Source organism: Acomys russatus, chromosome X (genome assembly GCF_903995435.1).
Source record: "Acomys russatus chromosome X, mAcoRus1.1, whole genome shotgun sequence".
Classification (NCBI taxonomy): Eukaryota; Metazoa; Chordata; class Mammalia; order Rodentia; family Muridae; genus Acomys; species Acomys russatus.
In genome coordinates, this window is record NC_067169.1 from 108257853 (window position 1) to 108329941 (window position 72089).

At 42.4% G+C, this 72089-nt stretch overlaps 2 protein-coding genes across 4 annotated transcripts; one reads left to right on the top strand and one right to left on the bottom strand.

Moving 5' to 3' along the window:
• The first annotated feature begins 9681 nt into the window (after positions 1 to 9681).
• On the top strand, positions 9682 to 23637 carry Fhl1 (four and a half LIM domains 1). Of its 3 annotated transcripts, XM_051142238.1 has the most exons (7): positions 9682 to 9892; positions 18237 to 18418; positions 19405 to 19579; positions 20141 to 20310; positions 20744 to 20930; positions 21542 to 21741; positions 22166 to 23637. In XM_051142238.1, exons 1-7 carry the CDS (start codon positions 9871 to 9873, stop codon positions 22247 to 22249), a joined length of 1020 nt encoding a protein of 339 aa, XP_050998195.1. In that variant the 5' UTR covers positions 9682 to 9870; the 3' UTR covers positions 22250 to 23637. The 3 variants fall into 3 exon arrangements, with proteins under 3 accessions (XP_050998195.1, XP_050998197.1, XP_050998196.1); XM_051142239.1 differs by lacking the exon at positions 21542 to 21741 and having other exon boundaries at positions 9711 to 9892; XM_051142240.1 differs by lacking the exons at positions 20744 to 20930; positions 21542 to 21741 and having other exon boundaries at positions 9684 to 9892.
• Positions 23638 to 29550: 5913 nt separating this feature from the next.
• On the bottom strand, positions 29551 to 50875 carry Map7d3 (MAP7 domain containing 3). The gene is given in 15 exon segments (XM_051141914.1): positions 29551 to 29959; positions 31647 to 31836; positions 32358 to 32475; positions 34700 to 34807; positions 35551 to 35695; positions 36152 to 36278; positions 37570 to 37735; positions 37983 to 38114; positions 38691 to 39343; positions 42393 to 42475; positions 42833 to 42945; positions 44363 to 44526; positions 45520 to 45597; positions 45687 to 45779; positions 50632 to 50875. Coding segments are annotated over 15 exon segments (2823 nt in total).
• Between the last annotated feature and the right edge of the window lie 21214 nt (positions 50876 to 72089).

The window sequence follows — 72089 nt, forward strand, 5'->3', positions numbered from 1 at the left end:
TTTCTAGAATGCTGTCAACCTATATGAACCCCTCGTTGGTAGAAGTATAGGTAAAATAAAGAAGGCATCATTACTGAGACAGGGTTGAGACATTATGACTATGGGCCTTCCCTAAGCGCTGCCATCAGAGGGGTGATGGGAGTTTGCAGAGGGCTCCAGGGAAGACATGTAAGCAGTCTGCCCTCTCTTCCAAGCTGATCCCACAGCTCTCCCCTCTATCCCCTTTCCTTGTCTTATTACTTCCCAGGGGTTGGACACTGTTCCTGTACCTTTCTTTGTGTTCTCTTGGGGTGAGCTGAGTCATAGGGTTTAAGGAAAGGAGGGGATTAGCTTTAGGAGGCTTGGGTGATCTCTGTAGACCTGACAATATAGCTTTTCTTTCTATAGTCACCTTCTTTCTTGGCTCATTGTGGCTTGCTGTCTGGAGAGGGCCAGTTGCTAGCATTATATGTATCCTTTCCATAGGTTGGTTAGAAAACTTCTCTCCTCATCTTTTAACCCAGAATCCATTTCAGCACAGAGATGTGGGATGACTTAAGTGTGTATATTTGATCATGTGTAGAATAAACTGCATATTTCTAACACTTGAGACCTTAGGCCTTGCCGTACTTGTCCAAGTGGTGATCCAACACAGGCAACTTGATTTCCCCTGAGCTGCTGAGCCTGTACTATACATGTCTCAATTAAGTAGGTCTTTCACATCCATGTCCCTGGCAGTCATTGAAAGTAGGCTTACAGAATACAATTGTAGTTTGCATCCTGGAGCTGGTTCCTAGATAGGAGTAGTCTGTTTTGTTGGTGGTTGTAAGAGAGTAACTTAAGTTCTGAAATGTGTGTGAAGCAAAGTTAGCCTGCCTTATTCATCCATACTCAGAAGTCGTGTAGAAAAATCTGTTAACTCTAATCAGGAAAGGCCTCCCATCCACTTTGTTCATTGGCTTCCTTCTTTGTAGAAAGGATATAGGCAAGACCCTTGCCTCTAGACTAGGCAGGTACCCTCAATCTACCTGGCCATTCCCTTGAGAATCCAAAGAGCTTTGTTGTCATCTGATCTCTCTCATTTGTTCAGAAACCATTCTTCCTCAGGTATGGGTGTGCAGCCGTATCCTCTGGGTTTTTCTGGTGCCAGCCTCCATTCCTCTGATCCTGAGGATGGAACTTTGCTCCAAGTTCTCTAGTTATTCTCAGGCCCATGATCTTTAAAACTGGGCTCTTAGCCAAGATCCTGATCTCTTATCTCCTTTCTACCTTCTGTGAACTGATCAACTTAAGAAATTCTATTTGCAAGAAGCTTCTGTTTGGGACAACTACATTTTTTTTTTGCAGTGTTGTTAAATAAATAATACATAGTGGTTGCTGTGTGTCAATCACTGTCCTGTATTACAAATATGCTTTAATTTTTGTAAAAATGATACCACATAGGTCCTATTATTATTTACATTTTACAGATTAGCAAGTTGAATTACAGAGAAGTGAGAAATTTTTTTTCTTATGTCCTATAAAGTGATAAAGGTAGAATTTTTATCTAGACATTGTGGCTCCAAAGCCCATTCCATAGCCACTACACTATGCTCACCTGAGCTTTATAAAATATATGTATCCACATTAAATTGGGAGAAAAATAACAATTATATATATTTAAGATGATGGCGATGTTGGGTGCTGGAGATATGGCTAAGTGATTAAGTGCACTGTGTGCTCTTCCGGAGGTCCTGAGTTCAATTCCCAATAACCACATGGTGGCTCACAACCATCTATAATGTGGTCTGATGCCCTCTTCTGGCCTGCAGCTATAGAGCACTTGTATAAATGAAATAAAAATAAAACTTAAAAAAAAAAAAAAAAGATGACGTTAATCATTGAACCATTCCCATGTAAAAATAAGGCTTGTAAATAAAATTAAAAAAAATAAGCCTTGTATTTCTTTTATGGAGGGATTCAAAATATGTTCAATTCACACCACTGTTTGAAAGTTTATGAATGTAGTAGAACAATTGCTATTAATTACTCTTTGTCTTTTCATACCTCAGGTCATCTGGCTTTATGTGCAGAAGGTACATACTTCAAAAATGTGTTCCTTTCCATTGTTAACACGCTTGAAAATAAATATGGAGTAGGACTGGAGAGGTGACTCGTGAGTTTAGAGCACTTGCTGCTTTGGCAGAAGACCCGGCTATCAGTCCTAGCACCTACATGTAGTTCTCAGCTCTCTGGAACTCTGGTTCTAGGGGGTTCTCACGCCCTGTTCTGACCTTCACAGGTAGCAGGGATGGAGGGAAAACATGTCTGCACATAAAATAAATTTTTAGAAAGCAAGATGGGCCGAAATGAAGGTGAATGTGACAGTCTTTGCAGGTATATGTCCTTTCCTAGCTTCTGCTACAATAGACCTAGATAGAGCCCCTTTTTGGGGTATGATAATGGACTGTACCCAGGGCCTTGTGCTCTACCATTGAGTCTTATCCCCAGACCTACTGCCATCCTTTCTGTGAGGCCTGTTTGCTTGCGTTCTCATCCTTCTCTTCAGTGTACTTTCTGACTGGCACAGAGGACATACTGCTTGATTCTGAGAGATTTGGAACTTCTCACTCTTGTTCTTAAGTATCAGCTGTTCCTGTTCCTTCCCTTCAACCTGGTCTTTCTGTCTTGCAGCTCAGTGTCAACCACCACTTTGAAGTTAGCCAGAGTTTATGGCCTTGTTGATGAGACTCTTGTTGTTCTATGAGAGAACCACTGGGTTGCATTCCCAGCTAACATAATGTCCTCAGTCTCAGGGTTAGTGACCCAAATTAGTCTCTGCTGATAACTATGAAAAATAAGGGGCCACAATCATGATTTGCTCTAGACCTCATTCCCAGGTTTTGTGCTACAATGAGTAAAGGCCCCTTGCTGGAATCAGCTTGATTTTCGGTGAGGAACAGTGTTTTGAGTTAGAAATTATTTTCAACATGACCATGAAACACTCTATACAAATGAAAACACCCCCAGACTTGGCTCATGATGTATTCTGGTCCCTCCAGATTCTCTGTTCTCATCATCTATAGACCGCCTGTCAGGGGAGACAAGCTACCCATTGGGGCTGTAATTTGTTGGTAGACCACACACCAAGATCACTAGGTCAGTTTTCACAAAATAATGCCTGCCATGGCACAGCAGACTAGATCTTTCCACAGAAAGTTATTTTTGTTTGCCCTCAATATGAGTCACTGTGTGGTGCCACTCTCTTGGATGTGCCTGTAAGTGCTCTAGGGTGGAGTCTGGCTTGAGACACTTGTGGGACAAACAAAGACAGATGGAAGCCAAGTGAGCTTTAGGTCTCGGATTTTTCAGTTTGCCACAAACCCATATTGCCTCCACTATCAAGATAGTTAATTAAGTCACCTAACAAAATAGGGGCTTCCTGAGGGACATCCAGGTCACTTCTTGGTCTCTCTCTTCCTGCCATCCTCATAGTCTGCCACATTATCAGATTTCCATTTGCACAAACTCCACTTAACCACTCATAAGTTTTTTTGAACTGCAACATTCAGCTCAAGAGCTATGGTCGGTTTACAGTCTGAAAAGAGAAATGCATACGATTGTAAAATATTCACCATAGTCCTTTGGTAGCTCATATGTCACTAGTCTGAATATTCCACACCAGGAAGGAGGGCTTGTGAAGAGCTATGGGCTCTTTCTAATCAAGGCCATCAATCATAGTTGTCAGCACTAAGGACAAAGATATGAGGGGTAGGGTTGTAATAGCTCAATGACAGAGTGCTTTCCCAGGATGTTTAAGGCCTTGGATTCCAGCCCCACTACCAAAGAAAGAATAAAGGCCTGGGTACTTTATTTGGCATGTTCTTCTTCCCTTTTAGGATATTAAATCATCTGGGTAAATGATAGAATAGGGCTTAGCCCTCTAACATCTCTCCGAGGCTTGAAAGGCCTGTAACAGGTGGGCCTGGTCAATGCCAGGACTTGTGATGATTGAAAGAGTGTTTTGAATCATGGCACATGGCAACATGGAAATAAAACAGATATATCACAAGTGGGTGGTAGAAATAGACTAGGAGAGAATTTTAACACCTAAAATATGACAAAGATTTATCCCTACCAGTAGCATCTCAGATGCATAAGACATTTATTTTCCCTTGATCTGAGAGTCTATACTCATGTTTTCTTCTAAAATTCTTATTTGCTTGTTCCAATTTTCTCTTTATTTCTCTTCTAAGTGCCACCTCTGTTTTTTGCTTGTTTTAAAGTCTAAGATCATCATCATAAAGCCATACTTTGGTAACCATATGTTCAATGTTATCTTAATCATCAAAGTCTCGGGAAAGATATAGGATATGGTTGTGATAGTTTTTGTATCTTGGTTAGAGTCTTTAAAAACATCAGAGACTACAGACTTTAAGGACAAGAGACTTTAAAATTATTACGAATCATGGAATGACATTTGCAAATATCAAAGGACAGAGACCATGGCATATGCTTCCATTTGTAGTCCCTGAGTGAGTATTATAAAGAAAGCCTAGGTAATTGGTGAATTGCAAAGTAAATGATCTTCAATAGCCTTACTTTGAATCTTCAAGTTGCTTTGTTATTTATAGTCTTCTTTTTGTGTATCTTATGTAATTTGTCATGGGTCCTCCCCTTTCCGTAGCTACTCTTGTCTTTTCTCTGAGACTCAGAGACCTTGTGGGCAAGCAGAGTTCTGGGCTTTCACTTGACTCTTGTGTAATAGAGTGGCACTTGTGTAGTCCCAGAGTGTTCCTTCATTTTGCTCTCACGGGTATGCTGGGAATTGTGATATTTAAGAAGTGTCATTGCAAAATTGGACATGTCAGTTGGCAAAGGGGCTCTTCCAACCTTAAAGATTGCCAGGAACCCGAGATGGCTAAAGCTGCTCTGGACTTATTTCTGGCAAGAGTACACAGGGCAAAAAAATACTCTGGACAGTTCAACATTGAATCACATCATATCATAGTACATGATGAGATGCTTTAATCTTGTGTTTAGACTCACTCAGGAGAAATGGTGGTGAAGGGACTTCTAGCCTGACAAATTTATACTGAAAGAAACTGTATATTAATTTATTAGTAGTAGGTAAGAAACCACCAAGACTTCATTCCAGGTTGTAATCAGACTCTTGCTTTTGGCCATGACTAGTGGCATTTAATTGATGGAATAAGTTTTCCATAATTTGGAAAATATCTTGAGTAAAAGGAAAATAGAGTAAGACAGAAGGCTGACCACAAGACATACTTTGAAGGAGGAGGAGCTCTTGAGATATATGTGGGCCAAGTGGGTCACTGAATTTGCTGTTTGACTCTTAGGTTTCATCTATTTGAAGTCAGAGGTGGAGTCTAGGATTATATTGCACATGAGAATTCTCACAAATTGGATCCCATTATGATCTTCCATTCAGTCTTTCTTGACTTGAAAAGCTGTTGACATCTCAGAAGAACGTCACCGTAAAGGGCTAGATGAGGTGCCACTCTTTTCCATATTTTCCTGCATACTCAGAATCTCAACTTCAGATAGCTTGTTGGCTGTATCCCCTACTTTGCAACTAGTAACCTCCTCTTTCCTATCCTATAATAACCCTTCTACCTAGTCTGTGCCCATTGCCAGCACCTCCTATTCATTTAGTCCTGCTATATATATATATATATATATATCATCTGGTCAAAGCAGTACCCTTCAAGGGCGCTTCCATGCCTTTAGCTCTTCCTCTGATACCTACCTTTATCACTGCCTGTAGCACTCTTCGCACCAATTAGAGAAAAAGCTTTGTGTGCTCTGCCTTTCCTGCCTCTAGCTTTGGTTGCATTGCTTGCTTATCACTATACTCTTAACAGCTTTCTCTCAACCAGATGTCATCCTGCTTCTTGAGCAGGCTTCATATTCTTGAATGTCCTTTCCCCATTCACTGCCCAGTACAGTCTTAACTATTCAGGAATAAGTCATGGCATAGATTTCCTGGTCCCTATCGTGACATAATTTCTGTCAGTGATAGTGCTAACATTGTGTATCTTTCCTGCAATACCATACATGGAAACAGTGCATATTTATCCAGATAACATTTCACAGTACTTTATTTTTCCTGTCTAACAAATCACTTTGGAATGTATATTATAGAACATCTGTCCAACAAGTGTTTGTCGTAGAAGAGAAATGAATGGATGGGGTAGCATAATCATGGATAGAACCCAGCATTCATGGATTATTGGAAGACAAGGATGAGGTTAAACTCTGAAGTAAATGGTCTTGAGAGGATCACATGTTAGAAGGAACTGAAGGGATTTGATGCCTAGCACTCAATAAAAAGTCATCCTGATCTGGCTAGCATGGGATAAGGTGCCAAAGAGAATTGCTCACTAACTGCCAGCCAGCTTCTTCCAACAGTGTAAACAGTACAGCCTTGTAAACAGCACAATGATTATTGAAGAGATTGTTAAATATCATACTGTTAATGTATAACAAAATTGGCTCAAATACCAACAAAGTCAATAACTGTTTGGGTATCTGCTAAGTAGCCATCAAAGTGTCTGAACAACTGACCCAAGATAGGGCAATTCATTAACTGTTCTTAGTGAAAAATTGGTTTTTCTCATGGAAAGGGACCTTTAAATTTTTTTTTTCATTTTATTTATCTTATATACTCACTTTTAATTGGCTCTGTGAGGATTTCATACAATATATCTTGTTCATATTCACCTCCCTCTCTGAACACCTCCTAGATTCAAACCCCTCCACCCTGTGTTGTTTGTTTTTTTAACCTATCAACTATAGTTTGTGCTGCTCACATACTCTTGGATATGTTGTGGCCTTTCCCTGAAGCATGGCCAATTCCAGGGGCCACAGCCTTAAGGAAAAATAATTCATCATCTCCGAGCAACTATCAGTTACCAGTAACTATTCAATTAGTGGTTGGATTTGGTACCCACCCTTCCCCCTCTATGCTGGGATTTTTGTCTGGCTAGAGCCTGTGAAGGTTTTGTGCATACTGTCTTGACTGCTGTGAATTCATGTGTGCAAATACCGTACCATACCTGGAAAGCATTATCTCCTTGTGGTCATTTATGGCCCCTAGCTCTATGAACCTTGGGAAAGGAGATGTTGCATTTAGGGCTGAACATCCTTCAGTATCAGTCTCCGTACTTTGACCAGTTGCAGGGTTTCTATGTTAATCATCATCTACTGCAACAGCAACAACAACAACAACAACAACGATATGCCCGTGAAGCTTGAGAGCTGTACTACCTCATGGATATAATGATAATTCATTGGAGGTCAGTTTAATACTATGCCAGTGTAGGAGAGTGATAGTAGTATGTTTTCTCCTGTGGCCCAACAACTGTCTAGTTACAAGTTCTTAACTCCAATAATGGTACCAGATGTAAGTTTCATCTTGTGAAGTCGGACTTCAGTATAATCATAAATCATGGTTAGTCCTGTAACAATCATGCCACTGTTGCCCCAGTGGTCTCGTCTTATCAGGCCAGTTGTTACTGTAGCTTGCAGGGTTCATAGCTTGGTAAGATGATAATTATTTTTCTCCTGGCAGTGTGCATAGTACCTTCCAGCACAGTGAAAGCTAACAAGTAGGGATGAAGCTTCCAGGCAAGTGCTATCTTGATTTCCCAGTGTTCTAAGAGTCAAGTGTATGGTATCTTCTGTAAGAGGGTCTTAACTATCAAGTCAAGGAAGGTACCCAAGAATATCAGCAACAAGTAGTCCATAATGCTTTTAGTTTGGTGAAAGGTCTAATTTTGTGAGAGTTAACATTAACTTTGGGGGCCAGTGTCCAAGCAGAGAGTAGTCATGCCTAATAAAGTCTCTTAGGAGAGTTGAGGAACATGGTTGGTGTATGTTGCAAGTGGAATAAATATAGTAGTAGGCTGAACACCCGGATCACACTGGCTCGTCATCACTGACTAACTAGTGATAACAAAGTCACTCTCTTATCTTTATATATTATCTTATATTTGAGACAAAATAGACCCAAGTGTATTTGCCAACTTCATGAAGCCATATGACCATAATCTCTATTTGCTTTTCAAAACGAACCAACACCTAAATGAACTGCCATAGTTGCTATAAAATCTACATCCCCAGTGTCAAACTTGAAACTAGAAATGATGTCCTATAAGACAGCATTAGGTACATGAAGCGTATTCTTCACAGCACTGCTAAGAAGGGCATTAAAATAACACACTGACCCTACTGATGATTTTGCCTCACGAAAATCTAAAGTTTAAGATAAATAAAGTAAAACCATTTCCCTAGGTGAACAGTGTATGTTGATTTTAGGGGTGTGGTATTGTTGAACTAGTCGGTAATGATTTAATCATCACGAACAGGGAAATGTCTAGGAAGGTGTGGAAGAGAGCACATGCCATGCCCCTTATTTTTCTAGGCTTTTTCTTTTTAACTAAGTAGCCTGAATTTTATTCTTATGCCATTTCCAGATAACCAAGAGTGAGCAGAAATTTCAGCTATCTTTTTGAGTAACTTTTCCTTGAAAGCTCAAAGGCTAAAAGTAGTGGGAAACTAACTCCTATACCCATCTATCCATATCGCATTGGCTACTCTATGCTACAGGAACAGCCTGAATAATGGTTGTTAAGTACCTAGCCCAGGGAATTGGAGTTTATAACCAATCCCACTTTTTAGGTCCTAGATGGGACTCTGTTTTAGCTTGTCTTGATATATTCCTCAATCACATAGCTTATGAGTACTTCCTGGGGAGTTGGGTTGTATTCTAGATGAGGCAACCAACACAGAGCAGACGGAAGAATGAAAAAAACAAACAAGCCAACAGACAGACAGAGAAGTCACTTTGCTGTCTTCTCTTAGAAGGTCTTTAGAACTGAAGGAACATCGTATTGGGAAGAGGGTGGGAGCACTATGGGCTCTTGAAGTGGCTTTTGAGTGAAGACTTGAGGTGGTGGGAGGAACATCTGGGAGAGACTTTGTCCTGAGAGGGGACAGAGGACAGCAAGGAAGCCAGTGAGGTGGGAGCCAAGGCAAAGGAAAGGTCCTAGGACACAGTCTTGAGTCTTTTCTTAGAACCTGTTCACAATCACCAGTGTGCAGCCAATGGTGGCCCATGGAGCTACTATAACATATGATGCTTGCTGTCTGTTTTTATTTATTTTTTTAATCATTGTCCTTGGCACAAAAAAAATGTAAGACAGACTAGCTCTACTGTAGATGTAGCAGGTGTGTGCATGTGTGGGACCTATACCATTCTGTTCTATCTGAGCCTGGTGTTAGGGTGCCTAGAATCACTCCCTGTTTAGTGATCTGCTGTTTGCTGGTACATAGTCAAGAAGACATTAAATATCTATAATGCTCTTAAGCTCTCTCATTGTAGTGTCTAACTTCTTTTAATTACACTGGTAGCAAAAGTCCATCTCCTATAGTTATTTTCATCATTAGCAGGACAAAAATGCATTATTTATAGGACCAGAGGCAAGCTCTTGTGGCAAATAAAGTGAATTAATAAGGTTGGCTCAGCATTTAGCTATGTCAGAGCCGAGTCCAAATTTTATTCCGGTACTGTGATGGTGATGACTTTCTATGTGGCCTTTCTGGCTCTGAAGCTAATTTGGAGGCTGAGTAGCCCCGCAGGTATTTATATGTAGCGCTTGGTATTTTTACTGGGTCCTATTCTTCTCCCTTGGATCACCTAAAATGGTTAAGAATTTTCTAGTGGGATTAAGGTTGTGATCTCAGGGGAGGGGTGGGACATCTGCTCTTGGTTATTTTTGTGTGAGCTGCTTCCCCTTAAATGTATGTTCACAAATGAGCCACAGCGTTATCATCTGGGGTTGAGAGAAGACGGGTGTTGGTACTGCTCCTGAACTTGGCCTCTGAGCCATGGCTTCTCAAAGGCACTCAGGTAAAAACTCGCTGTTCTTTCTCTTATCTCAAAGGCAATTGTTTCAGGCCAATGAATCTGTCATTTTTCTGAAAGATAAATTGGATTGAATGACTTTAGTGCTGTGTAAATGGTAAGTAAATCCTAGCTGGTGTCTGTTTTGTTCTTGTGCTATTTTAAAGATGAAAGTGTTCTTCCTTAAGTAAGCTTAGATGCTTGATTGATTGATTTTTATTTTACATTTCAGGATGTCTTGTAAAACTAAAAGACGATGTGAGAGAAGAAGGTTGATGATTGTTGTTGTTTTGTCGGGGATCGTTAGGAATCTTAGGTCATTCCTGAGGCTGCTTTGCATCTCTAGGGTGCTTGAAATCTAACTTGAGCTCTCTAGGGAAAGGTAAATTGAATGTGGAGAGGGAGAGGATTATTTATAACTCAAAGTATTCACAAAGAACTTAACACATCTTTCCTTTAACTGAACAGTATTCTTAATTTTTCTAAAGAAACAGTTATAGGTCTCTTTGTTATGGGAAATACAGTCTTTGTTATTCTTAGCTGAAAAAGTTTCCTAACCCCTAGATATTTAAGACCATGAGTGAGAGTTTTCTACATGTTTTATAGCCCAGCATTAGGGATTGTTTTGGCCCTAAACAAGATGGCTGTGAACTAGGGGCTGGACGATGGAAGCCCAGCACTGTGAATTTAGCCTGCTTTCTGGGTCACTCCCTAAAGCCAAGGCTGGAGCTGATGCTCTGCTGCCCTCTGCCCAAGTAACAGCTCCTTTTCTTGGAGCCCATGAAGATAGTTGGGCAGAAACCACACGCTTGGCCCTAGTTCCCAACTTTCAGGTTAAGGAACAAAGTTACTACTGATGGTAGTCTTTTTATTTTATTTTATTTTTTATTTTTGCAAGTTTTAGTTTTGAAAGTTGGGATTGCCTGTTGATATTTTGACAATGGGATTAGTTTTTGAAGAGATCCCTTTTTCAATCATTTTAAGCACATAGGGTACAGTGGTATTCCTCACATTAATTAATTAGCATTAATTAACGGTCTAATTAACGTGCAGTTTCTGAGTGTTCAAAAGCTGTTTTATTTTTCTGTAACCCTCAGAGACTGTTTTACAAACATGGTAGCACATGGCTGAGTTGGTGATTATCTGCCCTCAGTCAGCTGGACCAGTTTTCCTATGGACATCGACTGTGCAGCAACTGGTAGATTTATTTACTAATTAAGATTCAAAAGCAATTGGCTTAATAGATGGTATTTATGGCATACCTAAAAATATTGCCTGTGAGGCAATATACTGTCAGGTGATAACGCTAATAAATAAAAACTAAATAACAGTACCTAAATTGTTAGAGCAGTTGTTTGCACTTGTTACATGATTTCTCAAATCAAGAAATAGCAGTTTTCATCATGTTAAGTTCAGTTACATAGAAGCAGAGACTAACTAGTTCCATGGAGGAGAGAGGAAAATCAGGGTTGCTCTGAAACAGGTTCAGTGGAGCAATGCAAAGCCTAAGGCCTTTGGATTTAGATACACGTTTAGTGGCTGTACACACACTCAGGGCATTTTAAGGGGGACGTTTTAAGGACAAACGTGTATACTTTCAGCATTGAACATTTTTGTCTGAAAAAAAAATCCGTTCAATTCCTTTTACTCTGGCTTTTTAAGTCAAGGCCCAGAATGAGGGTGGAGATAGAATCAAGATTATTTTTCATATCCTAAAGTTACTAGTTCTGTTCACCAGCCAACTACCCAGTACTTCTCAAACGCCTGTCAACTCCCCCCCCCCCCCCCCCGAGACTGGGTTTCTCTGTGCCACTCTGGTTATCCTGGACTCACTTTGTAACCCAGGCCAGCCTCAAACTCAGAGAGCCACCTGTCTCTACCTCCTGAGTGCTGAGATTAAAGGCGTACACCAGCACCACCACCACTCAGCCTTTTTTTTTTTTTCCTTTTTAAGTGCCAGAAATGGAAATTGAGAGCTGGGGGAAGAAGAGAGGAATGGAAGGGAACTGCCTTCTTACAGTCACTGACAGACAGTGGTAGTTGGTCACAACTTTGTCTGATGGGGGACTAGAAGCAGATATGATTTTGTTTACCAATCGTGCATCCAGCCCTTCCTACAGCAGACATGAACGAAGAAAACGGTGCTATCTGTACATCAGTGACCCAACAGAGCTTTTAACATTTTTAATCAGATATGGCATTCTAGAGAAGTTGCTAGAAATGTTAAATCATCATGTTCAAGTGCTATTTTAAGCAAATAATAATAATAACACTTGCTGAATTTTTTACGATACTTGATGAGAGACTGTTTTTCAGCTATGACTCATAAGCACCATCTCCTTGAGGCTATTCAGCTCTTTATCCCCGTGTCTGATGACACCTCCAGGTGTGTGCCAGGCTGTCTATCACACAAGGGTCCTATTCATCAGCTGAGGCTTCCTTCCATTTGTTGAATGTTCTCAGGAATGCAAATATGTCCTTTTCTCTGGATGGCAATACTTATTGCTATGGCACTGATGTGCTGTGCCGAGCAGTGCACAGACGAGAAAAGAGCTGGGTGTTGTTTTCCATCTGGGTGGTGTTCAGTGTTTGCTGTTAGAGCAACGAGGCAAAGCACACAGAGAAGACAAACTAGATAGAGCACCTGCTTTCTCATGAAATGTTCATTTGAACCACTTGGTTTGGGGGACAAATGCATATTAGCATGAAAGACATTAGAAAAATACATAAAATCATAAGCAAGACTTTGTGGAATACAAATCTTGTCTAATAGGTGTGTGTGCTAAGAAAAAGTGTTACAATGGAGTTCTCTGCTTTAATGAACTAATAGTAGTTTCTGCTTCTAAGTGTTTCTAAGTGTTAGTTGGATGTGTGTATGATTAAATGTAAAGCTAGGTCAGTCTTCTTTTGTATGTGTACACATCTGTGTGAGGGTGCCTAGTTGTATATGTGTGTGTGTGTGTGTGTGTGTGTGTGTGTGTGTGTACACGCATGTGCTTGTGTAGGCCAGTGGTCAGTGTTGGGTGTTTTCAGTTACCCTTCATCTTATTTTTGGAGACAGAGTCTCTCAGTGAACATGGAGCTGACCAATTCAGTTAGCCTGGCTGGTAAGTACAAGCTGCAGGGCTTGTCCCCTCACTGCTTCCGGAGGCACACAGCAGTGCCCTCTGGCCTTATTATGTGGGTGCTGGGGAGCCAAAGTTAGGTCCTCATCCTCACACAAACCTTTTTCTCATAGACCATCCCATAGCCTCTTAATTTCTTTGGTTGAGATATGGAGGATTTTGTAGGCACTGCTCAGTAAGTGGATTATAAATCAAGTTTTTTTGAAAGAGGAAGCTTGCTTATTGAATGAAGAATGATGCATATTTTGAAAAAGGCATAGAAAGTCGTATCTCCACCTTCAACTAGCTAGGTAATGTTTGATCACCTAGCCATAGTTTTAACTGCCCAGAATTGCTTTCCTTAAACACATTTATACCAAAGATAGCTTAGAAAAATCAGATGACAATTCACATGAGTGAAAGGTATGTATAATTTAGATTTGGAGACCTCAGGATAATGGGAGGTGAACTTTATAAGCGGGACATAGTATTTTGCATTGTAGTAGGTTCCTTTATCCATAAAAGTAGAAGAGAATTTGGGTCATGAAAGACAAAAAAAAATTCTTCCAGTAGGAAAATCAATATTGCCTAGAAACAGAGGCTCAGATCATTGGCTAGAATCCATACTGAGTGCATGTCCACACAGTTTTAGAAGGTTAACTGCACAAATCTTTCTCCATCTGTCTGCCAGCAGGGCACACTGAGTGATTTCTATATATAAAGTTTAGGACTAGGTTCCGGGCTTCTATTATACTGGCAGAATTGTCTGCGACAGAAATCTCCCTACCATGTACAAATGAAGGCTGCTCTGAGATTAAAATTCATCAGAGAAAACACCCTAGGACACAGTGTCCTCCTTCACAAGGAAGCAATAAAGGAAGCAGCATTGTAATTATGTGTAGCAAAATTTTCATTTAATAATGGCTGACCTTTCCAAGTTAAAAGTACCTTAGGTCAAGGCAAATGTGTCTGGAAGTTTGTAGGGTGTAAAAGGTTGAACATTTCATGTTCTTAAAAGTTGCATAAGAGGATACATTTATTTCTTCAGAGATAAATGTTGAAAAGTATGAGATTCAGCAAGAGTAGAGAGAGCTGTACTAAGGGAGTTCATTTTTCGTTCTCATCTGGTGATTTCTAATGAAGGCAAAGAGGGGAAACTGCAAGCCTTTCCTTCCCCACAAATTTTGAAGTGTGGCTCCACCTTCCTTGGTACTCACTTAGGACATTTATTCTCCTTTAGGAACATTTGTACCAGCATTGCCATGTGTTGAATGGGTCCTTTGCATCATTAAATCCTGTGAATGTTTTAGTCTTGAACATATTACCTGTATTTTATGTGAAGTTTTGGTGCAGAGACTGTTTCACCGGGAAGAATATATTACTCTAGCTTTATAGTAAAGAATATGTTGTAAGGGTTTGAGATAGTATTGTACCAAATAATCGTACAATTAGATAGATGAGACATTGGATAATTCAGGTTGCCCAAAGTTTCACTTAGACTTTTTGAAAAATAAATTAAAGTTAATGAATTTGACGTTACTAACATACTTTAAATATCTCCAACTTGTTTGCATTACGTGATAAAGCCAACATCTTTAGATGTCTATTTTATCTTGATTAATAGGTGTTTCCATACGTAGAAATGACATAAGCCAATTGTTAAAAATCCGTCCTAAAATAGGCCCTTTGAAATCTGTTTTATCTAACTGCATTCAGAATCTAGGCTTAAGTATACTAAAGTGGGGAATCTGAGGTGACACTGATTTCTCTTGCTTTTAAAATATGAATAAGATAGCTGGGTAGGATGATGGTGGCAGCATACTCCTTTAATCCCAGCACCCTAGAGGCAGAGGCAGGTGGATTTTTGTGAGTTCAAGGGTATCCTGATCTACAAAATGGGTTCCAGTACACCCTAAGCTGTTAAAACAAACAACCAACCAAACCAAACCAACAACAAAAGCAAAAAGATGTACTGCCAAAAGCTAAAACTTAAAAGCACTGAGACCTGAGGGCTTTCTTACTGATATTGTTATCGTGGAGTTGGCTAGTTTATGGTGTGCTTTAGGACCCTGTCATTTAAAGGAATGATATGGAAGTGTGTGTTTTCATTGATGGGCATTTTCAATACACGGTACAGGCATCCTACGATAGCTATAAATGTAGCCCAACACATTTGTAGATCACAGCATCATGTCAAAGTGTCAAAAGTTTGGGGCCTCGCTCCTGGGATTGTCTGAAAATACGTGCATTTAAAGTAAAGAAGGCTTGGCAGGTATCTCTTTGTTACTCTGAACCATAGTGTAGCGATCTTTCTCTTGAAAACCTGCTCATGCCTGTAAAATCCCAACATTTAGGAGGTCAAAGTAGGAAATACACTGCAAATTCAGGGCCATCCTGGGCTACAGAGTTAGACATTGTCTCAAAGAAAAGTCAAAACAAAACCCCTAGATATCTATAAAAGAAATTTGCTGTGTTTTCCAGCATGTTTTCCTTTTGTGTGATGCTAGCACCTATATTTTAACCATAAATTTATGACTCAGCAATACCAAAAGGTGGAAATCAGTACAGTTCTTGAATAAAGAACTATTTAGAATACATTACTGCTTTTCTAGACATCAAGAAAGTGAGAGTAAACAAGAACTAGACAGCTCCATAAGGGAGCTGATTGCTTTTCCAGTATGGCCCGATGATAAGCACTGAAGGGCTAAGTCCACCACCATTACACTGATCTCTACACACTATGTGGCCTTGCCATGGCACCGAGGAGCCACTGACATTTTGAGTTCCTTGTGTTTCCTTTCATTTTATTTAGTTTGTGGTTCAAAGGGTTGAAGGATTAAAATCAGGGACTCAACGTGTGTTAGACATAGCTCCTCCTCCTAAGCTGTACCCTCAGACTTTTCAAAAAGTTATGAGGTGGCAGTTGTATTAAGCTGCATGGGCTAGCTTTGAACTCCCTTTGTAGGGCAGACAGGCTTTGAACCTGGGATCCTTCTGTATCAGTCATCAGTCTCTTGTGGAGCAGGGGTTATGGGTACCACCAGGCTACCCTGGCATCTACCTTTACTAAAGAATCAGTTGGTTTCTCAAATCAGATCTTAGCAAGAAAGCACATCTTTGTCGATATATGCAACCAACTGTTGCACAATTTCCACATGGCAGAAGAAAAATGAGAGAGACCAGCCAGAACGAACGGAAAGGGATTTTCCAACGGCTGTCCTGGCCGCAGGTACTGGTGCCTGTAGGCTACAGGAAGCTGAACAGATGCCTCATAGTAAGTGGATAACTTGAGGAGACAGGCCCGGCTTCCTTGTGTGGAAGCACTCTGTATCTATTCTGTGGACACAAGAGAATGTCGCTAGGGTTCTTCAAGAAAAGCACGAGCAAGAACTGTTCTTTCATCTTCCCTATTGACTTGACAGTGACACATCTTTGCCAAGCAACTGTCTGCACAAAAGTGTCTCTCATTTGCTTCCTATGTCCGTTCTCTGAGCGCGGGGCTCGGGTGGTGGAAGAGAAAGGCAGTAGGCATTGTGTGTGTTCCGTGGCCTGCTTTCCCTTGTTGAGTGACTGGTATAAGAGTCTGATAGGGGTCTGAGTAAGCATTCACCAGCCTCAGCCCAAGCAGCCAAAGCGTGTGTTCCCAGACAAAGGGTGTGGTTTCCTTAGCTCACTCTCTGCTATTTGGTTGCCTATGGTAACAGAATCCAAACAAGTTGGACATGTGGTTGCATTAAAAAAAAAAAAAAAAAAAAAACTCAGGAATGGAACCCCAAGCAGGAGTTTGGGGCTGTTCAGTTGGTGGAGGAGCTGTGGTGAGTAGCAGGCAACTGCTCGTTTCTTTTCCCCATTCTTTCTCTAAATTCCAGGCAGGGCGAATACTTTGAGTTAAAATAGTTCCAGTTCTCATGTGTCTAACACAAATTAACTAATTGCTGTCTATTTACTTATGTAAATTCCCTTTTTTTTTTTTAGTGGGGATAGAAAATTCGCATATGCATAAAGAAGTTGGGAGCTAATAAAAAAAACCCTTCCTGGTGGCAGGATTCCTTTGAAAAATGACTTGGCAAAGGGACTACAAAAGACCTGAGTCCAGCCCTGCAGTTTTGTAGGCTTGCTGTTTATGGTTACCTAGGGCTGCTGCTGGGGTGTGGATGAGTGAAGCGAGGTGGTCATATGAAGGGAATGGAGAGAGGAGGTTCTTGGAATGATGTTTAACCTTTGCAAAATCAGTTTTCCAGATTATATTTGAAACTTTGGCTGTTTAGAACAGCAAATATGCTAAAAGGTAATACTTCTGTGGATAGGCCAGTTCTCACTGGCTTGACCTGAGAGACTTGATTTTGATGTATCACAAAAGTGCACCTCACTCTGACAAATAATTGCAGACCGTGCCCACGCCAGGTGAGAATGCCTGTTGCCCAGGGCTCTGCCATCAGGAAAGTATCTGGGACAAAAGTCTTTGGGATCGCTTCAAGGAGTGAAACTGCTTCTACCTGCTTTCAAGTCCGCTTAAACATTTGGAACAAGTTCATGAGGGCTGTGGGTGTGCCTGTGGGTAATGACTTGGCTGTTAAATTTTGGTTCTGATTAATGGAACTGTATAGACAGGAGGGAAGTGAGACCACTAGGAAATATTCTCACGACCCTAAAAGGGGACAATAGGAGGTAAGAGTTGTCAGACAGGCTCCTGCTTTGTTGTGTACCTGGCAGCCATGGGATCAGGACTCCTGGCCTCGGCTGTACCTCACTCTTTCGAACTGTCTGAGCTGGCTGGGAGGGTAGCACATGGACCCGCGCTATAATGCACATGGTACTCCTGCCTTGCCCAATAGTCTTCCTTCTTTTCCTGCCCCACCTCACCTTTCCATTCCCCTTTCCATTCCTGGTCGCTATTCAACGATGGAAGAATCTCCCAGAATCTCCCTGTGTGGTGACCTTAGCCAGTATAAGCTCTGGCCCACTTGTCCTCCTTAGTGTCCTGTGAGTCAGCACAGTGATTTTTCTGACATGTCCTCAGGGAGTTACTGGCCCTTGACATGTGACACTTGGAGTTCAAATCCAGAGGCATTTTCTTCCTGGGAGCCATAGTGAAGTATCAGTTGCTGTGAGCCTTGGTAACAAGCCAGGCTTCAATGGACTCAGAGGCTTTCCTAGCTACATGGCAGCAGTGCACAGGGCCTTCTGCAGCAGAGCAGGCTTGTGTTTCCCCTTTGCTCACTTGTTCTGCTTGCCTGCCCCTACAGGTCCCTCCAGCTATAAGGTGGGCACCATGTCTGAGAAGTTCGACTGTCACTACTGCAGGGACCCCCTGCAGGGCAAGAAGTATGTGCAGAAGGATGGCCACCACTGCTGCCTGAAGTGCTTTGACAAGTTCTGCGCCAACACCTGCGTGGACTGCCGCAAGCCCATAAGTGCTGATGCCAAGGTACCTGTTGTCCCTGACGGGGGAAACAGGGCAGGCTGGCCTTCAGGTGTTTTTCCTGCAGCCTTGCCAGCAACACTGCCACATTGAATTCTCACCACAGCAGCCTTAAATGGTTGAGGCAGACTCTCTGCTCCCCATGGTGCTTTTGATGGCCCTAGCTAAAACAAAGCAAAATAAAACAAAACGAAACTAATTAATATGGGCCTTGGACTAGATGGCCCACCCAGGCCCTTGCCAGCTCTTTCATAGTGCAGGCTGGGAAGCTTTTTATCTGCGATGCCGAGCAACGAAAGTGTTTGATTTTATACTTCCACATATTTAATGGAGGCTCTTGATAACGATACCCAAGTCTAAGCACAAAAGTCATTTACATTTCATATAGCCTCTGTGTACATAGCCTGAAGGTGATTTTATACCGTGTTCCGATTTTTAAATTAACTATCATTATATCCTTTTCCTCTTTCCCTTTCCTCCCTCCAACCTCTTCTGGACATCTACCAGCTCCCACACGCTTTCTCTCAAACTCATGGCCTCTGGCCTCCTTTTCTTTGACTGTGGTTACATTTTTAAAATACTTGTCTGTGGAATGGCATCTGTCTGCTGTAGCTGAATGGACTGGAAGGGGCTTGTTTTCCCCCAGGGACACAGAATAAACTGCATGTTGTGCTTTGACACTGTCACTGTGACCTGGCACATGACACCAGATGTGTACCTTTCTCCTTGTGAGATCTGTTAGCCCTCAAAAAGCTTAAGCTTTTTGGAGCATTTGGATTTCAGATTGGTGCTGAGGGCCCTCCCACCTCTACCCTTATGTGCCTGGGGACTGTGAGGCCTTCCTCTTCACCGCAGTTTTCTTCCTACAAGCACTCACCACAGGGCAGCCCCACTGGCATCTGAGTGAGTAGTTAGCTGGCCCTGATGGTAAGGCTAATGCCACCGCCCCCAGTGCCCCTCACAGTGGCCACCCTGCTCTGCTTGATGTCCAGGAGGTGCACTATAAGAATCGCTACTGGCATGACAACTGCTTCCGTTGTGCCAAGTGCCTTCACCCCTTGGCCAGCGAGACCTTTGTGTCCAAGGATGGCAAGATCCTGTGCAACAAGTGTGCCACTCGGGAAGACTCCCCCAGGTGCAAAGGGTGCTTCAAGTCCATTGTGGCAGGTACTGGCCCCCTCCCACCCTGAGGGCAGACATGATGTGTGCTTGCTTGTCATGGTGGGGCTAACGTTGCTGTGAGCTTCTTTGAGATTTTTGCATATATATGTACACATATACATACACGGATATATGCGTACATATATATGCTCGCACACACGCACACACTCGGAGACCAAAGAACACTGGAGAGGACAGTCTGTGGCAAGAGAATGAAGTGAAAAGTATGTAGCGTTTTCTCCTTTGGGTGTAGTAAGTGATCCATGCATGCTTCTTCCTTAGGCATTTTTGGGTTAGGCAGCCCCCTAGTGAAACTCTAAGGCATTGCAATGGTGGAGGTGGGAGGTGGGGTTCAGGTACCTCATCCTAAATAGTGCTGCCAGGAGTCCCCACCTGTTACAGACCCCTGGGTTGGCATGACTGCAGTTAGCACACGGATAGGCTGAGGGAGGCCACTGACTGCAGGGCCTGCATCCCCTCACCTCTGGGGGCGGGGCTGGGATGCTGAGTGGATGCAGCCCCCTGCAGAGCCTGTCAGTGGGGCTATCCTATTGCTTCCTCCTGCAGGAGACCAGAATGTGGAGTACAAGGGCACCGTCTGGCATAAAGACTGCTTCACCTGCAGCAACTGCAAGCAAGTCATTGGGACCGGAAGCTTCTTCCCTAAAGGGGAGGACTTCTACTGCGTCACTTGCCATGAGACCAAGTTTGCCAAGCATTGCGTGAAATGCAACAAGGTATGTTGTGGTAGTTGTGCATCGAGCGTTAGCTCCCTGGCATTTGATAGCTTTCAGAGCACTTGCACAGACACACACACACACCCCATCTCATTCCATCCTCACGATAGCCCTGTGACGTCGGAATTATTGTGCCCATTTTACAGACGAGGAGCCTGGGGTTAGAAAGCAGCACCACAGCTGATTCTCTGGTTGTGCCCTTCTATTCTGAGCCTAGCAGCCCTGGCTCTGGAGGCCTGCCTCCTCTACTTCATTGTCTTTCAAAGAGGCTTGCCCTCTCTAGGCCTTGGTGTCTTCATCTGTAAACTGGGGACAATAATAGCACCTGCCTCCCATGGCTGTATGGTGATGAAATGAGGTGCTGTACAGCAAAGCACCCAGCACAGTGCCTGGTTGTTGAATCTGAATCCCGGTGCTACACTCCTTGGTCTAGGCCATCACATCTGGAGGAATCACTTACCAGGATCAGCCCTGGCATGCCGAGTGCTTTGTGTGTGTTACCTGCTCTAAGAAGCTGGCTGGGCAGCGTTTCACCGCTGTGGAGGACCAGTATTACTGCGTGGATTGCTACAAGAACTTTGTGGCCAAGAAGTGTGCTGGATGCAAGAACCCCATCACTGGTAGGCTAAAGAGTCCTTGCTAAGTCTGCCAGGCCAGGTTTTGCGCATGATAACCATCTCATTTTCCTGCCGTCGGTTTCATCCACGAAAGGCCCCTAGACAATGCCCTTCTGCCCCTACCATTATGGCCCCAAAGGCCCCCCTCCCAAATAGTTTGGATTGCTTCCAAACCAAGTTAGCCCTTGCAATGCAGAACACTTCCTGATTACTGTTGACAACTAACCATGCCAGGAATTCACAAGCCTGAGAGCAAGACACTGTACAGGGGTGAAATGGGAGGTGGGGGTAGGGTCAAGGGGAGACGGGTGGCAGGGGCTATTGGCGGGGAAGGGGGAGGGGATAAAAGGAGGGCTGGGGAGGGCTAGGAGGGCTACATAGCTATAACCTGGCTTTACACCACCCCATAGTGGAAGGCTAGTGCAGAGAAGCCTGCTTGCAGGGTCATTTTTGTTTATTTTGAATTTTTTTGTGATCAGAAGCAAAGCTAATCACTTCATTCCTCATCTTGCGGCCGCGATCCACGTGCCCCAGCCCTTTCCCTTGCCTCCAATTTTCCCATCTCCCCGGGGAGCCTTGAAATGTACATTTGAGAAGACTTTTGCCATCCTCAGGGAAAAGGACTGTGTCAAGAGTGAGCCACCCAGTCTCTAAAGCTAGGAAGCCCCCAGTGTGCCACGGGAAACGCTTGCCTCTCACCCTGTTTCCCAGCGCCAACCTCCGGGGCAGGCATCCGGGTGGAGAGAGGACTTGTCCCTCGTGGGTGGTGGTTCTTTATAGAAAAAATCGAAGCTTAGCAGCTCCTCAAGGCCCGGTAAGTGCACACCCCACAAACAGCCCAAGTTTGCCTCCTGGTGGCCACTTTGATGCCATGGCCCTGACTTAAAAAGACACTGGTTATGCTGGGAGGTCGGTGCGCGTCACAGAGCAATAGTGGTGGTGGCATGGGAACAGGGGTTCTATAAATCAGGGAAGCCATTGGCTGAGCTCTGGCATCTTTTCAGGTCCTTGACAGCCATAGAAGGGTTGCGGCGGCGCGGGGGACAGTGGCGTCGCGGGGGACAATGCGCGGTGGGAGACAGTGCGCGGTCGAGTAGAGGGGAGCGGAGAGCCAGGCAGACACTGACTGTGTGCCTGTCGGCTCTATGAACGGGCAAGTTGTCATTTTATCTCTGACTCCTGGAGTCCTCATCTGTCTTCGTTCAGCTGTCTCTCTGTTTTCTTGTGTTTTCCCACAGGGTTTGGTAAAGGCTCCAGTGTGGTGGCCTATGAAGGACAATCCTGGCACGACTACTGCTTCCACTGCAAAAAATGCTCCGTGAATCTGGCCAACAAGCGCTTTGTGTTTCACAATGAGCAGGTGTATTGCCCTGACTGTGCCAAAAAGCTGTAACTTGACAGGGGCTCCTGTCCTGTAAAATGGTATTTGAACCATGCTTTGTGTCCTTTGCTCACTCCTTCTGCACCATCCATAGGAGAAGAATGAGCCTCCACCTCTTTAAAGTTGCTCTTTTCTGTCTTTTCTCCCATTTTACAGTATTAATCAACCAAGGGCACACAGTGATCATATTAGGATTTAGCAAAGAGCAACCTTGCAGCAAAAATAATTTCTCTCTTGCTGCAATGGAAAAACAAAAATTTAGATTGACTCTTCTGCATGTTCCTCATAGAGCAGAAAAGTGCTAACCATGCAGCCATCTCATGATGGAAGGCCATAAGGCTCCTCCCACTGAGATGCCTTCCAGGGGCTCAGCTGGGAGCCACTGTGCAGTCACGTGACTGCTGTGCCAGAGTTGCAGCGGCTGCTCCAACTCACTGCTCACCTTCTTCTGTGGGCGGTCCAAGAACTTGCCAGAATGCATGGTTTAACTTCCTTATCAAAAACTCTGACCTTCCTTCTGTTCTTTTGTGCTTTTCACATGACTAACACAAATTTCCAGCGAATTAACATTTTGAACTTAGCTGTAATTCTTAACTGACTTTTCCCCCATACTAACATTTGACTCCCCCACGTGGCGAGTTCTCTGAGCGTTCCTACTTTAAAGCATGGAACACACAGGTGATTTGGAAAGTCTAAGCAGAGCTGAGAAAACGAGCCTGTTTCAGAACATCGTCACAGTGACTACTTCTGGAAACTTAACAAAACTAACCTTCCTGTCCTTTTAATTTTTTAAAAAAATTTGTCTTGTTTTAATGAATAGTGAAATAGTTTATGGGTTTGGAAACTTGCATGACAATATTGGAGCCTCCTCAGACGTTCCTGCAGTTTTGAGATTCACCATGTAGAAGTGACACAAACTCTAGAGGGGCAGCTGAGCAGGCAACAGGGCTGTCATCAACAAGAAAGACATTGTAAAACCGTGACAAGTTGAAGTCTTTGTAACGTAGCTGTTGTCTGCTCCTTGTCTGTGTTCAAGAAGACCTTTCTTGTGATTCTTAGAACTTTCCCTCCAGAGCTTAGCTGGATCGCGGGGGCCACTGGGGTGGTCCTCACCCTTCACAGGCCGAGACTGGCTTTCCACCTCCTGCTTCTGTGTACTCTCCATTATGATAGTACATATGTAACGAGACAGTATCCGAGCAAACATGTAATGAAAGTCCATATTCAGATATTACTGTAGCTGCCGACACCTCATCTCCACATTTGTCATTAGCTATCTCCATCTAAAGCCCCAGTGTACCTTATAAAAATAAAGCAGCATAGAAAGAATGTGTCTCCTGTCTTTTTTTTTTTTTTTTTTCTTCCTGTCTGAGACAGGGTCTCTCTGCCTTAGTCTTGGCTGTCCTGGACCAGGCTGGCTTTGTAGACCAGGGTGGCCTCGAACTCACAGAGATCCGCCTGGCTCTGCCTCCTGAGTGCTGAGATTAAAGGCGTGCGCCACCTCACCTGGCAGTCTCCTGTCTTCTTACTCTGCCTAAATGAAGCACGAAAATGTAATATGCTACTACTCCAGAAACTCTGGGAGACCTTGCTCCTGACATCTAGGATATACTCAGCTCAGTGCAGTACACCCGCCTGTGGCACCAGTCTCGTCCATTTTCAAAACAGAACAGCCTCAAAGCATTTCCTGCATTTCCACAGCCCACAGAAGGCAAGAACTGATGACTCTTGTGTGGGCAGAATAGCAAGGCAGGAAGGGAGTCCCAGATGAGGCTGCTGCTTGAGAAGGAACCGTGCTGCTTCCTTCCTCCATCCCTGTGCTGCTCTATCTTCACCACCTGCCCTCCCCACCACGACCTTACTTGTGCTTGAAGCCCAAGCAGGGAAGAGCAGACGGAGAGGCTTCCTTGGCGTCTGCCTCCTTGGCCTCTGCCTCCCTGGCCTCTGCCTCCCTCTCCTCTGCCTCCTTGGCCTCTGCCTCCCTGGCCTCTGCCTCCTTGGCCTCTGCCTCCCTCGCCTCTGCCTCCCTGGCCTCTGCCTCCCTGGCCTCTGCCTCCCTCTCCTCTGCCTCCTTGGCCTCTGCCTCCCTGGCCTCTGCCTCCTTGGCCTCTGCTTCCCTCGCCTCTGCCTCCCTGGCCTCTGCCTCCCTGGCCTCTGCCTCCCTGGCATCCTGTGCCATGTGTACTTGAGCCCCTGAAGCTCAGATTTTTAACCATCCACCCTGCCCCTGCCCCTGCCCTTGCCCCATGTCTTATTTCAAGAGGGCGATGGCAGTGCGTGCCTGCTAGACTCGCTTCCTGTGTCCAGGCCTTCTTCCCTTAAGAGGCTTCAAAGGCCTGGAGGGCACTTTGAGAAGCTACCTTTTCAGCTGAAGGTGGATTGGAGGGGTGGCAAAGTGTTAGGCTTTCACGAGCCCCACCCTGGCAAAGTCAACTAAGAATGTCCTTTGGATGTTAGCATTGTGTGAAATTCTGGAGTCAGAGTGCTCCCTCTTCCGCTGAAGCATTTGCCATCTTGGGGTGGGTCGGGTGGGGTTGAGACTTGTCAATCCACCTCAAGCCTTTTTTTCTGTTGTGCTACAACTTGAACCCAGGACTCTTACGACTGTTCAGACTGTGGACCATCCCCTCTGGGTGTGGCTCTTTTTAGAGAGATTACCTGTGAAAACACCTTTAAACTAATGAAGAGAGCCTCTGTCAGTTTCTGAGGCCCTGCCTCTGTCCCATGCCACCACCTTCCACCTCTGCAGGCTCTGTTTTCAGCCTTGCTGTTGCACCCAGCACTCCTCCCCTTCCTACCCCACCCACCCACATGAGTTACATGGTCTCCTGTCAGTGACCACTCTTTTCTCAGTCCCCTCCCAACTTTGCTTCCCTTGAATCTGCACTGAACTGTGCTTCTATCACTTCAGCCATTCTTATTTTTTTTAATTGGTTGATTGAGTGTATATGAGTGCTTTGTTTGCATGTACACCTGCAGGCCAGAAGAGGGCACCAGATCTCATTACAGATGGTTGTGAGCCACCATGTGGTTGCTGGGAATTGGACTCAGGGCCTCTGGAAGAGCAGACAGTGCTCTTAACCATCCCTCTAGCCGTCAGACATTCTTATATAGCCTCGGCTCTGTTTCCACAGCACTTGATCTGAAAACCTTACCTGGTGTCCTAAGTTGTGCTAAAGAAAAAGCCACACTGCCTAAAATCCCCAGAACCGCTTTTACCATTGATCCACAGTCTGTAACAAGTCATGCCCCCCCCCCCCCGCCTTCCTTTCCTTACCCAAGAAATGGGCCCACCAGGCATCTGCCTCTGCAGTGGCTTGCCCTTAAATGTGATCATCAGAAGCAAATAGGTCCTCACAACAAATGCTGGGCCCATTTTTCAGATGGGAAAAACACAAGTTCGGAGAGATTGTCTGAAGTCAGACATAGGAGAGAGGTCATCCAGGCATATTATTAGTATGTCAGTTATGACACTACACTGTCACAGAAACGGACATAGCAATAAGGAAAGCTACCACTGCTTTAGAAGACACCTGCTTATTGCATGACAGGGCTTGGGAGAAATGGGGTTATATATCTAGTTACTACACTGAGCAGAGAAGCGTTGTCAGGACCAGAGCCTAGTAACTTCAGCTAACGGGGTAATGACCGAAGCCAAGTTGCCTGGGTTCAAATCCTGGGCAAGTGACAACACGCTTGTTTCTTCATTATTAAAATGAGAGAATGGTTTGCTTCAAAGCTGCATATGACACAATCCCAGGAGAGCTTAGTGGGGTGACTGGTAGCAAGGAAATAGACAATCAATAGCAAGGCTTCTCTCCTCAGCACCAGGAAGAACTGTTTTGGTGGTGTCCACTAACTCTACAAGCCACATTACCGCTCAGGAACTAGGAGGAGGGTTGATCCAAGTCACACAGACTTGGATTTGGACACTAGAGCAACTACTTTCTAGATGGGTGACTGAAGTATCAGTGTCTACACATTACCATGTCCTTTTATGTAGAAATACCACCTCCCCCCCCCACACTTCCCAGACCTGCTCAAGGCCTGCCAGTGCTGCCTCCCCTCAGAACCTGGCCCTCTGTATGGATACCAACCATGTATCAATGGGTCGCACTGCAGCTGCGGAAGTTGGGAGGAAAGGAGTGGCTAGGGCCTATGTGGAAACAGGAATGCTGGGAAGGGAGACTTGGGAGGTGGGGAGGACACTGAAAGTGACACAGAGCACTGACTTGATACCGGCAACTGTTATGTCTTGACAACCTGGCTCTGGCCACAGAGTAAGTGACATTTAGGAATCGTGTACTCACAGACTGAAGATGACCATGGGTTGGAGTAATGGCCCCTTCACCTGATTGATAAGAGGGCCCAGAGGGGAGGAATGTGTAGTCACACATGGCAAGCTGACAACCTCTTCAGCTGGGTTTCAGTCTTTGGGGCCCTGCGCAACATTTTTTCCAGTACCAATGAAGTACTTTTGGGGGGTACTGGGCCCTAAGACTACTAAAGGCATCATTCTATACGACAGAGGCATGGTAAGTATGTTGCACTGGAGAATCTGTGTCCCTGAGGGGACAAGACAATAAAAGGAAGGGCAGTGTTAAGAGGCTAACACATGAAGATGGTCTTAGGAACGCTATCACTTGGAGCTGTAAACAGAACACAGTAGTTTTAATAGATGGGTTGCAAGGACTTGGTACCAACAGAAATGTATGTCTAGATTATGCTGATTGAAATATACATAATAAATGCTAGCGTTTTGGTGAGAGAGCTCACGTGGGTAAAGGCATTTGCCATCAAGCCTGAGTTCGATCCCCAGACATGGTAGAATTCGCTCTTGCAGGTTGTCCTCTAGCCTACCTCCACATGTGTGCTACGAGACACCTGGCCCCAATCACACAAAATAAATGTAAAAAAAAAAAAAAAAGCTCTATTCTAGAGCCTTTGTTATTTATTTATTTATTTATAAGGCCACAGCCTTATAAGGCCAGTGAAATGCTTCACTGGGTAAAACATGTGCCATGCAAACCTGATAGTGTGATCCTTGGAACCCATGTATAGGTGGAAGGAGAGAACCGACTCCCAAAAGTCTCTGACCTCCACATACATCCTGTGCCATGCATGTTCCCACACTCACATTAATGATGACAATGGAAACCTGAAATTACACAAACATCTCAGGACATAAGTAGTCACAGTAATGCCATGAAGAAATGTGTGTGCAAGAGCATAAAATGGCCTCAGCATACGTTTTCCTGTTCCAAACCTGGAACTTCGCATAATCACCATCTAGATGAATAGAGAAAGAAGCTCTGATTGTTTATTGGACTTGCCAGTGGCATACGTTCATGCCTTGCTTGGACCTTGCTATCAGCTTTATGCCACCACCAGTGCATTTTTATTATTACATATTATTACATATATTTCACATGACATAGTCTCAAGTGTTTCAGCACACGACATTTGTGTAGAAAACTATCAGAAGCTTGCCTTTTAGGATGACTGCCGTTTGTTGTCTACATGTAAGAACCAGTATCTGAAAATATATTTTACACCTGATGCATCCTTTCCTAGTACATAACAAAAGTAGCAAAGGCCCAAGAATCAGAAAGTGAGAAAGTGTAATTCTCTCCTTTTGCAAATCCAAGATAGGGACAAGGCCAAGGGAACATGGGCCTGCTTTAAACTGTTTGCAATTCAGCGCCTCGGTTTCATTGGTGTTAGCACAAGCAATGTGTGTTCTAGTCTTATGGAATCACATCACCTATGTGTGTACATACATGTATGAACACATCTGTGTGCCCTGGCACTGGAATTGAAGGATAGCGCTGCTCTCTTCTTCACTGGTCGCAAGTGCATAGAAAAAGGCAAGCATATTTTGGTTATATGTCCTAAGCCTGAGTATATACTGAAGGACAGGCCTGGGGATCAAGGCAGAAAAAGCTGTAAGTACACAACATTTAAAGGAATTAGTCGTACTCCACGAGACAACAGCCAAGTAGTACATTGTGTACGCAAAAGAATGATGCGCGTTTTGTGTTTAAGGCCCACTATGTACTTCAAGACAAAGCACCAATGAAAGCATGAATGACATTGATGGTTCCAAGTTTATAGTTTCTGATTCTGATCATTAGAAGATATCAGCACTGGACAGGGGTGAGAGCTGAATTTGAAAATGTTCATATGTATAGGCAGTACTGTGCCATTATGCAACCTGTGGTGTATATTAGGGAATATTTGGCACAACTCTTATGGGCATTTGGAATTCCTCACACAATCTATTATGTTCTCTACAAGATCAAATTGTGTTTTGAGTTGTAGTATCACAATTAAATACAATAAACTATTTCAGGGTTTCAGTAGATCCTGGAATAGAGACACTCTTTGAGGAATCCCTTCAAACAACACAAACATGGATAGAAAACGTAAGAAACAAACAATAGAGATTTTTTTTTGAAAAGGAAAACAGAAACCATTTTAATTAAAACTTTCACTAGAGAACAAGATGATAATAGCATTTTCTCAAGTAGTGTCAAGGTTGACTGTTGACTAAGGTTTTTTGTTTTCCTTTTTTTTTTGAGGGGGGATGGGTGGTGTTTGCCAGTTTTGTGATGCAAGAGATTCTTTTTGAGTCTTGGCCTTAGGAGTTTTAATACAGAGTGGAAGATGAGCAATATCCCAGGCTCCATGGGATTTACATATCTAACCAGGGAGGAAAAAAAAAAAAAAAGAAGAAGAAGGTTAGAATCAGTGTTTATGGTGTCACAGTACCTCAGCCCCGGCCTACCTTTGGGGTGACTACTGGACCAAGCACTCTGAATATTCTGACACCCTGATGTCTTTTCTAAATGTTCCCCTTATCAATGCCCAAGGAGCCCATACTGCTTTTGACAAGGAGAGCTGTTCATGTGTGTGTGTGTGTCTGTGTCTATGTGTGTGTGATGCATGTGTGTATATATATATGTGTGTGTGATGCATATATATGTGTGTGTGTGTGTGTGTGTGTGTGTGTGTGTGTGTGTGTGTGCACTATATCCCCTGAATGTGGAGGCCAGAGTTAGATATCCAGTGTTGTCTTCTATTTGGCTCTCTGCCCTCTACTGTACTTGTCTGGCAGCCAAAGGAGCAGGGGCCCAAAGAAAGCCAGATTTTGAAATGTTTTATATGTGGCAAGAGATTTGAGGCATGCAAATTATCATAAAGTTACATATTCTTTCAAATCTAACTTAATGGAAAATTCTTCTAGATCATTCCTCCAGACTCACCGCTATCTTCCTCCTCGCTTCTGAATGGCATCCTGGAACAGCCGGAGGCCAAGGGATTCTCAAGTGTCTGTGTTCTTCCAGCTGTAAGTAGGTGTGACAAAGCCTTTGTTAAAGGGGCAGAAACCAACTTGCCTCTTTTCTTATCATCCAAAGGTGCCTGAGGACCTTGGTAGGGTATCATAGATTCCTTTGAATCTTGTTTGTCAACATCCAGAGTGGTCTTTATGACAGATGATTCAGTAGTTGTGTGACTAAGGTCTATAATTTTGTCACAAATCCATTTCTGATTGGTGGTGATACTCTGAGTAGATCGAAGGGTGGTGCTTGCTTCTTTTGTCTTTCGCCATTTTATTGGGTGGGCAGTAGGTGTTTTTTTAGTAGGCATCCTGGAATGAAAGATTGTAGTTAGACTCCTAATTATTCCAAAACTGGGAAAGGAGCTTTCTCATTTAACTTCTGAGAAGTGCCTTGGGAATAATAAATCAACTTTCCACATACTAGAATGAGAAGGTTAGAAGGGACCTTGTAGATCACAGAACACACTGGCATTCAAATAGTATCCTAGAAAGCCCAGGGCACAAGGGCAGCTGAGCGTGTGTGCGTGTGTGTATGTGTGTGTGTGTGTGTGTGTGTGTGTGTGTGTGTGTTTGTGCGCGTGCGGGCACGCACGCACGTACAGGGAGATCCTTGATGTCCTGCTCAATCACTCTCTGCCTTATTCCTTTCAAACAAGCTTTCTCTCTAGACCTGGAACTGACCTGGCAGCTTGACAGCCTTACAGATCCTCCTGTCTCTATTCCTCCAATCCCAACACTGGGGCTACAGGTGGACATCCGGCCACACCTGGCCTTTTGTGTGGATGTTGGGATTTGAACTCAGGTCCTCATGCTTGCACAAGTGCTTTTACCCACTGAACCAAGGACACAGATTGTAAAGAGCAAGTAGAGAATTGGTACAAGAATTGAATCTGGGTACCTCCTTTTAACTATTACCAGAACCTAGCCTCTTAGCAGACATGTACTCTAGTAGGCCTCAGAGCTAATTTTTCAGGGTATCACCTGGGCAGCGTTCATTTTCAACAAACAATTCCCATTCTCCCAACTTAACCTCTGAGTCTGTTGGCCACATGTGAAAGAAGCATATGACTATCAATCTCCGCGTGGCAGTGAAAATGAAGACAGGTCATGTCTGGTTTACACACTTCATAGATGAACCCACATTTATCGTGCAAACACAAGCAATTTGGTGTCAGATTGCTCTGGATTTGAGTTTGACAAATAAAGCCTAAAGCCTCTGTGTACCTCAGTTTATTTGTCTTTTTGTTTGTTTGTTTTGTTTTTTAAATTAATTTATTCTTATTACATCTCAATGGTATCCCATCCCTTGTATCCTCCCATTCCTCCCTCCCTCCCATTTTCCCCTTACTCCCCTCCCCTATAACTGTGACTGAGGGGGACTTTCTCCCCCTTTATATGCTCCTAGGGTATCAAGTCTCTTCTTAGTAGCCTGCTATCCTTCCTCTGAGTGCCACCAGGTCTCCCCCCCACACAAGGGACACGGTCAAATATGAGGCACCAGAGTACGTGTGAAAGTCAGACCCCACTCTCCACTCAACTGTGGAGAATGTTCTGTCCATTGGCTAGATCTGGGGACAGATGGGAGGACATTCTATTGGGACTCTAGATGAGAGAAGCATGGGAGAATAGCAAAGTAGAAGGATCCAGAGGGTCCTAGAAACCGACAAGAAGAACATTATGATAGGCAGATTTGGGCCCAGGGGTCCCGCTCAAACTATGGCACCAGCCAAGGACAATACAGGCCATAAACTTCAAACCCCTACCCATATCTAGCCAATGGACAGGACATTCTCCACAGTTCATTTGTCTTAAAGGGGCATGGGTGATGATTTTGACCAGCAAGACTGCTGTGGGCATTATTTTGTTTCCATTAAGCCGGGTGCTTGACATGTTTAGTGTATGAGAACTAAGTAATCAATATTGTCCAGGAGTCTACGAATCTCATTCATACTTCTCCCACATTTATTTGGATAAGTAAGGTGCCTAAGTAACTCACCTTGAGGGTTTTGCTTGAGTTGTAGAGTCTTTTATGTACTTTTGTATGTCAGGTTTCATGTTCCCATGAAAATATATTTCTCGCTTGGTATCGATCTCACCAGATCCCGCTTGTAAAAACACTAGCTTTTGAGGCTTTCTCTTGGCATTTTTTGGACACTTTTTGAGTTTGGTAGATGAAGCTTCCATTCCTGGAGCGGGCAGAAGATAATTAAAGCTGGAACTTTAACAACAAAGACAAAACCTCTGATCCTGGTGTGATAGGACAGGGGTCCCTGCCTGAGGCAGGAAGGAGCAGACAGGCAGCAGTCTGGGGAACCAGGCCCAGCTTAGCCTGAGCAGCCTCAACATGCCAGGCCAGTTGAGGGGCTAATTTGCCTGGCTCTTAAATCACTAGTGGTAATGAGGAACACATCTTTATGGAATGTCCTCTTTTTTTTTTCTACTAAGGGCTGATGGGCCAAAGGTCAGGACTATTCCTTGCTTCCTACCCCTTGCTCCAGATGGCCCACCTAGCCGATTCTGCCTTTGAGTCTGGTTTTACTTCACGTGCTCCTCACTGCCTTCAGCTCTCCTCTCATTCAAGAGCAGACCCTGGGGCTCTCTCTAGTCACGTGTTCTGACTGCATTTTTCACTAGATATCTTAAACCCAGGCCTTTTTTGGTAATATCACTCTTTGCACATGTGTGTAACCGTGAGGAACAAGCGAACCTGATGGAAATATCTCCAGAGAGTCCTCATCACTTTTGGATTCACCGTCATCATTGGCTTTACCTTCGTCATTGATGTCACTCTTTTTGGATGTACAATTATTGGATATTTCTAAAGCCTGTGGTTAGTAGAGAAAGTCATGATTATATGTATTTAATCATCCTGGTTTAGAATTTAAAAGATGTAAGAAAATCCTAGACTGATGGCTAATGTTTCGCATTTCAAAGAAAAGGTTTAAAAAAAACCCCACAAAACAAGCTCTTTAACTGCCTCCTGATGGGCAGGTGGTCTTAATTCTGTCTTTCAGCTAGGGCTACACTCAAGCATGAACTGTTTTCTTGAACAAGAGCACAGGGCCTACGGCCCTCAACTCACATTCGTCCTCTGCTCAGAATACTAGTGAAGCCAGGGTGGGGGCAATCAACAAAGAACAAGAGGATGTCAGGAGCAGCTGCTGACACAAAAGGTCTTGGGCCAATGAGTTGACTGAGATTTGAGGTGGTGACTGAAAGTGCTTCTCAGCAATGACATTTCTATCAGACCCTGCCAGGCTCCTGGATGGTGGGGATAACTACCACCAGGTAAAAAGAGCAGTTTGTGGGCTAATGTAAATGGCCCAGAATGTAGAGGAAAAACAAGCCTTGAGTGAATGGAATACATTCTGAAGACTTGGCAGGAGAAGCAACTAGAAAACAGATGCAAAAACCAGTCACCAGAAAGGGGGAAGGACTACATTCACTTGCTGAAATGAAGAACTCTGGTTGACACTGAAAGATATTAAAAGATTTGGATACATACCTCCAAAGGACTCCTACTTAGAGTAGGCAAAAAGTCCTGCAAATCAGTAGGGAAAGTAGGTAACAAATAGGCAGATGGACACATGATGGGAGAAGGCATGTCACCAAAGTGGATGTCCAGGGGTTCAGTAAATATATAAAATGCATTTAAGTTATCAGCAGATGTTGATAAAAATCAACATTAACTTCAGGAGCAGAAAATGAAAATAAGACAAGGCACAGATTGGGAGAAGACAGGACTACAACATACACCACCACCACAAAGGCCGGCTCTGTAACATTCAAGGGAGTATTTGAAAAAATAAGAAAAGACAAACTGCTCCAAAGTTTTAGGCAAGAAGACCTAAGCAAGCAGTTCACACAAGAGAACATGAAAGCAAACTAGAGATAGAAACAACAACGACGACAACAACAACAACAGCCACCACCACCACCAAGCTCTGGGCTTTTAAGGACCAGGAAAACACAAATGTAACACTGTCTTCATTACCAGCAGGCTGGTAAAAATGAAGAGAAGCCAAGAGCAGGAAGCAAGAGGAACTCGTGTACACTCATGGAGGACTGGAGACTACCTTTGAGATAGTCGCATATGCCTTCCTTGTCTCCTTCCTTATTTCCTCAACCCTCTATTTAAAGGGAAACAAAAATGTAAATGTGAAAGAGATTAAAATAAGACAAAACAGTGGCCCTGAAGCAGGCAGTCACCCCACTTTATAACAGGCAATGCCTGTGATTGTCCCAAAACCACAGTCTTAACAAAAGTTTTGGGGTGGCAACTGGGTTCCTCTTCTGTCCCTGGTTTCACCAATAAAATGCTGTAAGTGGCAGCAGTTGCTCTTACTGTCACAACACAAACCCAAATGGCAAGTCCATGCTCCTTTTTTGACGTTTGTGGAAATTCATGTTCAACTAAACACATACCATTGCAAACCATTAGGACTCTCAGAGCCCGGCTACAGATAGCCTTAATGAGAACAGTGCACTTCAATGATGCCACAGTTGTATGAGATCTTGGTCCTAAACCAACAGAAAGCAGAAGCAGCATGTACTCCAGAGAGGGGAATATGGTGAGGAAACTTTTGGTTTGCTGGCTGCCTCTGAGTGACAGAGATCTTGTCATACCCTAGCCCAGGCAGAGACTACTAGATGAACCATACGGAGTGACATGAAATGAGGCCCTACCTTTATAAACAATCCAAATGTTGGCCTTTCAAAGAGGCCTCCACTTTTTCCCACCATATGTACTACTACTCCAGCCCAGCTTAGAAGAAGCTCTAACTTCCATTTACCTTTGTCAGTCTGGAGACATCCTGCAAAAGGCACACTGATCCTACAGGTTCGACATATTGAGACATGGCTAGAATGCCAACCATGAGGTACAAGTACCACCTATTTTAGAAGCCAGTCTTTTGTATAGAAGTCAAGCAACCACAGTGGGCAGACAGTGGGGACTAACACATACCGGAAGCAGGACTTTCAGAAAAATATGCTGATAACTTTCAGCTAACATTAATTAACTTTGTGTTACATGAAACAGGGACTTACCTTTTTCCTTTCAATTTTTTCTTGCAAAAATTTCAGTCTAAGTTTTTCCTGCTCCTTCTTTCTCGTCTTAGCACTCTCCTCAGATTTCATCATGACACTGTCCCCTTTCTAGGAAATTTGTGCAAAAATGTCATTAATTTCAAAATATGTAAATGACAAGAACATTTTAGTTTTAAAAAATTAAATTAAATTGTTGCAAGCTGGGTGGCCCCTTAGTATCTCTTTTCAAAGATTGAGGTTAATGTCTGAAATGTTTCAGTCATCAAGGTCACCCTTCTGAACATTTGCCCACCTTTAAACTGGTGGTCCTCAACTTTCCTACAGTTCCTCAGGCTGTGGTGACCTCCCTCCTCAACCATAACATTCTTATCATTGCTACTTCATAACTGTCATTTTGCTACTGTTATCAATTGGAATATAAATATCTGATATGCAAGACATCTGATGTATGACCCCTATGAAAGGGTCCTTTGACCCTTCAAAAGAGGTCATGACCCACAGGATGAGAACCACTGCTTTCAAAGTATGTGTTTTTGGGTTGTGACCACAAGGACTTAAATTTCTTACATCCCTTAAAAGCTATGGGAAAATTTGTAAAAAGTTCCCTGCCAAGGAAATGCAAGTATAACCCAAGTGTTTAAGGAGCTTAGTCGTACCCAGTTCTGATGAATGGTACGCTGAAGCTGGGGATGTAAATTGGGCTATGGCCTTGTGCTTTTTGGAGACTGTAATGTAAAAGTGCAGCAAGCGAATGCCTTGTCTGCTCAATGGCCCAGCCTGTTGCTTTGCATTGCAAATGCACATTCTAAACTGGTAAACTCAAATGCAGTCAAAGTGTCAAGGCCACCAACCTGTAACTGTTCCTTCTGGTCTTCTGCTGACTCAAAATGTCTCTTTGTCAGACATTGTTCTTCCAGTTCATCTTTGTGTGGTGAGAATTCTTCTGTTGGACTTTCATCCAGTTTCTCTGCCATAACTTCTGATTTCCTAGTAACACTGAGGGCATTTAAACGACAGTGTTTTCCTTAGCTGCTAGTGTATATAACTTGCAGGAGGATGTAAGCATTTATGGTGAAATTGCTCGCATATAGTAATATAATTTCCATTAATGGCAAATTTACTATAATTTCTGGGTTCTTACTTTCCAAGAGTTATGTAATCTCACCCTTTTTAAAGGAGGGAATACAAAACAAGCCTTTGCGTATACAGAAGGAGTTCTTTTTTTGTTTGTTTGTTGGTTGGTTGGTTTTTTTGAGACAGGGTCTCTGTGTGTTAGCCTTGGCTGTCCTGGACTTGCTTTGTAGACCAGGCTGGCCTCGAACTCACAGAGATCCACCTGCCTCTGCCCTGCTCCATCATTGCTTTCTAATCAAGTATGTATGATAAGAAAGAAATTTCAAAGTTTGGACTCCCACCAACAGTTAGGGATAGAAGGGATTATTCTGTGCTAACCTTCGTTTTGTCTCGTGGTGCTCTTTCTCCAATTTGCTTTTTTCTTTGTAAGCACGATGTATCTCTAACAAAGCTTTTGAAGCTTTCGCGGCCAATTTGTTCCTTGGCATACTTTTAGTACCAGATTCTAGTTTAAAGAAACATGCGAAAGAGTTGATTAGGGATCTTATTTCCTCTTAACACCACAAAGAAGTAAATGGGACCCCCCCCCTCAAAACAGTAAAAGAAATACAGGAGCACAGATAAAGATTAGTCACATGCTAATTCGGGAAATTGTTCAAAAGCCCCAGCTCCTCCCTAACAATAGACTTAGCATGTTGTCTCTTTCAAACAGTACATATTCAAATATTCAAAATGCAAGGATGTGCGTCTGCTTTGATTTAACTACTTAGAGGCTGGTAAATCAAGGACTTTATGAGGGAAGATTAAAGTATGCTGAAGCCAAGTTTATGCCTGATCCAAATGAGGAAGCAAAAAAATCTTGAATACTCAACCAATCAAACCATATCTAGCATATGTGTGGAATCCGCGCATCACTTTTATTGACATTTATCTAATCTTTGACAACTATATACATGTGGTTATCATACAGTGGCTAGCTGTAGTAGCAAAAGAAGCCAAGACTATCAGTGAAATAAGGTATATTTTAACACATAAATATTAATTATATTTTATAGGCTATCCTGGAACTTACTCTGTAGACCAAGCTGGCCACAAACTCACAGAGATCCATTTGCCTTTGCCCCTTCCATGCTGGAATTAAAAGTGTGGACCACCATGCCCAGCTCAAGATGGAGGTATATTAGAATGTTTAGTTTATATAACTAATTTTGTTGTTTTAGATAAACTACGCAGAAATCAAGATTTCAAGACAACAAGAACAACTAATTCATAATAAAAGATCATTTGATACAGAGAATTCCCTGGAATTTCTTATAAAAACAGAATTCCCTAGTATGTTTGAGACCAAGTAGCTTTGGCATGTGTAAAAATGCACATGAATGGGCAAAGTAACAGTGTGGACTTTTAAGAACATGGATTTGGCACAAGTCAGGGCATGCCACATGTCATGTATGTACAGGGAAACTGGCCTACATCTGATGAAAATGAATTCACTCACAAGTAGCTAGATGCTAGATAAACTAAGAACAAAGCAATATATGAACTGGAAGGGCCCACTATGGTCACAGACAATCCTTCCCCATTCAACTTAAGCTTTCAACAGTTCTTCCAAAACTAAAATTTGCAAACAGAAGGGTGGATAAGAAAGCAGAGAAGCAGCATTCCAGTGGAGCAGTGCTTGGTTAATTCTCTTTATCTAAAAGAAAGACCTCGCCCCAAAGTCCTGTGAATTAGGGAATACAATCATAATACTCAAGTACATCAACCAAAATACATTTCTTAGGCAAAGAATTTACCTGTTTTGATCATAGGCTTTTGAATGGTTTCTTTTTTCCTGTCTACAGGACCTAATGAATTTGGCACATATAGGACATTCTGAACTGGGATTATTCTGTAGGTTAGAGAAGTTGTTGCTGATACTCTTATGATTGGTTCAGGGGGTGGAGGTCGGATCCTTTTATTCTGCTTACTGTAAAAAAGTAACAAATGTGTGCTGATTACTTTTCAGTATATAAATTTATACAACGCAATACATTGATACTATCAGGTAATTATATTATGGAAATTTCTATAATGGACAAAGTAAAGCTACTTCACTTTCCCCGTTTGCAATTACTTGCCTTGAATACTATATCATTTCACGTAGGAAATACTGACATGACATTTGTTCCAGTAAAAAGCTTATAAGGAGTAACTGCAAATAGGTTACTTACAGTGCCTTCATTGGAGAAGGTGGGCGGCACCCAAGGGTGGGAGATGATGGCCATTTGTAGCATGGTATGAGGGTTGGTGGTTGTCTCTTGATGGTAAAGCTTACTTTTCTTTTGCCCATTTCGGGGTTCTGAACACACCAATTCAATAAGATAAAAAAAATTACTAGCAATTCTTACACTATATCTATTTTTCATAAGAGAAATTCTGAGTAAAATAGTGTCATAGTTCCTGAAACCTTCACTTTTAATTCATGAAAATTAGATACATTTTTCCTAAGCTAAGAAGTCCCACAGTACAAGTACATCACAGAAATACACTTTAAACTTTGAATACATTTTGAATCTAATTCCTTTTTTAAACCTCACTGAACAGTCTAGAATATTCCTCAAAAACCTTTTTCCACAAAGTAAGGAAACACCTCACTTTACCTCCTTAACAAATCTTGGAAGAGTCTCTCCCTTTAGCCATGGGAGATGTTTTTATGTCTTGGGAGGCATTTTCCCACTTACCTAAGGTGAAATTTCCACCATCACCTCAAGGAATGCTACCACACTCACCTTGCCTCGGCTGTGCTCGCACACTCACCTTGCCTCGGCTGTGCTCGCACACTCACCTTGCCTCGGCTGTGCTCGCACACTCACCTTGCCTCGGCTGTGGCTGTGCTCGCACACTCACCTTGCCTCGGCTGTGCTCGCACACTCACCTTTGGTGATGTTTCAATATTTGCCATAGGCTGTCCTTTCATAGTTGCTTCAAGGTGTAATTCCCCACTGGTCTGAAGAAGTTTTTCTGTTTTTTCCTCTGAGATGACTTCCACCCTTGCTAAGTCAGCTGAGACATCCATGTTGACAACAGGAGATATTTCCGTACTTAAAAAGGAGCATGGTCCCATACTTAGGCCAGTAGATGAATCCTCACTCACAAAGGGGAATAATCCAATACTAGAAGAGCCGCCCACACTCATCGTGGGGAGCTCATCAACACTTGATTTAGGGTGTCTTGTTAAGTTCACATCAGTGAGTTCTTCAATAATCACCTTGGGAGACTCATCTGCCTTAACATTAGAGACCTCCCCTGTGCTCTGGAGTATTACTTCCACATTAGTCTTAGATGATCTGACCATGTTAGCCTGGGAGGGCACTTCCAGGTTCATCTTGGGTGGGATTTCTGTATTCACATTTGCTGGCCCCTCAACATCTGCCTTGAGAGGTGTTTCTATTTCCTTTGTGGGTATTGTTTCTAATTTTGATGCAACTGGCATTTTTTCTGATGGTTTAGAAAACATTGCAGAAGATTTGAGCTCGTCACTAGTAAACATTGGTACAGTAACAGAGCGAAAAACATATTTGCTCGTACCTATAAGTGAAATAAGAAGACAGAGTAAAATTCCATATAAAGGTAGTAATTTGACCAGATGAAAACACTTGGTGTACATAGTATAAGAACAGAGAAAAGGGAGCCAGGCATGGTGGTGCACACGTGTAATCCCAGCATTCAAAAGGCAAGTGACATGCAGATCTCTCTGAGTCTGAGGCCAGCCTGGTCTACAAAGAAAGTCTAGGACAGCCAAGGCTACACAGAGAAAGACTGTCTCAAAAAAGCAAAGCAAAGCAAAACAAAACAAAACAAAAACCCAAAAAGAAAAAAAAAACAGAGAAAAGTAGCTGTTTAAGATGAAATTATAGGAATTTCAAACAAAATAGGAATTGTTTAGTGAAATGTAGCATAGACATAAAGCAGAACATCAGAAACTTAGTATTACAGAAGCAACAACAGAATTCCTGGAATATCACTGGCTTAATACAAATGAAAATAAGCTGGCCCTATAAAGTAGATGCTTGTAGCAAAACATTTTTATTTGGATCACATTGGATCTCAAAATCTCTACCACATTTTAAAAAGACATTTAAAAATTTTATGTGCAAGAGTGTTTGCCTGCATGTGTGCACATGTGTGTGTGTGTGTGTGTGTGTGTGTGTGTGTGTGTGTGTGTGTGTGTGTGTGTGTACATATGCATGCCTGGTGCCCTCAGAAGGTCCTCTACAAGAGCAGCAACTGTTTTCAACTGCCAAGCCAGGCCTAGAGATTATGTAAAATCTGCCATATTTGAGTATTTTAGAACAGAGTTAACAAAGAACATTTTCTCGTACTAAAAACTCTATTAAAACTGGACATGATAAGTGTAGACAAAAACATTCATCTTGAGGTTGCACACACGAATAAATGCAAGAATGATTTTTAACAATAAACTGTCATTTGACTGGACTAAATTGCCAGAGATATCTAAGGAGGAGGTGAGGCCACCACATAACACAGTAGGAAGGAAAGAATGCAGGGTATATCAGAACTATTTCCCACCCTCTGTCTCTATAGAGGAACTCTCACGTGGAGAACCAACTTTCTAAGGGATTCTACAGATAAGAACTCTGACAGACACAATGGCCATATCTGCTGACAAAAATTCACTGCCAAATACTACCTGGGATTGAACAAATGTCTCTTGTCAAAAGTGAACTTTTTTGTCAATGTTTTGCTCCTGTAAATCTTTATGTTTATAAAAATCCCTACCATAAATGACCTTTCTCTCCAAAGGATTTAATCTGACTCAATTAACTCAGTCTTCCGTAGTAGTGCAGATGATTATGAATACTTGGTTACATGATTTGCTATGTGGGCATGCCTGTCTGTGGGACATTTTCTTGATTGCTGATTGACGTGGGGTCTGCTTTCTATAAGAAATGTATCTGATGAGCAAGCCAGAGCGGAACAAGACAGGAAGCAGTGTTCCTTTGTGGTTTCTACCTCAAGCTCCTGCCTGAGTTCCTGCCTTGGCCTCCTTCCATGATGGGCTACAAGCTGTACGTCAAGCAAACCCTTTCTCTAAGATGCTATTGGTCAGTCTTTTATCATAGCAACAGAGAAGTAACTAGAACAGTATGAAACAATACAAGAGGCACATGAAAGAGAAGTAGTAGGGGAGAAAAGTTGTCAGAAAGAAATCATTTTAAAGCTAGGCTTTGTAGCTGAGGCCTCAATGTCAGCTCCCCAGAGGCTGAGATAGAAGGATCACTGTGGGGTTACAGCCAGCCTGGACTATGTCAGGGTTACAGTGTGATATCCTGTCCAAAACCAAACAAGCAGAAGAAGAGGCAGTGGGGTGAGGGTGGGGTGGGGAGTGGGAGGAGCCTCCAGATGGCTCAGTTGGTAAAGGCACTTGCCACTAAACCTAAAGGGTTTGAGTTCAGTCCCTGGAACCCACATGGTAGAGAGAGCTGACTCCCACAAATTGCCCTTTGACCTCCCCCCCCCACACACTGAGGCTTATGTGCACATGTATATGTACATGCATATACACAATCAATCAATACATATAAAAATAAAGAGAACTTGAAAGACTATAAACTTACTATTTCAGTAATAATTATGATTTTTGTACAAATATAGGTAGTAAAACACAAAAGTAAGAGGGTAAAGCTCTGTTTAAAATGGGGCCAGTAATTTACAATTTCCAGATGAGAATTCATGACATGTTTGAAGTGAATCAAAAAAGATAGTCCTTCAGTACAAATCTATTTACATGAATGCTGTCTAATTTATTTATTCAGCTTTACTCTAGACTCCCTATCATATGCCAGGAATTTTGTACCTCATGGAAAAATAAGATTCTTTTATTTTATTCTTACCATAGTCCATTATTTTAGTTCAAGAAGAGGTAATTTGGATGGCAGTTTCTTGAATGAATTAAAAAAAATGTTTCTTTTAGCTCACCAACAGTGGTGCATACCTTTAATCCCAGCACTTGGAAGGGAAAGGCAGGTGGATCTCTGAATTCTGTAGACCAGGACAGCCTAGTCTACAGAACAAGTTCCAGGATATCCAGGGCTACACAGAGAAACCTGTATTGAAAAACCTACCAACCAACAACAGAAATGTTTTTTTTTTTGAGACTATAGGATAATTGCATCATTTCTTCCTTCCCTTTCCTCCCTCCAAATCCTCCCATATACCTCTGCCCTTCCTTGCTCTCTCAGATCCATGGCCTCTCTTTTCATTACTTGTTGGTAAATGCATATATACATTTATGTGCCTAAATGTAACCTGCTCAGTTTGTATGTTACTCATATGTATGTTTTCTTGAACCATTTTTAAAAAAGATTTATTTATTATGTATACAGTGTTCTGCCTGCACACCAGAAGAGGGCACCAGATCTCAATATAGATGGTTGTGAGCCACCATGTGGTTACTGGGATTTGAACTCAGGACCTCTGGAAGAGCAGACAGTACTCTTAACCTCTGAGCCATCTCTCCAGCCCCTTGAACAACTTTTTAAGCAGCATCAAATCTGAGCTAAACACACTTCTTTAAACCAGTATTTAGGATCTATACTTAGGAATAATTACTCACTAGGCCTGTTGTTGTCCAGGTCAACACTAGAAGGTAATTGGTTCTCTTTTCTAGTTCGAGAGGAACATTGTTTACTTGCTGTTCTTCCTAAACATCAAATGCAAAGGAATATTACTTTCCTAGAAACTACTTAAGATTTCATGAGTGAGTCACTCATTTTATTAAACAGTTTAAAAATCTTCTCAACTCTTGCTTGTAAGAATTTAATTTCAAATATTATGTTGTGTACACCTACAAGTTACTTAGAAAATGATCAAAATCATTAGGCAGTGGTGGCGCACACCTTTGATCCCAGCACTCGGGAGGCAGAGGCAGGCGGATCTCTGTGAGTTTGAGGCCAGCCTGGTCTACAGAGTGAGTCCAGGACGGCCAAGGCTACACAGAGAGACCCTGTCTCGAAAAAAGGACATTAATGAACATAAATGTAACCCCTATATTACTTACCGTATTTTTCACTGTTGATCGCACCACCCTCCCACGACCACCTTTTCTGCTGTTGATCAACACGTTTGCATCGTTCCATTGTACGAGACACAACGGCCTTGAATTTTTCCTATTTAAAAGAAATGCCAGACCATTTTATATGGTGACTATAGTACCACAATTTTTAATTACGGTTCCTAAAACTAACTCCATCACCACATGTCTTTTTCCAGTAAGTGAAGGTTTAAAATAGTTGGAGACAAGGTTCAAATTCATCAATGAATACCAGTGCTGTCCCAAAACAACTTGTTTTTATCTTGTGGCTACTATGTCAAGGAATTGGCCGTCTTCCCTGTAAAAGACCTTTACACATACTAATCATACCTGCACCTCACTATGCTTGCCTACCTCTATTTTCACTTCTGCTTGATTCCCTTAGTCATTTATTTTACCATCTGGTATGATCTATTTTGTAAATACTTTATTCTTTGTGAAAAGAAACCGGAAAAGGTGACCTGCCTAGAAGTCAAATGTATGCCAAAGTTATTTATCTATTATGTTTATATCTATAACAGCTTATATCCTGGTACTAAGTTTCTTTTTTCTTTTTTTTTTTTAAGGCAAGCAATGTGTTTATGTTGACCTCATCTGCAACCTGAACCAGTCAAGATAACAGCCACACAAATCCCAGGTCACCCTCTGGTAGAACAGTACATGTGTGCTCAGGGGTTTTTCATCCCTATACTGTAATATACCATGAACTATGTTCCAGTAAGAAAATCAACTTCAGGGCCAGGGGTTTTCTATTTCCTAACAGCAACTGTTATACAACAGCGTCTTTACAGTGCCTGTCCTGTTCCTCTTAAGCCAAAGAGAAATCTATTAGCCTACTTACAATGTCCATGTACTAGGCTCTGGCTGGGCCTCCTCCTCACCAGCTCTTTGGGCTTGATACCCTTTAGCCTTATTTTCTCCTGCCATATCTCTGGTTCCCTTTCTGTCTATACTGACATTTGCCTCTGTTCTGTTCTGTGTTTTCTTTCTCAGCCTCCTCTTTTACTAAGACGGGACTGTCTTGGACTGATTCTGTCCACCAGGGACCCTCCCTCACTCTGTATTGCCTCCTAATTTATGTTTGTTGATTGATTGTCAAACTGTCTAAATGGTTCATACTCTCTAAGGCAATCACAAAATTGGGTACGTTGGAAGAAATCAGCCTGCCAGATGGGACCTGACAGAGGTAGGATGTTGGGTTTGGAGTCTTAATACAGGTGGTAGACAAGAGTTCTGAGCTAACTCTAGGCTAAGGTACACCATGAGCTGCATTTTGAAGGCAAACAGGCCCAAGTTTCTGGACTCTCAAGTTTCCTCTCTCCTCCCTGATTTAAGTGTTTCAGCACTTGAACTGAGGGACACGAAAATGGAAGGAAATAGTGAGGTGAGGTTGTTGCCTTCGTCTCTACAGGGTCAGGGAACACAGAGAAGGACTAAACATTTGAGATGTACATGACGCCAACATCCCATGGACAGCCTCTAAAGTTGTTTACTTTTTGTTCCGCCTGCTTTAGTTTTCTTTTTTCTTCTGCAGACGCTCGTTTTCGCTCATCTTTTTCTTTCTGTTCCCTGAGTTTGCGGTGTTTTTCTTCCAGTTGTTTTTCGTACAGCACTTTTGCCTTTTGTTGTTTCTCAAAGAGTTGTTTTTCTTTGTTAGCTGAAAGAGTCCAAGTACATTTTCCTGGAGTTAAAGCCAAGAAAAGGTTTCCACACCACACACATAGAAGGAAGAAAATGTTTATCTTATTATCATTCTAAAGACAACCTGGTCCAGCGAACAACATGTACAGTCTAGATGTGTGGCCAGTGAAAAACCACTTTTTACTAGGTGTTCACTGAACTGTGAATTGGCATGTCTAAGCCAGATGAGTCTTGGCCTAGCCATATGAAAACCCCAAAGGAAGAAAGAAAGGTTTCCTTTTATGTGGCCTTTTTTGCTAGTTAGACCTAAAGGCAAACTCTATCAGAAAAAATATGCCCTTTAAAAATGTAAAGAAACACATGGGCTGAATCTATACTTTGCTTCATTCTGCTCTGAAACTTCTTGCAAAGTAAGGCCTCACTTCTCCAGATAACGCTCAACAAGCAGGAGTTGCGTGAGTAAGATTGAAAAGTGTATTCAATGATATAAGAGCATGTTTTGCTAGTCAGAGTTTCTCTGAGTGTAACCAGAGGACTCCTGTCTGGGCACTCATAAAATATTCTCCCTAACACATTACTGTCTATCTCTGCCACCACGATAAAAAAAAAAAAAAAATCACTTATACTCTTCCGCTGGAATAACCTTGAGCATCTATTTTGGCAGTTCATTTAGATCAAAGAAGAAGTACTTAGAGTTGCAATCACGATCCCAAATTGTGGAAAGTCTTAATTTATACCAGGTCCCATTTTTCACTGAAATCCCACCCTGCTTTTCCCTGACAATTGTTGAAGAACCTTCCAGATCTCAGTTTTCAGGTAACTAAAGCTAACGGAAATGATTCCTTCAAAAATTAAGTAATTTGGTCACAGGTTCTTCATGGGCCTTCTTGGTGTAGGCTAGTAAATGGAATTAATTTAATATAATATAAAATTGTAATTTAGTATATAGTATATAATCTAATATCTAAAAAGGACCCTGGTATCTGAGAGGAATGTCTGACATGCGTACCCTCTTGTTGACGCTTTTGCTCTTCTCGGCGTTCTTTGGCAAGCTGCTGTTTGATATCATTTTTCAGGACAGAACCATCTAAAACTCCAAAAAATAATTGCCCATTAGTATGATATCAATTTTTAAAGCTACAAGATTGATATATCAAAATATTACTGAAAGTATACCAGGTGTATAAGATGATCTCTTATTTGCGACTGCAGAAGAAGTCATACCATGTTTACGTCGCCTTTCTCTGGCTAGTTCTTGAGCCACGGCGACTACAAGACAGGGAGATAAGGAGAAGGCGTTATATATTAGCAGCCAATACAAGGGCAGCAATCCATAACCAGTTGTCATTAGTGATAAAAGATCAGATCATTTCTATGAGGTAAAAAATTACTGCTTACTCTTGGTCAATAACAAAAACATGGACTAAGTACTTACGCTTTAACAAAGTATGGTATTTGTGGACATAAAGTCAATCCCAGTTGTGAATGGCAGTGGCAGTATAAGAGCAGGAAGAGATGTTAACAAGTTAGTCATGAGTGGCTTTTAAAAATATGTCAGATGCAGGTGTGGTGGTGCACGCCTTTAATCCCATCATTTGCTGAGGCAGATGCAGCGGATCTTTGTGAGTTCAAGGCCAGGCTGGTCTATAAAACTAGTTCCAGTTCAGCCAGGGCTACACAGAGAAACCCTTTCTCAAAAACTCCCAAAATAAAATGAAATACATCAGGCAAGATACTACACTAAGTATTTTTTTAAGAGTTTGTAAGAAATTGAGGGAAAATGGTTTCGTCAAAATAAGAAGTTAAGAATTTGGGCTGGAGAGGTGACTCTTTAGGAGCACTCGCTGCTCTTGAAGAGGACTCCAGTTCAGTTTTCTGCATGTATTAGGCAGTTGACAACATCTTCAACTCCCAGTTCCAGGGGTGCTAATGCCCTATTCTGGTTCCTACAGGCACTCATGCAAATGGTGTACTTATGTGCACACACATGCAGGTAAAACATTCATATGCACATAATACAATCCTTTTACAAATAAGACTTTATAGAGCAAATTTTTGGTTTTTTGAGACAGGATTTCTCTGTGTAACAATTCTGCCTGTCCTGGAACTGGCTCTGTAGACCAGGTTGGCCTTGAACTTATAGAGATCCACCTGCCTCTGCCTCCCCAGTGCTGGGATAAAAGGCGTGCGCCACCATCACCCAGCTTAGAGCAAAGTCTTAACAAGCAGAGTACTCAGCAATGGAGTTAACCACTACAAGACATTTCTAAATTACCCTTATCAGGTACTTTCTAGACTGGTTACACACTAGTTGCCTGAGTCACTTTCAAAAAAGCCCGAATCTTTCTTCTGGGTGTGGGGCTCAAGCACTCAGAACTTTTAAAAAGTAGCTCATTTTCTTCCTTTATTCTATGGTGATTGGGATTGAACTCAAGGTCTCTAATATGCTAGACAATGTACCCTTCCCCCGTGAAGCCACACCTCCCAGCCCTCAGCACCCCCGTGATCTACTCTGATGCATTGTGAACATGTTTAAGTTTAAAAAAATGTAAGGCAAATAAATATAAATTGTACCAGATATTTTCTGCCAACATGCAGAAAAGTGATAAGTAAACACCAGTAAAAGGACATGTAAATTAAAAGAAAAAAATCATTATATAATGATGTACGTTGAGACTAATTATAGAGGATTCCTGAACCCTGAATTCCATGGATGGTTGTATCTAAAATTCCCCATAATCCTGGGCAAGGGCTTGGCTAGAGCGCTTTCATCTTTGTGCAATCGCACAGCAAATATGCCTCCTAGGTCATACCACACACGGTCTGGTTATTAACTATTAAGAGATAACAGTTCAAACAAGAGACTAGAGGGATTGCCCTATTGTTCAAAAAATGAATGAGGTCTGTGATGTTGGCTGCATTGGAGAAAAGCTACCTGGGATTGATTTTAAGGGGTAACCTTGAACGTGACCCTGCAATTGCTGCCATAGGGATCACTATTTCAAAACAGAAAAAGGATTTGTTTGTAAGTCCTAGGAAGCCAACAGCTCAGATAAACTATGACCTAGTTAAATTTGAATATTAGATTCTTCTCTGCCTCACTCGTAATTCAACTACTGGCATTTTTGTGGAACATGTATTCTCTGAATAGCATACTAGCACAATTTCTCTTTAATCTAGTCTCTAAGAAAGAAAGCATTGTTCTTAAAACTTTGTTTGGTCTGCAACAATTGATTCCAGGAGAACAAACAACTACTGAAAACTTCCAGATAAAGCCTGGTGGCAGCCACTGTGGTGAGAGCACATCTCCCAGCCGACGTTACCATTCTAACTCACATGGTATATACTCACTTATAATTGGGCACTAGTCCAAAAGGCATGTCCCACAAAAGTCTTCACTTACCAGGAGATTGGGATAGATGTGAGGACATCCTACTGAGACTCTAGGTAAGAGAAATATAGGAGATGGGGAAATAGAAGGACCCAAAGTGTCCTAGAATCCTACAAGAAGCACATCTTGATGGGTGTATCTGGACCCAGAGGGCTCTGCTCAAACTACTGCACCAACCAATGTCAATACAAGCAGTAAACATTGAACCCCTACTCAGATCTAGCCAATGGACAGAACATTCTCCACAGTTATGTAGAGAGCGGGGTCTGACTCTGACATGAACTCTAGTGCCCCATATTCGACCACCTCCCCTTGGTGGGGAGGCCTGGTGGCACTCAAAAAAAGAATAAACAGGTTACCAAGATGAGACTGGATACCTTATGACCATATAGTGGGGGAGGAGGTCCTTCTTGGTCATAGACCTAGGGGAGGGAAATAGGGTGAAAGGGGGAGGGAGGGAGGAATAGGAGGATACAAGTGATGGGATAATAATTGAGTTGTAAACTGAATAAATTAATAAAAACTTTAAAAATGCTGAGAATCCGCCTCCCAGTCTTAGTAGCTTTTCTGGTATTTATAGGACCCAGTCTTCGAGTAAGCTTCTCTAAATTTAGAAACCATGTGTGAATTTACATAAACAAGAAGGGAAAAGTGACATGTTAGTTACAAAGTTTTTCAAGCTCATCTGGCTGAAAATTTAATCTAAAACAATTGTGTAGAACATATGAAATGTGTTTTGTTAAAACAATTATTTAGCATACTACAATGCATAGAAAACCCATTAAATGAATATATTTACATCTAATGTGTTAATAAATGCATATATACATTTATAAAATATATTTACGTAGACTGTAACCATGTACCCACAGACATTATTTGTTCAGGATAACCCTTTAATTCCTGCAGTCAAGATTCCAGCAGGAGATGTAATTGATCTTTTAGCAAAAATATTTCACTGTGTTTCCTTTACTCCTACAGAAAGTGCTAGAACCATGAGGGCAGTCAACCCGGGACCCTGTGCAAATCTAACACGAGGTATTTTCACTGAATGTACAAGAGGCAGCTAGAATGTAAACACATGGCCAGGATTATTTTCCCCTTTTTTGTATGGCTTACTTTTATTTTTATTTTGAAGTGTTGTAAACTCAAACAATTGTCTCATAATTTTAAAGTTAAATTTTACTTAACATAAATAATGTTAGAGAGTATCAGACCATATTGGAATATATACTAGCTAATTTCAATTTAAAGTAATACTAGGGGGCTATAAACACCAATAAAAAATATAACAATTGGTTGAAAACTCTCTCTACAATAACCTAGAGGCTCAAGGAATATTATTTTGCCCCTGTGAAATGGTAAAAGCGTACTTGGTTCTGACACTTTTTGGAGATTTGATTCAAATTGTTCTCCAACAAATGGTCTTCCAATCTCAGCCAATCTAAATTAACCTTTTAATTACAATTTAAAGCTCCCTCAGAATTTCAATAGCAATCAAAATCATTTTATTCACAGGTATATCTGGGGGAACTAGTCTGTTAGTAAGCAGAAAGCAACCAGCAAGAAATACTACCTCCTCACGCAATTTCCTGAATTAAGCAGATGCTGCCAAACTTAGTAAGACTTAACCCGCACCTCACCAGGTTTTTTTTTTGGGGGGGGGCGGTTTGTTCCCCAGATGAAGAAAGTTTTGATTATAGAACCTGTTGAGGAAAAAGTGCAGAGTCTCATTGAGTTCAGCCTAAGGATAAAGTCAAGGGCTATTGCAGACCAACTTTACAGAGTCTACTCTCTTCCCAACTTTGTAAATTCTAAGCCCCAGTTTCTTTTTTTTTTTCTTTTTAAAAAATATTTTATTTTATTAATTTATTCTTGTCACATCTCAATGGTTATCCCATCCCTTGTATCCTCCCATTCCCCCCTCCCTCCCATTTTCCCCTTACTCCCCTCCCCTATGACTGTGACTGAGGGGGACCTCCTCCCCCTGTATGTGCTCATAGGGTATCAAGTCTCTTCTTGGTAACCTGCTATCCTTCCTCTGGGTGCCACCAGGTCTCCCCATCCAGGGGACATGGACTCAAATATGGGGCACCAGAGTACGTGTGAAAGTCAGACCCCACTCTCCACTCAACTGTGGAGAGTGTTCTGTCCATTGGCTAGAAGCATGGGAGAATGGCAAAATTGAAGGATCCAGAGGATCCTAGAAACCTACAAGAAGAAAATTATGATAGGCAGATTTGGGCCCAGGGGTCCCGCTCAAACTATGGCACCAGCCAAGGACAATACAGGCCGTAAACTTCAAACCCCAGCCGCAGTTTCTTTATGCCTTGCCCTGGAAAGCGCTAACACCTTGGGATGCAGAGAAAAACCAGCCTCAAGTGGGGATGTGCCCAACATGGGCCAGCGCCCACACATCCCTGTGCTTTCCTGTACGTCACTGGTCCCAGAAGGCAGGCAGGGTTGGAGCCAGGGTTCCTTGGCACCCGCCTGGCAACGGCCGGCCATTGGGGCGGTGACAGCACTGACTAAACGTTTCCCCTCCATGCCTCGGTCCTCCAGTTTCTCTTGTCCCATCAAAGGGTATCCAGGGAGATGAGGGGACGTCCCACAGAAAAGTTGCTCAGCCACGGCCACTCTGTTGGTCCCTGGGGCTACAGCAACCCACTGCCTATGAAGTGTCCACCCCCCTCACGGCCCCACCTCCCGGGTGAGTTCCAGTCTACTCACTCAAGTGTTCACGTAGATCCCGCAAAGTGTTGCCACTGGTACCCTCGAAAGCGCGGTCCGCTATCATCGGAGTGGAGTTGAGAACCACTGGTGGTTCTTGAGCGGCAGGGCACAGACGCCGCCTTTGTCGGTGCCGCCTTTGCCTGTGCCTCCGCCGGGGCCCTGGATGGGACCCCGGGGGGCGGGGCGGGGCGGGGCTCGGGGAGTCCCCGCTTTGCCCCAATGCCCTCAATTGAGGTAGCATTAGCTCTCACATGTCTTGTCACTACTAGACAGCGACTAACTTCTGAAGAAACCTCTGTCGTCGAGGTTCTATTGTGACGCGTTCGGGCACAGGACAATCAGACCGTTCTTTTCCTTTTATCACCTCTACCTAGGAATGCTGTAACATTCCATATTTTCCCATCCAGGAGTTCAGTTAACAAGCATCTTCCTGTATTATGAGAGTTTACTCCCTTTAAAGCACTACACGAAAAGGCTAGTTTTACGTGTTCCCAGCACCCACAGCAGGATAACCTAACACCTTTGGCTTTCATGGACACTTGCATTCATATGCACCCCCAATACATATAATTTAAAAATAAAAGTAAATATTTTGAAAATATAAAAATGAATAAATATTGTAATGTACAATGCACAAACATATGAAAATATGTAAGATGACCTCTAAAGGTGTTCAAAAGACATAAATAGAGCTCTTCGAAGGACAGAAAACACAAATATGGCCACTAAACATTTAAAACAGCTGCAGTGAAAGTTACCACAAAACAACACATCACCCTTTGAATCTGGTACAAATTTAAAGTGGACAATGATAAGTATTGAGGGGATGAGATCAATTAAAGCATCAAAGCTAGGCTTCTCAGCAAGTGCAGAACAGCATTTTGCACTAGATTTCTGATGGTGGTTATGACTATTCCTATGGCACACCTCTTTAGGGCATTAGTAAAGCACACCCTTGCCCAAATGCAAACATCACAGACAGTCTGGGAAAGCACATTTGAAGATTCAATTCCCAGCATTGAACACAAACAGGCATTCATAATTGGGGCACTTGGAAAACTTTGAGTATGAACTGCATAATAAAAGTGTCCTCAAGGTCAAATTTTGTGGTTGTGAAGGTAATACTGTAGCCATATGGAAAAATGCCCCTTTTCTTAAGAAATGCTAAAGAATTTAGGGATGATGATTCAATGTCAGAAACATATCGGCAGGCATTTAGGCAGAAAACACAATAACAAATACTAGAAAATGTAAAACAAACAAACAAACAAAAAAACGAAACGAAAAAAAAAAAAAAAAAAAAAAAAAAAAAAAAAAAAAAAGCCCTCCAGACTCTCTAGACAGGCCTGTGCAGTTAATTTTCCCATTCCTTCAACTCTTCTATAGGTTAGCCGTTTTTTTTTTTTTTTTTTAGATTTGCTTATTTCATTATTTTATGTTAGGGTATTTTGCCTGCATGTATGTATGTGCAACACATGCATGTTTGGTGAACACAAAGGACAGAAGAGGTCACTGGAGTTACAAATGGCTGTGAGCCACCTTTTGGGTGCTGAGAATTGAACCCAGGTGCTCTGCAAGAACGACAAGTGTTCTTAACTGCTGAGCCAATTCTCCAGCCCAGGTTTGCTTTTTTCTTAGTCTAGAAATTTTGTCTTCAGCTTATTTTTATGTATCATCACTCTGAATTTGAAAATTACACACAGGGCATCACAATACATAATCTTATAGTGTTTATGCTTTCTTTCCTTCCTTCTTTTTTTTTTTTTTTTTTTTGTTTGTTTTTGACACAGGGTTTCTCTGTGTAGCCCTGGCTGTCCTGAAACTCACTCTGTAGACCAGGCTGGCCTCGAACTCACAGAGGTCCACCTGCCTCTGCCTCCCTAGTGCTGGGATTAAAGTCGTGCGCCACTACTGCCCATCTGTTTGTAGTCTCTTAAGGCCTTAGGCTAGCTAGGCTGTTGGAAAGGAAGGAAAGCTAAAACATTTTCAAAGAACCTGAAATTGACAAATGTATGAAGAGAAAGGTGGATAAGTAAAATGTATTCTAAGAGGCCAGGTGGATGAGAAAGCAGTTGTGCTCAGGGGGACCAAAGAGGGCTTTAGGAAATAACTGACACTTTGGTCCTGAGTTTGAGATGGAGGCTTAACATGCCTTTATTCTTCATTGTATCCCATGGTAGCTGCGTGAGAGCTGAATTATCTGTTCATTTTTTAAACTAATCTAGAGTATCTGGATTTTAAAGTACCATACGTATGAAGGTTTTACCTACATGTATGTCTGTGCACCATGTATGTGCAGTGCCTGCAAAGACCAGAAGAGGGAATCAGGACCATTAGGACTGGAGTTATGGACAGTTGGTGAGTCACTTGCCATGTGGCTGCTGGGAACTGAACCTGGGTTTTCTGGAAAAGCAGGCAGTGATCTCAAGCCCCCAAACTCTTATTTTAAAATAACACCTAAAATTTTGTTTTAAACGCTGCAGGATACATAAAGCTATCTAATATTGTAACTAATATTCAGAACTACCAATTATCTCATTACTTAATGTCTAAATAGAAATCCAAACAAGGTCCTTTATATTTCCTTAATTGATAGGCCCTTTTATTATTTCTTGAGACAGGGTCTCACGCTGCAGCTCAGGGTGGCCTTGAACTCGTGACCCTTCTGCTTCAGCCTCTCCAGTACTAGGATTATAGCTTTGTGTCACCATGGACAGCACTGATATGTTTTATAAAGCACCTTTTAACATATAGCTAACCTTTACTCTAACATCTTTGATAGACTGTATTTTTACTGACCACCTACTCTGCCTATAAAAGAGATCTAGAGGCAAGGAAGGAAGCCCTTCCCTCCAGGGTCCACAAATATTAAACTGACTCTAAGTAAATGATTCATTCCAGAGTACCCTTAAATGTTTCCTTGAGGCTACAACAGTTCCCTACGGAGCCTCAACTATGCTGTACATTTCTCAGAAAAAAAGATTGCAATTGAAGGCTGCCAGCTTAAGGAGAGCAGAGTTTATTTGGGAGCCAAACCAGACTCAGAACTGGCAAAGAACCCTGGCAGGGCCTCTCCTCTCCTCCCTGAATGTGGAAAGTATATGTTCCCTTGCGAGCAGAAGAGAACTGGAATCCTGCTAATATTTTGTCTCTCACTTGGCTATTTCTTTCCCTCTAATCTTGCGTTAGCAGGAAATACATCCAGAAAACCACAGCCATGATATGCCTAAGAATTGCTATTTTTCCCCCCAATTAAAGATGAAGTTGAAAAATTTTGACTTCAGGTTGAGTAAACATCCAGAACAACTTACGGACTCTGACACATTTGCATCGAAGCTGCTGCAGTTGCAGCCCTGTGTCTTGATGGTTGAGCTTTCCCAGCCATCTTAATTAACTACTTGCTACATCCACCTGTCGCCTCCACAGTTGGGAGTGGGCTCTGCTTTTTGCTTTCTTTCCATCTCTGTCTCTTGCCCTGAATCCAAAGCACAGGAACCATTATCTCATTCTGGCCTCGTCCTGCCCCCCCCAGTCTCCCCCCAAACCTGGTCCTAGGCTCTTGTTGCCTGTGTTACATGCTTACTTCTGGACCCTAGAGCTTTTCCACTTGGCTAGTGACAGTGCTCTCAGCTCCAGAATTTCAACAGAAACTGTAACCCCTATTTGCAACTGATGCTTTAGATTCCTCCCGTTTTACATGGATTAGCGAGGGGCCTTGCTTTCCAATTTCAGCAGACTCTCCTCTTGTGCCATTGCATTTTAGAGAGTGCCTGCTCTTTCCAGAAATGAGGGGCTGATTTTCATCACCTGAGCTCATTGGGGTGGGAAAAAGAGAAGTTAGGAGAAGCAGGAAAAGGAGGGCATTAGGACAAACTGGAAATGAGAAGCTCAGAGAGGAAAGATGTGGCGGAAATTCTTATCAAGAGACAGCAAATGCTGTCATTTGTTGAGCACTCAATGGTAGTCCTAGTGCTACAGGCCTGCTATGGACTACTTCTCGTAATCCTTACAACAATTTGATGAGCGAGGAAAAGCCTCTATCCCCACCCCCATCTTACACACAGAAGTATGACGAAGCTTCCCAAGTTAGCATGACAGTGGCAGGGTCATGATTCAAACCTTTTTTTTTGTTTCTAGGCCTAATATTCCTTGCACTTCCTATTTCTCAGTTGATAAGCCCCACTGCACCCTGGCTTCCTAACCCATGCCTTTCATTTTTGTCCTGATCCAGTCTCAACACTGGGTCCTGACCTTATTCATAGTTACCATTTTTGATTGGTGTGGTCCTTACTACAGCAGCTACCTCTCCAAATTCACATTATCATCATAGCTGTCTCATACGTCTATACTTGAACTAACTCAAACTATGGAGAAAAAAGTCATTAAAAGCGAGAGTTTAACATAGTCTGTAAAGGAGATGGATTTGATTCCTCTTAAGGAGGAAAGGCTTGGATAATATTGGGCCTCATTTCAAACTATGTGTGTGAAGGAAAATTAGCACATTTATCACACTGTTTATCCTTCAAGGGATATTTGTTGAATAAATGAAAGAAAGTACTAAGAACTTCCTCGGATACCAAAAGAGGAAGGAATGAAAATATTTGTGATGGCCTCTTGGGGTGTTGAAAAGGTCTAGACTTAAAATTATTAAGGGCCAAGACGATGTCCTTTCCCCCCCCCACCTTGACTTCAAATAAAGTAGAATAAATACCGTTACTGTAAAAATGGTCCTGAAATATAAATGAAGGTTCATGAGATGCCATGAAGCATAAAATAATCAAGGCATGCCCTTTTAAAAGGCATGTTGGAATTTTTAATAGTTAAAACTTGGTAAGGTACAGATGGAAGAAGATGAAGACTGCGGTTGGTTTGTTAGGATGCAGATGGCTGGGCTCCATGCTCATAGTTGGTGGTGTCATAAATGTTTATATAGCATACATTCCTAAAGAAGGGTACTGAACAGTGTTCAGGACTATGTCAGTTACATCATAGTACTTGATATCATTACACTTTGGCATGGAAAAATACTAGAAATGTGAAGTGAATACATATCTAATGCTTTATATGTCCTGAATATTTAATGTTTTTCCTGATAGCTGGCAGAGGCTTTACCCTGGGGTACATCAAAATACAAAGTATCACCACGACATCATTACTGTGAGCATCATAAAGCAAAGAGGCACATTACAAAGTAGGCGGATGAGACATGCATCATATACTAGGATGGTATCTTGTACCCCAGGATCACTGTGGCAGGGTCTCATACAACACACACAGCACATAGTGCGCTGTCCCATGCTATCTACATTTTCAAGTGAGCTATCTGAACATTAGTAAGGGGAAAATATTATCATACATAGGTAGTTAAAAAAGAGAAAGCAAAAATAAAAATAGAACCCCGAGAGAAGCCTTGGGTCAGGTTGAAAGTAGATTACACCTTACTACCCACAGAAGTCAACTCTCCCCTTCATCACCATCCCATTTATCCTGCTCCAAAGATGTCTGATGCCTCCACAGCAAAGGGAATAGCTTATTACTTTAAGCATTAGTATGAGTGTTTAGAAGTTGTGTGGATGAAAGCAATTCCATCCATATTTATATGTTCTACTTCATGAATCATCAAGTCCCATTGTTCTACAAAGTCTCTCATCATTAAGAAACTTTGAGACTCAAGCTGAAACTGGTGTCAATGTTACAAATCGAGCTCTTGATCATTTCAATTTGCAAAGTTGAACTGCCAAAGGCCTGATAAAATTCTGCAGCTGAAAGGCTTCACTGGAAAGCACAGTATTTTTTTAAGGGATCAGTTTGAGGATCCATTTTGAGAATGTGTAATTGGGAAGACAAAGAGGCTCAGGACTATAAAGCAACTCAGGTCCACACTCTCTAAGGCAAGAAGAAGAAGAAGAAGAAGAAGAAGAAGAAGAAGAAGAAGAAGAAGAAGAAGAAGAAGAAGAAGAAGAAGAAGAAGAAGAAGAAGAACGACAACAACAACAACAACAACAACAACAACAAACAACAAAATAGAGTAATACTTCTAAGCCTCACAGGCAACATCTCCATGACAGCAAGGAGAGTCAGTAGAAGACTGAAGGCAGAAGAGGAAGAAGAGGAAAGGTGGAGGTTATCTTTGAGTTAGTGGGTAAATGAACCGCATTTCTCTGCTCTCAAGAAAGCTTTGCTGTTTCCAGCAAAGTGAACAGTTTCCAGCAGTTACTGTTGAGGTAACGACTGATCTTAGAATGTCACAGCTAGGGAGGAGTGACAGCACTACCAGTTTAGTCCTTACATTTTCTGTTGAGGCTCAGGGACAGGACTTGACTCTGGTCCCTACTGTTGAAACCCAGCTCTTCTGACATCCTTTCTAATGCTGTCTTGTATTCACATGTGAAGGGCTATCTAAATAATCTTTTGAAAGAAATGTAAAATGAGCATTACCACTCACTCCAGTACTGGGCAGGGCTAAGCCAGCAAGCCAGCTGGAATTTGACTAATAGTCACCTGATGCAACTGAGAAAGAGTTTAGAGGTAAGTGCAAGGAGATGCTGCGAAGTTGTAATAGGCCTACTTTTGGCTACCCATCAAGCCTTTCTGTAAAGGTTCCTAGGGGTTGGCCCTTATTTGCCATTCTAGACACATTTCTCCCTGCTTCCTCCCAGGCATTCACCTTGGCCTGAAAGCAACTGCATCTTGGTCCTTTTTCTCCCCCCACCTCTCAGTTAGGATTCGAAGTCAGGATAATTTGACTCCTACTTAGGACCTTTCCAGGAGATGGAGGAACCAGAGAAAGGGAGGCACTAAAACCAGCACCTGACAGCTGCTTAAATGACCTACTAAATCTATAAATCCATAAAGGGAAGGCGAGGATGGCCAAGTACCAGTGTACCTTAAATAGTTCATGGAAGAAATAGTGCTCCTAAGTTTCACAGGCCTGGAGGGCAAGTTCTTGTATGAATTTTTCTCAGTGGCCAGTACCATGTTTTCTGTGTGCTTTACATTGGGTAAAGTTTTGTGGATGATGATGAAATTTGCTATTATGCCTTGGGATAATTAAGTCAATTATAACCCATTCAGGCTTTTGGAGCTAACAGTTATTTCTCTTTGCTTTGCCTGGGGTGGGGATGGAGATGGACAGACTTAGTTTTGGTGTCTTCTGGATTTGTGTGCCCTGACATCCTGTTGATGATGCTCCTTTCAAGAAGAAAGGTATGAGAAATAAAGCACTGACTTCAATCTTGGTTCTGTAGACATATTTGGGTAACTTACTTCATGATTTAAAGTGACCCTGCATGTATATTTAACAGGAGCATGGGCCCCAGCATGCTTAACATATGTTTTCCCCCATCTCCATATGCTTTGTGGCTTAATCCATAGTCTGCTGGGACAAATAGCTGGATAAGGCAGCACTTAGGGGACCTCTCAGTTGCTCTCATGTTATTTTCTTAGCCTACAGTATTCACATACCCTCCACTGTGAGCTGGAAGTCAGCCCTGGACCTGTAGACCTGCTACAGGGCTGACTGCCGGGGGGAAAAAAATCTGAAATGTGAAATGGCTTTGTTCAAATGTGATTCAGGGATGTGTTCAGTCTGTTTACAGAGGAGGAAAGGACATTTGGAGGAAAGTGGTCCAGGGAGAATTTTGGTAACAGACTAGCAGGGAGAGTAACTTCTTGGCTGACTTGTAAAGGCCTCAACTGTATCTTTCATCCAGTTGAAGGTGGTGAAAGAGCGTAACAGTCTGGGTCTCAGACCTAGTTGAGCCAGATAAGGACAATGTGACAGTTGCTTATAATTGTTTAACTGAAATTCCATTCAGTTGATGTAATCAGGACCCATGTAAACTAGCTACTTGTGATGACAAGTCCATATTGGAAGGCAGTATGTGGCAGGCCCTGGATTACACACTTCATTCTCATAGCTTCCCTGTTCTTGACTAGAGAAGCCTCCTCTATGCCTATTATTATTTGAGTCAGATTTTCACTATGTTTCCCTCACTAGCTTGGAACTCTACATATACTAGGTTGGTCTTAAACTCACAGAAGCATGAGGCACCATGCCTAGAACAACTATTGTTATTAATGCTAATATGTCATATAGCTCAGATTGAAATAGGTAATTCTTCCTCCTAACCCTACCCTGATAGGAATTTCTAGGAAAAAAAAGTCTCCCGCCACTCCCTCACCCTGAGTGTCTTAAGTTTTCCTGTGGGGCCAGAGTGCTGGGGATTCTCCACCTGGTTGGCAGCTAGGAGAGACAGGAGACCTAGAGAGCAGAGAGCAAGCATTTATGATGCAAATGCTGTCTGGGAGTTTTTGCAGTTGGAGACAGGAGGTCAAGTTTTTCACGCAAAGAATAATTGTGGGTAACTCTAACAAACAGGCTTTTGGGGGGGTATTCCAAATAAGAGTCATTCACATGCTGGAATTAAAAAAAAAAAAAACTGGACCATTCCAGCGAGTCAGCACCTCCCTCAGATACTGGGGAAGAGAAAGCCTCCTTCAGAAACGGGACAAGGTAGAAGCTGTTGACCAGGGTCAGCACAAAGCACGGTGGGCTGTGTCAGGCCCAGTGGGGCCCTGCCCCAGGCTTGCCCTCTTGTGCAGAAGCCAGAAATCTGAGAAAACACTGGAAACAGATGGATCTCTGCCAGCACCAGAGCTACCGTGGTATTTGAACCTTCCTCTGACTTCTTATCCACTGAGGGAGTCTTACTGGAGACTACATCTTACAGGAAGGGGAGGAAACCTCTCTCAAGAGAGAGTATAAGAGGAGCCTGAGGTCCACACACAGCCTTGGCAATTTCTGGCAGAGTGGGAGGTATGCAGGCTTTGCTGAAAAGCCAGATCGGTGAGACAGGGCTTAAGGCCAATAATGCAACAGCTTGCTTGTGGCACCTGGAAGGCTAGGTGACTTGAACGCTAACTGAAAACAGCACGGGCTCAAGTCTTCCTTCAGCCTTGGAGATACCACTGTAGAGTGTCAACAGTTTACTTGAGCTTTCTAGACCCAAATTCTTTCCTGTTACGTTCCTCACCTTTCACCCAAATTACTGCTAAGTCTGGGGGTGTGGTAGAAAGGAAGCACTTTGGCCTCCAAACTCTGTGGGAATAAGAATAACCTTAATCGATTTTGTGTCGTGTGTTGCTTCATAATAGGAAGGTCTGTTATACTGTTCTCCAGTAGCATTTTGCAATGTGCTTGTCTTTTTCTTTTTCTTTTTTGAGACAGGGTTTCTCTGTGTAGCCCTGGCTGTCCTGCGATTCACTATGTAGACCAGGCTGGCCCTGAACTTACAGAGATCCACCTGCCTCTGCCTCCTGAGTGAAGGGATTAGAGGCCTGTGCCACCACGTGTGGTTTCATTGTACTTTTCAAAGTCTATTCATGGACACTTTTGTGGTCAGTAGTCTGAGTTGGAATTCACAAAAGTATGATTTTTCCGGATAACTCAGAGACCCTAAGAATTAACATTCACCTAGCTTCTCCCTCATTTTACAAAAGCAGCACCCGAGGGGTAGTGATTTGTGCAAGATCTAACAGCTAGGAAATGCCAGAGTCATTCATTTGAAATCTGCATTTTCAAAATGCTGCAGTTATAACATGCAACTCAAATCGCAGTTCAAGCAGGATTTGGGGGTGTAGAAATGATCAAAAAGGCATGCTAACAGTAATTAAAACAGCATGGTACTTGCAAAGCAATAGACTGGTGGATCAATAGAATCGAATCGAAGACCCAGAGGTGAATCCACACACATTTGCTCACTTGATTTTTGACAAAGAAGCCAAACCTATTCAATGGAAAAAGGATAGCATCTTCAACAAATGGTGCTGGTCTAACTGGATGCCTACATGTAGAAATTGCAATTAGACCCTTATTTGTCACCATGCATAAAACTCAAGTCCAAGTGGATTAAAGACCTCAACTTAAAACCAGAGACATTAATTCAGTTAGAGGAAAAAGTGGGGAAGAGCCTGGGACACATAGGCACAGGAAACAACTTCCTGAACAGTACACCAACAGCCCAGGCCTTAATGTCAACAATTAATAAATGGGACCTCATGAGGCTGAGAAGCTTCTGTAAGGCAGGAGACACTGTCAAGAGAACAAAATGACAGCCTACAGAATGGGAAAAGATCTCCACTAACCCTTCATCTGACAAAGGTTTAATATACAAAATATATAAAGAACTCAAGAAATTAAACACCACAAAACCAAACAACCCAATTGCGAAATGGGGCTTGGAACTTAACAGAGAATTCTCAACAGAGGAATATCAAATGGCCGAGAAACACTTAAAGAAATGCTCGTCCTCGTTAGTCATCAGAGAAGTGCAGATCAAAACGACACTGAGATTCCATCTTACACCCATCAGAATGGCTAAGATCAAAAACTCAAATGACACCACATGTTGGCGAGGGTGTGGAGAGAGAGGAACACTCCTTCATTGCTGGTGGAAATGCAAACTAGTACAACCACTTTGGAAAGCTATCTGGCGCTTTCTCAGAAAAATGGGAATAGGGCTTCCTCAAGACCCAGCCATCCCAGTCCTTGGAATATACCCAGAAAATGCCCTACCACATTACAGGGACATATGCTCAACCATGTTCATAGCTGCTCTATACATAATAGCCAGAACATGGAAACAGCCTAAGTGTCCCTGAGTAGAAGAATGGACTAAGAAACTGTGGTATATTTACACAATGGAATACTACTTAGCTATTAAAAACGAGGAATTCCCGAAATTTGTGGACAAATGGATTGATCTAGAAATTATCATAATGAGTGAGTTCACCCAGAAGCAAAAAGAGACAAACGGTATATACTCACTTATATCAAAACACTAGTCCAAGGAATACGTACCATGAAAATCTTTACTTACCAAGAAAGTGGGTCAGAGGAGAGGATATCCGATTGAGACTTTAGGCAAGAGTAGCATGGAAGAAAGAGGAAATAGTAGGACCCACAGGGTCCTGGAAACCTACAAGAAGAACTTTATGACAGGCAGATCTGGATCCTGGGGTCCTCCTCAAACTAAGGCACCAGCCAAGGGGAATATAGGCAGTAAGCTTCGAACCCCTACCAAGACCTAGCCGACGAACATGATATTCTCCACCGTTGAGTGGAGAGTGAGATCTGACTCTCACACGAACTCTGGTGCCCCTTTTCTGACCATGTCCCCCGGATGGGGAGACCTGGTGGCACTCAGAGGAAGGATAGCTAGTTACCAAGAAGAGACTTGATATTCTGAGAGCATATATAGGGGGAGGAGGTCTCCCTCAATCACAGACATAGGGGAGGGGAGAAGGGGAGAGATGGGAGGGAGGGAAGAATGGGAGGAAACAGGGGAAGGGCTAACAATCAGATGTAATATGAATAAATTAATAAAAAAGGCATGCTATGCTGAGGCTTAACAGAGATTGTGATTTTAAAGTGGCATGCACAGTAGCTAAACCAAAATCAGTATCGAGAGTTCTAGCTGCTACACAGTTTTTTCTCTTTGTATTAATGGTCATATAGTTTAGCTATACTTAGATGTAATATTTGACTCTACAACATGGTTTAGCCTCCATTTTTCACTTAATCCGGCCCAAATACTTACCACTTAGTGCCGAAATAGTATTTCATCTGGTCAAATAAGTTATCTGGTTTTAGGTTACTAATGTTGAACGTCAGGATTGTTTTTTCTTCCACTTTTTCTTTCTTTCTTTCCTTTCTTCCTTCCTCTCTCCCTCCCACCCTTTCTTTTTTCTTTTTTTCTCAAGACAGGGTCTCTCTGTGTAGCCCTGGCTGTCCTGGACTCGCTTTGTAGACCAGGCTGGCCTCGAACTCACAGAGATTCACTTGCCTCTGCCTCCTGAGTGCTGGGATTAAAGGCGTGTGCCACTGTGCACCTGACTTAGTTTTTCTTCTTTTTTAAATGAAACTATTTTTATTGTATTAATAATTTGTTCATTTTTACGTCCTGATTGTAGCCCCCTCTGTTGTCGCCTTCCGGTTCCACCCCTGGCTTAGTTTTTCAATCATTTAAAAACAATGGGCCTTGAATTGGTCTGGCAATCCGATCGACCCTCCCCCCCACCCCCAAAGAGCAGGGGGTGGGGTGAGTGGAGGATGTCTATAAAGAGCTTTCGAACAAAGTTGCCCTCCATCAATTTGCTGTGTCTGTGTATCAACGGGGATGAGGAGACAAGGGAATTGGGGAGAAGGGGTAAATGTTATCTTTAGACATAGAAAGAAACTTAAGGGTTCTTGGCTGACATTTCCTTCTCCTCAGCGCTCTACCCTCCTACATTGTGAGTCTTTTTTTTTCTGGTCTTTTTGTGACTTCCTCTTTCCGTGCAGAATCAAGGCACAGAAACAACCTTGCTGCTGCAGGTCAGGATGTGCAGTGTGTGCACCACAATACTAGGGGAAACCACATTTGGAGGAGTGTGAGCATCTACTGTGCTCCACCAAACTAAATGCTGGAGACTCATTTGTAGAAACTGGTGATTTAGTTTCCGGTTATCAGCTGATGACTAAGCTTACCCTACCCTCCTGTAGCCTTTTTGGTTTGGATCTTTTGAGAAAGAGTCTTACCACGTAACCCTAGCTGGCTTGGTACTCATTGTATAGTCCACACTTGCTCAAACTCATGGTAATCCTCCTGCCTCAGCTGCCTCAGTGCACGACCCCCTGCCCTTTAAAAAAGATTCTGACTGAATCTTTGTACCCTTGGACTTGGATATAATTTTTTATCACGTACAAATTATTCATCATTTAGTAGTAAGTAATGTGTTTGAGAGTCTAGTCCATGGCTTCTTGGTCCTCATAACAATCCCTGGGATGAATGTTTTTCTCCCATTTTTATAGAAGAGGAAACCGAGGGTTAGAAAGATATTTAACTTAGAGTAGATTAACTGGTAAAAGGGCTTGCCATGCTAGCCTGACAATGAGTTCAGTGCTAAATCCATGACATTCACCCACCTGCATGTAAGGATGCATGAGTGCAAGTGTGACGCGTGCACACACACACACACACACACACACACACGTACACACACACACACACACACACACACTCTGCTCTCAGCCATGTAACCTGGCCTACTAGTCCTGTGGCCGGAGGGGCTTGGGAGATTTTCTTCTAAGCATAGGTGTTGGGAAGAGTGTGTCCCTGGGGATTGTCACTGGGCTGCTCACCTGTCCGCCACTACTCACCAGCGTTGACGATCTGATTTCTGACGAAGGTGTTACTCATGTCTTCAAAGGATCAGATGTTGTCCTCAAAGAGTATGAGAGGAAGTCTCTTTTAGCTCAGGTCTTTGTGAGTATTTGATGAAATGCGATAGCCCTGGAAGAAGCGCTATCTTGTGCTGGTGGTTCTTCTGAGAGAGAGAGAGAGAGAGAGAGAGAGAGAGAGAGAGAGAGAGAGAGAGACAGAGAGAGAGAGACAGAGAGAGAGAGACAGAGAGAGAGAGACAGAGAGAGAGAGACAGAGAGACAGACAGAGAGAGAGACAGACAGACAGAGAGAGAGAGACAGACAGAGAGAGAGAGACAGACAGAGAGAGAGAGAGACAGAGAGAGAGAGAGACAGAGAGAGAGTTAGACACAGAGAACATTCATACTCAAAGCACATACCACTCACATTGGAGAAGCCTTAGGTAACCTTTCTTTGGGCACCCTCTCCTCCCCGTTTCTTATTTCTTAAATCATGTTTCTGTGGACAATGCGTACCATGTCTAATATTTTGGAGAGGGACCATAGGGAGTGTATTGTATCAGACTTCATTACAGGTAATCAAGGTATAAAATGTCACCAAACATCCTGTATTTCCCTGTTTGAGAAATGCCTGCTGTGCCTCACTATCTCACTTACATCTCATGGAAAGAGTAAGAATATTGACAAAAAGAGTGAAGACGCTTGAGCTATTAACTATCAGGCGGGCCACTCCAGCGTCCTTCCGCCTATGTGAATTCATGAAAGGACCTGACCCAGCGATCATTCTTTCTTTCCTGGCTTTACACTTGATGCCTCTTTATGACATCTGTACATTTATTCGTGACTACATTTTGTTGGAATTAAACACGTTTAGTTGTTCAGGAAATAAAAATAGCGACTTAAAACCTGAAGGTGTGTAATAGACATCATCATGGAAATGGTATATGGAAAGGCAAGGACTGCTCTTTGGTAAAGCTGAAGTACTGCTGCCACCTAGTGAGTAAAAGTAGTATGGCGATCATGCAAAGTCAAGCCCTTGGAGGTCCCATGGAAAACTAGTAGCAACCAGTCAGTTAAGAAGCTAGTTAGGACTTTGACATGAACTCTGGTGCTCCATATTTGACCATCTCCCCTTGGTGGGGAGGCCTGGTGGCACTAAAAGAAAGAATAAGCAGGCTACCAAGATGAGACTTAATAGCCTATGACGATATAATGAGGGAGGAGGTCCCCCTCGGTCATAGACCTAGGGGAGGGGAATAGGGTGAAAGCGGGAGGGAGGGAGGAATGGGAGGATACAAGTGATGGGATAACAATTGAGTTGTAATCTGAATAAATTAATAAAATAAAATAAAAAAGAAGCTAGTTAGGACGGGAGGTGGTGGCGCACGCCCTTAATCCCGAGCACTCGGGAGGCAGAGGCAGGCGGATCACTGTGAGTTCGAGGCCAGCCTGGTCTACAAAGTGACTCCAGCTAACACAGAGAGACCCTGTCTTGAAAAATCAACACAAACAAACAAACAAAAACCAAACCAAACAAAAACCAAACCAAACCAAAACAAAACCCAAAACGCTAGTTAGTCTTCACTTACCAGGAGATTGGGATAGATGTGTGGACCTCCTATTGGGACTCTAGGTGAGAGAGGTATGGAAGAATGGGGAAATAGAAGGATCCAGAGGGTCCTAGAAACCTACAGAAAGAACATCATGACAGGCAGATCTGGACCCAGGAGAGTCTGCTCAGCCTACTGCACCAACCAAGGACAATACATGCAGTACACATTGAACCCCTACCCAGATCTAGCCAATGGACAGGACATTCTCCACAGCTGTGTGGAGAGTGAGGACTGACTATGACATGAACTCTGGTGCCCCATATTTGACCACTTCCCTTGGTGAGGAGGCCTGGTGGCACTCAGAGAAAGAATAAGCAGGCCACCAGGATGAGACCTGATAGGCTGTGACCATATGGTGGGGGAGGAGGTCTCCCTCAATCATAGACCTAGGGGAGGGGAATAGGGTGAAAGAGGGAGGGAGGAACAGGAGGAGACATGTGAGGGGATAACAATTGAGTTGTAATCTGAATAACTTAATTAAATAATATAAAAGAAGCTAGTTAACTCAGGGATTCCACAAGTATATTAGACATCCCCATGTTGTTATTTTATTTGTTTGGTGTTTTTGAGACAAGGTTTCTGAAACATGTGTGTCTCTCCATGTAGCCTTTGTTGTCCTGGAACTCACTCTGTAGACCAGCCTGGCCTTGAATTTGACATTCTCCTACCTCAACCTTCAGAATCACTAGGATTATGGATCTCTGTCACCAGACCCAGCTTAGAATGTATTTTCTTTTAAAACCCAGGCCCTTTGATCTCCTCATCATAAATCCAGCAGATTCACATCCGCTAATTGAGACAATTCAATTATTCCTGAGCTTTCGGTACCGTCAATCACCTAATCATAACTGCCGACATCAGCAAGGGTAATTACTGTATCTGGGGGTTCACAGTTCTATTGTATAGTGGAGGAACAGGGAGGTCCAGAGAGCAGGTTACTTCAAGTCACACAGCTTTCTCTCATGATTTCAGCTCTCCACCAGCCTTCTCTAATGCGCTAATGCTGGAAATCAGGAGGTGACTGTGCACCCTAGCTCCAGGGGGAGTTTGTCTTTCAGTGAAGCTCCCTTCCCTTCTTGGCACACTTACCCCCATTCTAAATTAGCACACAGCCTGTTCTCTGTAAATAATCAATTGGCCTGTAGGGGGAGAGATTACCCCAGGAAAATATTTTAGCTACTGCACAAACAATTGCTTCTGGCTGTGGGTGGGAAAAAAAAAAAAAAAAAAAAAAAAAACTGACTGTAGGAAGACATGTGACTGACGGGAAGAATACGTGAGTTTCTACTAGTGTTTGAGATTTTCAAAGCAATTGCTTCTGTCCATTCACATGAATAGTTGAAGTATTAATTGTACTGAAGAAATTCAGATCTTTCTCTTTCGCAGTCAGAAATCTAATCAGTAACAAACAAGTGTTTATGGAATTACTCACAGAAAGGAATGCACCTTCTACTAATGTTTGTTGTTAGATATACCTTTCTCTTTGAATTATTGATTAGCTGAAGAGGGTCATTAAGTATCTATCTATCCCTCCATCAATTTATCACCTGTCTAGCACAGATCTATGTACTACTAACAAAATAGGCACCAAAATAATTTCTCTCTTGCTCCACCCCTCCTTTGACATTTTTTTTTGGTACCTTGGACAAAAGTATAGGTTAACATAAATTTAACATTTTTCTGATGTTATAAAGCAGAGACTAATAAACAGGAGAATTTATAATAGGTGAACAGGAACTAGGAAGAAAGAGGAAGTGAGCTTAGGTTCAAAGGAAGCTTGTGTTTAGTGGGCGTGGTGGGTGTGTGTCCAGAGAAAAGTCCCACTGAACAGAATGGAGTGGTTGGAGAGATGGATTAGTAGTTAATAGCATTTGCTGTTTTTCTAGGGGACCTAGGCTTGATTTCCAACATTCACATGAACTGTCTGTAGTTCCAGTTTCAAGGAATCTGATGTCCTCTTTTGACCTCTATGGGCACACACGGGATGCATGTACATACATGCAGGCAAAATGGGCATATAAAAGTTTTACAGAATCTTAAAGAACAATGGAAGAGTCCCACATCTAGACTCTGATCACCAAGATGAGTACAGAGGATAACAAGCAGAATTTTCAGTTGTCTTCTAAATTTAGCCCGAGACACAAGAAGACCATGAGTTCCTTTCCAGGAGTTGAGAGTAGGCCTCACGTGTCATGAAATTCTCCCATGTTGTATAGTCTTTCGTTTGGCATATTTTAGGCAATTTGGTAAAGCAAAAGGGACTTTACAATTGTGTTCAAGTGTGTGTGTGTGTGTGAAGTACAAAAAAAATAAGCTTTAGAGACTTGAATTCTGAGTGCCAAGGGATGATTGTAATGATAGTAAAAGTTCTAATTTCATTTTGTATTAATTCTATATTGTATGTATATATGTATGCATGTATGTATGTGTGTGTAATAATGGAGCACACATATGTATGCATGCATGCATGCATGTATGTATGTGTGTGTGTGTAATAATGGAGCACACATAAACAGTTACTCAGTGACTTTTTGTTTGTTTTTGTTTTTTGAGACATGGTTTCTATGTGTATCTCCTGGCTGTCCTGGGAACTTGCTTTAAACACCAAGATGGCCTTGAACTCACAGAGATCTGCCTGCCTCTGCCTCCCGAGTGCTGGGACTAAAGGCCTGGCTTCTACTGTATCTATTTACTTGGGGCTGGAGAGATGGCTCAGTACCTAAGAGCACTTGTAGGCTCAATTCCCAGCACCCGCATGGTGGCTCAAAGCCTTTCATAGCTCCAGTTCCAGGGATTCCAATGTCCTCTTTTGACATCTTTAGGCACTAGGCATAATATGCACTGTGCAATATGTACACGCAGGCAAAAATCTCACACATGTAAAACAGATAAATTAAAAAAATCAATCTATCTACCTTCACTCTAAAATGTTTTAAGAAACTGTGGTGTGTGTGTGTGTGTGTGTGTGTGTGTGTGTGTGTGTTGTATAACACAAAGGAGCTATTACTGAAAAATTTTTTCAGAATTATGTCTCTTCTTCCTCCCAGAGGTCGGTGATCACTTGTATGATATGGTATGTGAGCAGTCCACCCCCCCCATATGTCTTTTCTTCCCTTGCTCCACAGTACCATGTTCTCCAAGCTTGTGACTGGAGAAATTTAAAACAGGTAGCCTCTGTTGAAATTATGCATTTGGGGAAGACGCAAATGGAAATGATGTAAAATCCTGTGTAGGAGCACTTATTGTACACCAGTTAGACTGCTAACCAACAGGCAGATGAAAAGGTTCTCAACACTTAGTCATGATTAAAGCCACAGTAAGATTCCATTGTATACCTATTACAAGGGCTAAAACAAAGACAAAATGGATAGGATCCAAATCTGACCAGGATACAGCGTACATGAGCCTCTAATATATTCCTAGTGAGATGAGACGTCTTCAAGAGAAGGGCGGTGGAATGTGGTATAATTTGGTTTGTGAAGAAAAGACTTAAGTTCTTGATCTTAACCTGAAGCTTGGTTAAAAAAAAAAAAAAAAAAAAAAAAAAAAAAAAAAAAAAAAAAAAAAAAAGAAAGAAAGAAAACAGAAAACAGAAAAAAAAAAAAGCAGCTATCTTCCGTGATTGTTATCTGAATTAAATATTTCAGGGAAGAAAAGTATGCATTGTCAACACCACACTGCCCCTTTTCGTTAGCAGGTTTCTAGAAAGCTTCCCAGGATCAGTGGCTCCTGCCGAACAACTGATAAAGGGAGGCTTGTGATCATAGGATTTACTGTACCTACATAATCAATATTGATTGCTTCCCCTCATTAATGGCCTCTGCATTCATCAAGAATAGGGTACCTCCCTGCTCGGTCTTTCCCCAGCAACTATAAATTACCATCAAGGTCCCTTCTTATCTTCATCTGACTCCAATCACTCTGCAGGCTTAAGAGCTCCAGGCAGTTTACTACACAGGGGTTGCCATGACTATGTTTACCTGAGTATCTTCCAGGCTAGTTGATACAGGAAAATAAACCTATGCTTTCTACTTTTTGCTTCTGAAGGGGACGTGTCTGGAGTTAATTGAAATAGAGATCATCGAACAGTCTGAACAAACATACATGTATTGCACGAGGCAACTAAACTAAGCTGAAAAGTAATCTAAAGTGATGACTGCTATGTGTAACCAGGAGTCTGTGTTGTTATTACTTGTCTAAATTATTCATTGGGAAGCCATTTTTTTAAAAACTGGAAAATCCAGTGCTTGTATAATCAATGCCATTGCCATCTGGTTGATTTCATTCTGGGAAGTTTGGCCAACTACCACCAACCAGAAATCTTTGCAACAGTGATCATTTCTAATTGTTCTAACAGAATTGATTGAACACTTTTTCATCTATGGAAACAAATGGCTTTTGTATGGTATTGATAGGGGAGAAGTTGAAAGTCTTGTCCTTCTGTAAATGATTCAAACCCTTATTTATCAATAAATCACAAATCTTTCTGAAGGCAGAAAAAGTATAATATGTTCTTACATGTGTAATAGGATTGTTGAACACTGAAAAATATCTTCCTCTTTTCTGTAGTTCTACCTCATCTTCTGTGGGACTTTAGATCTTTATCCCTCTCCACCTCTCCACCTACACTGCTCCATTTCTTTCAGCCTCTCCCAGCATCTCTCCTCTCTCTGCCCCTGTGTCTGTCTGTCTGTCTGTCTGTCTGTCTGTCTGTCTATCTGTCTGTCTGTCTGTCTGTCTGTCTGTCTCTCTCTCTCTCTCTCTCTCTCTCTCTCTCTCCATCCTGTTGAATAGTTAAAGACTGTAGAAAGAAGCTCTGTGTTTCTTGAACTTTCTGTATGGTGGGAGGGGCTGGCTGGATATGTCATACTTTAGTGACCGCCATTAGTTCTCTAATCCCTGTGGAGGATGAACAGGAAGCAAGCACAAAAGCAAACAGAGGCGAAAAGGAGCAAAGAATCAGGCGGTGGTCAGGAAACATTAGAATAGGCTAGTAATGGTCATAATAGCTGCCATTTACCAAGTGTTAGTCCCAGTGCTTGATATTTCCCTATGCTTTCGCTCATTTCTTCCTCATACTATGTCTGTGTGAGAGACGTTATTTTCATTGATGCTGTGGAAACTACTGATGAATTTGGTACAGAACTCGGCAATGTTCCCAAAGTATACTCCAAAGCACTCAAACGCTGGTGCTTTTTGTGTTTAGAGGCAGAACTCCCTTTCAACCACTAACCTATTATCTGGAAAAAGAGTCTGGAAACATACAGAGCCATCTATGAGAGCAGGGCCAAACCCAGCTTCCTGGATGCACTTTGGTCTGTTCTTAAGAAGCTAGACAAAAGACATTTGTTTACTTATTGGGCAGAGGACCCATGAGAGCAGGATCCAGGCAATCAATATTAGGTTTGGACACAGGATGGGGTCAGGAAGGACTAGGCTGACAATAACCAGAGGTACTCATCACTGGAGGACAGCTCCAGGCTTGCTTCTTTCCTGGCTGGTGCTTTCATCTGTCCAAGGTGCTTTCTTGCTAAGTCAAGTAAGTCCTTTCAACATCCCACCTGGGACATGTGCTGCTGCTGTTGCTGCAGAGGTGGCAGCTGACAGCTCACCAGTGTGAACAGTGTCAACGTGTGTGTGTGTGGGGGGGGGGGGTCTAGTCTTCTAAGTAGTAGCCCAGGTCAACTCTTCAGAATCAACCTTGACCAGCTCTGATTTCTTGGCACCAGTTACAGAATACATCATTATTGACAAAATCAGTAACATCTGCTTTCCTGGCCCATATTTAACTTATCTGAATTATGAAGCCTCTCCATGTTTCCAGTTTGTAACTGTTGTAAATGATGCAAAAGGGGAATTGGAGACAGAGACAGATAGGAAGAATGAGGGAGAATTAATTTACCACAGGGTGAAATGAAAATGTACCAAAGTGTAATGGAATTTCATTAACTTCGGAAATGATGATGAATGCTGTCCAAATAATTCCTACTAATGCATAATTCACAGCTGAAAATAGAGCCAAATTCTCCTAAAAAGCACATCCATTTATGCCCCCAAATTAATTTGGTGTGTTATTCAGGATGGTTGACAGGATAAAAGATCTACTATGAAATATAATCATCTATTAGGCTTGGGAATCTATGAGTCTTTCTAGTTCAGTAGATGATAGCAGCTGCTAACAAGTGGAACCTTGAGAGGCAGACACCCACAGCCCTCATTCTTCTAATGTGAATCTCCCCAAAGACATAATTTCAGACATAACCACACAGAAGTTTGGATGAGCTTTAAGATCTCCATAGCAACCATGGCCCAATTCATATATATACTGAAAGCAAATTAAAATCAGTTTCAAAAGATCCCAGTGGGGTCAGGAGAAGGCCCATACATATTCTAATTTGCAATGCCACTGCTAGTTAATATTATATGTTCATGAAATATGCAAATTATATAGGTAGCGCATTATATATTTTTATATAATTATACCAAGAGACTTTAATATCTTTTCCATTTTTCACAATAAGCATCCTATTCCACAAATTCTCAGTGACATTTTGCACTTAATGTCTCAAGATTATGAGCTTTTAAATGCTTTCTTAAAAAAAAAAAAACCTTATATGCTTTTTCTATACTCAAGAGAGT

What these genes read in the sequence shown, in the direction of transcription:
- Fhl1 (XM_051142238.1), top strand. Translation starts at nt 9,871, where the DNA reads ATGGCTTCTCAAAGGCACTCAG. An exon ending in CCATAAGTGCTGATGCCAAG is followed by an intron (nt 18,419 to 19,404) that starts GTACCTGTTGTC and finishes CTTGATGTCCAG; the next exon opens with GAGGTGCACTATAAGAATCG. An exon ending in TAGCAGCTCCTCAAGGCCCG is followed by an intron (nt 21,742 to 22,165) that starts GTAAGTGCACAC and finishes GTTTTCCCACAG; the next exon opens with GGTTTGGTAAAGGCTCCAGT.